At 42.1% G+C, this 72,089-nt stretch overlaps 1 protein-coding gene across 1 annotated transcript; it reads right to left on the reverse strand.

The window, feature by feature from the left end:
- Positions 1–12,225: 12,225 nt before the first annotated feature.
- optc (opticin) lies at positions 12,226–36,300 on the reverse strand. Its single transcript, XM_064965806.1, has 7 exons — positions 35,461–36,300; positions 34,012–34,224; positions 33,603–33,774; positions 32,672–32,830; positions 16,597–16,799; positions 16,243–16,338; positions 12,226–14,910 (listed from the first exon to the last, which is right to left on the reverse strand). The coding sequence occupies exons 2-7, from the start codon at positions 34,207–34,209 to the stop codon at positions 14,743–14,745; spliced, it is 996 nt and encodes a 331-aa protein (XP_064821878.1). The 5' UTR covers positions 34,210–34,224; positions 35,461–36,300; the 3' UTR covers positions 12,226–14,742.
- Positions 36,301–72,089: the final 35,789 nt, after the last annotated feature.

A 72,089-nucleotide genomic window follows, 5' to 3' on the forward strand; every position in this document is an offset into this window, starting at 1 on the left:
AGCATAAAAAAGGGGGTTGGGGGACACACAATCCAAATAGTCTGGGTAGCCATTTAATTAACTGTTCAGGAGTCTTCTGGCTTGGGGGTAAAAACTGTTGAGAAGCCTTTTTGTCCTAGACTTGGCACTCCGGTACCGCTTGCCATGTGATAGTAGAGAGAAGTCTGACTGGGGTGGCTGGGGTCTTTGACATTTTTTAGGGCCTTCCTCTGACACCGCCTGGTGTAGAGGTCCTGGATGGTAGGCAGTTTAGCTCCAGTGATGTACTGGGCCATACGCACTACCCTCTGTAGAGCCTTGCGGTCAGAGGCCGAGCAATTGCCGTACCAGGCAGTGATGCAATCAGTCAGGATGCTTTCGAAGTTGCAGCTGTAGAACCTTTTGAGGATCTCAGGACCCATGCCAAATCGTTTTAGTTTCCTGAGGGGGAATAAGCTTTGTCGTGCCCTCTTCACGACTGTCTTGGTGTGTTTGGACCATTCTAGTTTGTTGTTGATGTGGACACCGAGAAACTTGAGGCTCTCAACCTGCTCCACTACAGCCCCGTCGATGAGAATGTGGGCGTGCTCAGTCCTCCTTTTTATGTAGTCCACAATCATCTCCTTAGTCTTGGTTACGTTGAGGGATATGTTGTTAATCTGGCACCACCCGGCCAGGTCTCTGACCTCCTCCCTATGGGCTCTCTTGTCAATGGCGATCAGGCCTACCACTGTTGTGTCGTCTGCAAACTTAATGATGGTGTTGGAGTCGTGCCTGGCCATGCAGTCATGAGTGAACAGGGATTACAGGAGGGGACTGAGCATGCACCCCTGGGGAGCTCCAATGTTGAGGATCAGCATGTCAGATGTGTTGATATCTACCCTCACCACCTGGGGGCAGTCCGTCAGGAAGTCCAGGATCCAGTTGCAGAGGGTGGTGTTTAGTCCCAGGGTCCTTAGCTTAGTGATGAGCTTTGAGGGTACCATGGTGTTGAACGTTGAGCTGTTGTCAATGAATAGCATTCTCACAAGTGTTCCTTTCCAAAAGTGTTGAGTGCACTAGAGATTGCATCATCTGTGGATCTGTTTGGGGAGGTATACAAATTGGAATGAGTCTAGGGTTTCTGGGGTAATGGTGTTGATGATTGCCATTACCAACCTTTAAAAGCACTTCATGGCTACGGACGTGAGTGCTACGGGTCTGTAGTCATTTAGGCAGGTTGCCTTTGTGTTCTTGGGCACAGGGAGTATGGTGGTCTGCTTGAAACATCTTGGTATTACAGACTCAATCAGGAACATGTTGAAAATGTCAGTGAAGACACCTGGTCATCACATGCTCGGAGCACACGTCCTTGTAATCTGTCTGGCCCCGCAGCCTTATGTATGTTGACCTATTTAGGGCGGCAGGGTAGCCTAGTGGTTAGAGCGTTGGACTAGTAACCGGAAGGTTGCAAGTTCGAATCCCAGAGCTGACAAGGTACAAATCTGTTGTTCTGCCCCTGAACAGGCAGTTAACCCACTGTTCCTAGGCCGTCATTGAAAATAAGAATTTGTATTTGAATTTGCCAAGTAAAATAAAGGTAAAAAAAATGACTCACGTCAGCTATGGAGAACGTGATCACACAGTTGTCCGGAACAGCTGATGCTCTCATGCATGCCTCAGTGTTACTTGCCTCGTCGCGAGCATTGAAGTGATTTAGCTTGTCTGGTAGGCTCGTGTCACTGTTCATCTCGCGGCTGTTTTTCCCTTTGTAGTCTGTAATAGTTTGCAAGTCCTCCCACATCCTACGAGCGCTGGAGCTGGTGTAGTATGATTCAATCTTAGCCATATATTGACGATTTTCCTGTTTGATGGTTTGTTGCAGGGCATAGTAGGATTTGTGTCCGGGGACTAGGGTAAGTTTGTTATATCTGGAGTACTTCCCCTGTCCTATTCGGTGTCCTGTGTGAATTTAAGTGTGCTCTCTCTACTTCTCTCTTTCTTTCTCTCTCTCTCTCGGAGGACCTGAGCCCTAGGACCATGCCTCAGGACTACCTGACATGATGACTCCTTGCTGTCCCCAGTCCACCTGGCCGTGCTGCTGCTCCAGTTTCAACTGTTCTGCCTTATTTTTATTGGACCATGCTGGTCATTTATGAAAATGATCGCCTCCTACTCTGTTAAGCTTTTATTTGGCTACAATCTGAGGTGCAGTTAATTGTTGATTTCTGAGGCTGGTAACTCTAATGAATTTATCATCTGCTGCAGACATAACCATGGGTCTTCCTTTCCTGTGGCGGTCCTCTCTCGCCAGTTCACCATAGCTCTTGTTGGTTTCTTTAAAAGTTCTTGAAATGTTCCAAACTGACTACATTCGTGTCATAAAGTAATGATTAACTGTCATTTGTCTTTGCTTTTTTGAGCTGTTCTTGCCGTAATTTGAACTTACCAAATAGGGCTATCTTCTGTATACCACACCTACCTTGTCACAACACAACTTATTGGCTCAAATGGATTAAGAAGGAAAGAAATTCCAGAGATTACCTTTTTACAAGGCACACCTGCTAATTTAAAGATATTTTTTGATACTTAAAGGGTTCCTAAAATTCTAAATCAAATAGCTAAATGAGTTTTGGGATGACCATCTTAAAACAATTCCATATGTTAGCTTGCTAGAAGTGGGTTAAACTGGAACCCGGCTCCCTTCAGGCAAGTCTTGCATGTGTTCGTGAGAAGATGCACGTGTTCGTGAGAACATGCACGTGTTTGTGAGAGTCTCATCTTTCCATACAGTGGTCATATTAGTTTGTAGATCAAACCATTCAGATGCTTCAGACATTTTCATAGGAAGACTGATTTTCGGAATGTCTCATGGTCTGACAAACATCGCTGTAGCTCGACCACCTTCCACCGCAGATGCAAAAGGCTGCCATTGGCAGATGTGGTGGATATAGAGACGCATCTCTAGCTTAGGGATGGATTGAAATTTACAGAATGGGTACCTGCAGGAAAATGTGGGAGGGTCATGCTTTTTCAATTTCAATTTTTAAAAATCTAGACCAGTGGATTTGTATGTAATTTGTAATTGAAATGTCAATATTTCTCAGCATTTTAGAATTAGTTGCTTAGGCTATATATCAATGTATGCCTGTTGCCACCCCTTATTTCTGATTTTCTGCTGTGCACGTAATATTTAGTGTGTCTATAGGCTATTTAGTGTGGTCACAATCAAATGATCCATAGCCTATAGGTTATAGGCTATGAAGTGCACGCTCAGAGAAGCACAGAGCAAAGTTATATTTTGAAGAAAATGTACTTCCTTCCTTAGTCTTTTGCACTGCTTGGATGTCCTAAATCAGTGGTCACCAACCTTTTCTGAGTCAAGATAAATGAAAATGTAACGCAAAACTTTATTGTTGGGCTTTTTACAGAAATGTTTGGTGATCATCTCGGAATGCCTTGGAGATCGGCCAGCCGAACATGGGGCATTCCTCCTTTGTTAGTGAGCATTCCTCCTTTGCCAAGATCCATCCACCTAACAGGTGTGGCATATTAAAAAGCTAATTAAACAGAATGATCATTACACAGGTACACCTTGTGCTAGGTACAATAAAATAAATGTCTAGTTTTGTCAAACAACACAATGCCACAAATGTCTCAAGTTTTGAGGGTGTGTGGCATTGGCATGATGACTGCAGGAATGTCCACCAGAGCTGTTACCAGAAAATGTAATGATTATTTCTCTACCACAAGCCGCTTCCAGCTCCATTTTTAGAGAATTTGACAGTATGTCCAACCAGCCTCCTAACCACAGACCATGTGTAAGCCAGCCCAGGACCTCCACATCTGGCTTCTTCACCTGCGGGATTGTCTGAGACCAGCCACCTGGACAGCTGATTAAACTGAGGAGTTTTTCTGCCTGTAATAAAGCCCTTTTGTAGGGAGAAAACATTGTGAATGGCTGGTCCTGGCTCCCAAGTGGGTGTACCTATGCCCTCCCAGGCCGAAACATGGCTGCACTCATGCCCAGTCATGTGAAATCAATACATTAAGGCCTTTTTTTTCAATTGATAGATTTCCTTATATGAACTGTAATTCATTAAAATTGTAGACATTGTTGCATGTTTCATTTATATTTTTGTTCAGTATATATTAAACACAGGAAAATCACATTTTTGCCTGCACTGGGCCTTGAAGTTAGAACATTTTCCATTCAATCTAATTTGCATAACATTGTGATTGGATGATAGCTGTGAGGGTTAAGGATCAAACACTTTTATCTCCTCAAAATCATTATTGATAGAATGTTCATATTTGAAGATTGCCAAAAGGCCAGTCTCTTTGGCAAATTACAGGAGTGGCAAGGTGTGGAATGTAATAGCTGAACAGAGACAGCAGCCAGGCTAATATGGTGGGTACCCCACATCTCAGAACATTGCTTTGAATGGAAATGTCTTTTCACACAGTCTTTCTGTTCAGTTGGGTCCCTGGCCAGCAGCCACCATTCAGAAAACCTAAGGAGAGATCGCCATCAGGTGGTGAGTTAATGCATCCACACCCAAGTGGAGAGGCAATAAGAGCTGTGAAACCTTATCAATTTGGAGATTATTTGAACATGCTCATATCTTAAAACAATGCTTTAATTTGACTCGTGCCAAGACGATAAAATATACCTACTGTTCAAATAATGGATGAATTGCAAATACCTTAGTTGGTGTTAGACTTGAGAGATGTTACTAAGCAGCTTGTTCCCTCATTTACTAATTTACATATTATTAGTCTCTTTGCCTAACAGGGATGGGGTCTGGCATCTGAATGAATATTTAAAATACTGAGATATATTGTATGCAATTTTTGTTGAAATTAGATAATTTTATGCAACTACAATTGAGTACCACAGTATGAGTTAAACCTAGTGGTAAAACCTGGAAGTGGTTCCTATCGGTTTTTCACCATTCATTTTTATGTCTGGGATTTTTGACCTACTTCATATAAGGTCTGTGTTTTGCGTAGGCTTACCCTAATGTGAAATTTTCATAACCGCGCAAATCTCTCTCAGATAAGGTAACGTTTATCAATATATTCGCCTGTAATTACCCCCCCCCCCCCAAAATAAAAATAAAAAAATTATGAAATGTTAATGTGCCAATCACACAGAACTACACATCCTGTCATAAGCCTAAACGTCATCCCTCAAGGCCCATTTCTCCATGCAGTAAGCTAGAAAGTATGCAGATAGCCTTTTTACTTTGATATTGTGCATTTCTCATGTGTGTTGTTGTTTAGCATTTTTCAAATTACCTAGCTTGTAACCTAGAATGAATTACCCTCTGGCCTTTGTAGTGAACAAGCTATAAGTTCTCTCTGTTGATCTGAGGCCAGCTGCCAGGATGGTTCTGTGCAATGTATCGGATTGTAACCACTAAATCATATCAAATTGTATTGGTCACATACATATGGTTAGCAGATTCTATTGTGAGTGTCGTGAAATGCTTATGCCTCAAGATCCGACAGTGCAGCAGTATCTAACAAATTCCACAACAAAACCTAATACACACAATCTAGTAAAGGAATGGGATGAGAATATATATGAATGATCAGCGACAGAGTGTCTAAGATGCAATATATAGTAAAGAATAGATAGCGAAGGTAACTTTGATCAATATGCTGATTGGAGAGTTACCGCCACTCTGATATCCATAAGTTACTCCCTTAAGCACATGTGCATTTGATTGTTTTCCGACCTCTTTAATTCAAGAGGCGTCGCTGGAGCCACATGACAAGGTAGACCCAGTTTGCTAGCTGCGCAGAAGCTGTTTTGGTTATGTCAATGATCTGTGGTTAGCTAGGTGCTTATGAAAATTCGCTAGATAACCACTAACTGTAGTTACGTGTAATACGCACTTTACCTTCCTTACATGTAAAAATAACCAATAAAAGCTAGCATAATGATGACTGTTTTATTGACAAGTATTTAGTGAGCTAGCCAGCTAGTTAATGTTAATTATTTTTAATGTGGTGACATGCTAGCTAGCATTAGCCCACAAGGGAAGGCATATTTATCTAACGTTAGCTAGTTTACGTTAACTCACTATTCGTGAAGTCAGACTTGCTAGCGAACGTTAGGCCGACACCATAGCAAGGATAGTTGGTTAGCTAACATGTCACCACTTAAAAAAGTCTGACTACACATACCGTGAGTTAATGTTCACCAGCTAGCTACCTAAATATCACCTGGTGGGCTAGCGGGCTAGGCACCTTTGTTAGCTATATTAGCTAAAGTTGGCTAGCTAGCTCACAGGACTTGTTATTACATAAAGCCGGAAATAACTTTTGGATATCAGAACAACGGTAACTCACCAGCATTACAACTGGGAATACGGCTTTCCCAAATTGGATCCTTTGTTCGTACCCACCAGGGCAATTGAACTGATTCCGGAGGCTGATCCAAAACACTGCCGGCAGAGGAGAGATATTTGGAGTGGACTTCTAGTCCAACTCAGGAGGCATGCACCCCATCCATTACTTCCAAGTATATTTCTCGCTAATGTTCAGTCATGCCATTGACGAGCTTCTTATTTTAACATAAATAATCTAGAAAATTGAAGACGGGATGATCTGTGTTCAATACCGGAGGAAAACAAACTTTAGCTAGCTTTCTGGTCACGCGCCTCTATCTAACAGTACACTTGAAGTGACCCTCGTTTTGAACAGGGCTACTTCTTCATTACACAAAGGAAAAACCTCAACCAATTTCTAAGGTCCCTTGGAAATCTGAATGGTTTGTCCTCTGGGTTTCGCCTAAATAAGTTATTATATACTCACAGACATGATTCAAACAGTTTTAGAAACTTCAGAGTGTTTTCCATCCAAATATACTAATAATATGCATATATTATCTTCTGGGGATGAGAAGCAGGCATTTGAATTTGGGCATGCATTTCATCCGGATGTGAAAATACTGCCCCCTGTCACCAAGAAATTAAACATTTCACTTAAATTCCAGTGCTTTTTTCCAAGATACAACATTGTCATCTTTGGTGGTATAGATGGATTTTCAAGGAAGGTAAGTATATTATTTTGTATACATATTGTTCATTAGGTGATGGGAAATATGCAATCACAATACCAGTCTGGTGTTAAGCTTTCTGTGCTCTATTGACGTATCCTGAAAATGACATCTGCTGCTTTAAATTGTAACGGTCATATCTCAGTTATTGTTTTCATATCTACAAAAAATAAGCTATTTTCTTTACTTTCAGAGTGCGAGCTGATCAAGGGGTCAAAATGTAGATATTGCCAGATGTTCAATGTCTGAGGAACAGGCCGTGGAAGCTTTATTGCTGGCAAAAGTGTCCATAATCAGAGGTAATTAAACTGTTCTGTGTTTTTTTCTCTCTTCCTCTCTGCCTGTCTTGTTGTACATAGAACCTGTTTCACATGCACAGTTTGGAGGAAGAAGGATACCTTGACCTGTCGAATTCTATCCACCTCTTCTGTTTGGGACATGTGTTCCTACCTCGTCTGCGGGCAGATCTGCAGCATTTCACAGAGTTGGAATATTCACCCTTTATTAAGTACATAGGCGAACCAGACCACGTGACCTTCTCCCATTCCTCCTCTGGATCATCCAGATGGTCATTGGCAAACTTCAGACGGGCCTGGACATGCGCTGGCTTGAGCAGGGGGACCTTGCGTGTGCTGGAGGATTTTAATCCATGGCGGCGTAGTGTGTTACTAATGATTTTCTTGGAGACCTTGCGTGTGCTGGTCCCAGCTCTCTTCAGGTCATTGACCAGGTCCTGCCATGTAGTTCTGGGCTGATCCCTCACCTTCTTCATGATCATTGATTCCCCACGAGGTGAGATCTTGCATGGAGCCCCAGACCAAGGGTGATTGACCGTCATCTTGAACTAATTGGGCCAACAGTTGTTGCCTTCTCACCAAGCTGCTTGCCTATTGTCCTGTATTACATCCCAGCCTTGTACAGGTCTACAATTTTATCCCTGATGTCCTGACACAGCTCTCTGGTCTTGGCCATTGTGGAGAGGTTGGAGTCTGTTTGATTGACTGTGTGGACTGGTGTCTTTTATACAGGTAACGAGTTCAAACAGGTGCAGTTAATACAGGTAAGGAGTGGAGAACAGGAGGGCTTCTTAAAGAAAAACTAACTCTGTGAGAGTCGGAATTCTTACTGGTTGGTAGGTGATCAAATACTTATGTCATGCAATAAAATGCAAATAAATTACTTTAAAATCATACAATGTGATTTTCTGGATTTTTGTTTTAGATTCCTTCTCTCACAGTTGAAGTGTACCTATGTTAAAAATTAAAGACCTCTACATGCTTTATATGTAGGAAAATCAGCAAAATCGCCAGTGTATCAAATACTTGTTCTCCCCACTGTACATGCAGACAAAGCATCATTCAAAGAATGGAGTTTGATACACCCGGTATTGGATAAAAAATAATGTTTCACAGAGATTCATACCTGCAACTTTATTTGCCAAAGAAAAGTACATGATCAATGAATATATTCAATATACAGGCTACAATGTGGGGATCTCATTGGTGGTAATAACTACAGTACATGTATTAAAGGACTTGCATCCTTGGCACAATAAAGTTATTATATTCTACTCTAACCACAGGCTTCATTAATGCCATTCAGACTTGAAGTTGATACAACTATGATAGCTGAGGTTCATAGATTAGTATGAATATTAGTTTAGAACCTACATACTGTAGCTAACTACATATCCATAGGCATACAGTTATTTTTATCCTCCACTACACAATAAGCAAGAAAATAGTTAGCTAGCTATGTTACTTCAGCTGCATTGCAAGGCAAGCTTACGCAACTGTACATTCAATTGGCAGTAAATGCTTTAGCTAGCTAGATTATTTACATCCACTGTTTCGCAAGACAAAGGCCTGGTTTGCTGGTTTTCTCAGAAGTCCCTAAAACATAAAACAACACGAATTACAAATTCATACTCATGTCATAAAACCAGCTGGCTAATGTTAGCTAGTCAGCTAACTTGCTAAATAGCGATTTTCGTAAATGAACTTTATGACCAAAAAATATGCACAATCGTTTGTCTCTACATTAACTAACATATTCCTCTCAATAGTACACTTACATTTGCTTCCACCGTAATGTTTTGTCAGCCATCTTTGCTGAAGAATGTCACCAGGGACGGGTGGCTCGCCTTAAATTTGTCAATGGAACCAGTCAATATGATTGGTCATATAAATGCCTTTGGACCCAAATGCATAATGAGTGCTCTAACTCTCCCCTGGGGTGGTCTGGAGCAATGACGCTGCCGTGATGCTGGGTACCTCTAAGTCCCGTGGTGAAAGATCACAATTTTTAAAGGAGGAACCACTATGTACGGACTACAAAACGGACTTCTTGCTTCCAGACAAGCTAAACACAGAATGCAATGGTACCTGGACTAAATGACAGGATCATATCACCTCTACCTTACCTGACACCCTAGACCCACTTCAATTTGCTTACTGCCCCAATAGATCCACAGACGATACAATTGCCATCGCACTGCACACTGCCCTATCCCATCTGGATAAGAGGTATACCTATGTAAGAATGCTTTTCATTGAGTATAGCTCAGCATTCAACACCAAAGTACCCTCCAAGCTCATCACTAACAAGCCCTGGGTCTGAACCCTGCCCTGTGCAACTGGGTCCTGAACTTCCAATACCTCTACTTCGCTGATCTTCAACACAGGTGCCCCACAAGGGTTCGTGCTCAGGGTTCCTAAAACCCTCCCGAACTTTCAGAGATGCACAATTGAGAGCATCCTGTCAGGTTGTATGACCGCCAAGTACGGCAACTGCACCATCTGCAACTGCAGTTGTCTCTAAAGGGTGGTGTGGTCTGCCCAAAGCATCATCGGGGGCAAACTACCTGTCCTCCAGTACACTTACTGTACCCGATCTCACAGGAAGCCAGAAAAATCATCAAGAACAACAACCACCCGAGTCACTGCCTGTTCACCCAGCTATCATCCAGAAGGCGAGGTCAGAACAAGTGCGTCAAAGCTGGGACTGAGAGACTGAGAAACAGCTTCTATCTCAATGCAATCAGACTGTTAAATAACCATCATCTTAGAGGCTGCTGCCCCCATATTCATAGACTTGTAATCACTGGCCACTTTAATAATAGATCATTATTCCCTTTAATAATGTTTACATATTTTTGATTTATCTCATATGTGTGTACTGTATTCTATTCTACTGTATTTAGTCTATGCCACTCCGACATTGCTCATCCTTATATTTATATATTCCTTAATTCCATTATTTTACTTTTAGGTTGTGTGTATTGTGTGTATTGTAGTGAATTGTCAGATATTACTGCACTGTTGGATTTTGCTACACCCACAAAATAGCATCTGATAAACATGTGTATATGGCAAATACAATTAGATTTGATTTGGGATCAATTATTTTCCCCCATGCAAAACACAAACTCATCAAATATGATACAATATTGTGTAAAAAATTGCATTTGTAGAATTTGACATTGCTTCCTTTTCCCCCATGTTTTAAACATGAGGCGTGACATGCGGAACATCAGGCTCACCCCATGAAAAGTAGTGCATGATCAATGCCAGCCCGTGCTGGATCCAGATCTGCTGGAAGTGATGTACTCTCTCTCTCACTCTGGGGTAAGACATAATTCAAACATCACAGATATACATTGCCACTGTGACCATGATAACATGTTATGTGAATTTTTATATACTCCTGAATAAAACTGTGAGGAGATGCTCTCAGAACAGCCTTTGTGATTGAACTTAAGCTAACTACATTACTTTAGTTGGCTGCTTTGACCAAACGTTTAATGTAATATAACCTATTCTAGGAATCTATTGTTTGTCTATGATCTTTATTCATTGTACGCTTGTTTTTCAACAATGTCCAGTACAGACAGGGATGACAGAGTGGGCAGCGTTGTTCTGGCTCAGGTTCCAGGAGCCACGCCATTCCACTGAACCTGCCCCAGAGATGGTTCCTTAGCCACTGAAGATCCTCCTCTGTGGACAGATGGTTGTAGTCTTTGGCCGGGTACAGGTCCTCCACTGACTGCACCTAGTTTGGCACGGCTGGCTTCCTCCACTAGCATTCCACTTAAGTACAGTCGATATTGTGAACTGCAAAAAAATAGCCAATGCAGCTGCATGGCTACACTTATGAACTCCACGGAGTCATCCACATGTGGTAGAGAGAATCCCCTGGTCACCTATAGATACCTGTTAAGAGCCACATGCCTTTCAATGCATGACTTTGAACACCTTGAAATGCATTTGTTGTAAGAAATGTGCTACATGAATAAAGTTTGATTTAATTGATGACATTACAGCTGTAGAATATGTAATCAACTGTAATTTTCATATGAGGACAAGTGCAGTTTTTCCATGCACTTTTAATTGATCATTTGGGATTTTATCACTTGACATAGTGGGAAGGATCATATAAATCAAGGCTGTGTGAATGCATGTACCACCACGAATAAACAATACTGCCTTTGAAGATTTGTCTCTGGTCATGAACCTACAATACAGGATGGATGTCTCGACAAAGTCAATTATGAATTCTCCTCATTGACAACATTCTAGAACTGAGTTATCTCTCATCCACGTCTGGTATACGGGGAAATCTGTTTAATGATTATGTAAATTATTAAGTGACTCTTTCTTTGTAGAAAGTTGCTAGCTGTATAGAACATGTATTGTATATGGATTGCTATGATGCTCAAACTTAACTTAATAACTACAGACACAGTATAAACTTTATTCCTCATGCTGGCCCTGACCAAACCGGCAAGTTGCCCCTCACTATAACTGCACTTCTCCACATGGCCAGACTTATATTGGTCTGCTCCCCTTTTAATGCTCTTATGCTCATCCTTGAAAAAACCATTGGAATCATTATCGGGTTTTGTCACTAGGTATTATGGGTATTGTGAAATGTCCACTGTGTAGACTATTGCTCAGAAAGAGATTTTGTTTAACAATATTTTTTTATTCTAAAAAAGGTAGGAGTCAAAATCATTGACACACTTTCTTTCAATACGGTTCAATACCTCACCTTGCGAGGATAACAGCACTGGGCCTTTCTTTTAAATGTTTCATGAGTTGGAGGGGTCTTAGTCCATTCCTCCATACAGAAACACTTCCAGATCCTTGATAGCTTTTGTCTGCACTTACTCATTTGAAAAGAAAACAACATTCAGAATATATTTTTCGATACATTTTTTAGGATACAAAATATTTAAATCTTTGTTACAAACGCACCATAACACCGCTAACCATCCACTGTAGAGCCTTATAATACAACCCATTGGAAGCATAAGACATAGAGCTTCACTTTGACATATTGTGGAGCATTGTAGAATGTATAGTTTTTGTTTAAATGTATTTAAAAAATGAATAATAAGAAGAACATCCTAGTGCCCGATCTCTCCTTATTTAACTAAGGTGAAGAAAGGCACTTACTATAGACTTTTTTTTACCTCTTGAGATGGGAAAACATGTAAAAAATGACATTTAGTTTAACATTTTCTCTTTATGTTAGAATGTTAAAATGTGAGTTTTTTTCTCACCATCACAATTTAAATTATATCGCTGCCAAAGTTTTAACTTGGTGGCGCAACAAATTATCTCCATTGATCAATATGTAAAGAGTAATTTCAGAAGCCACTTTAGTCACACTGTACACTAGATGCATGCATGTTGAGCGAAGCTCCAAATGTACAGTGCATTCAGAAAGTATTCACACCCCTTTATTTTTCCCACATTTTGTTGTGCTACAGATTGAATATAAAATAAATTGAGATTTTGCGTCAATAGCCAACACAATACCCCATCATGTCAACGTGGAATTATATTTTTAGATATGTTTACAGGCGTCCTTCCTAACTCAGTTCCCGGAGAGGAAGGAAACTGCTCAGGGATTTCCCCATGACGCCAATGGTGACTTTAAAACAGTTACAAAGTTGAATGGCTGTGACAGGAGAAAACTGAGGATGGATCAACAACATTGTAGTTGTTCCACAGTACTAACTTAATGACAGAGTGAAAAGAAGGAAGTCTGTACAGAATAAAACTATTCCAAAAGTTGTGTTCTGTTTGCAATAAGGGACTAAAGTAGTAATACAAAACACGTGGCAAAGAAATTAACTTTATAGCGTGAATGCAAAGCATTACAGTGACTTGTGAAAGTATTCGGCCCCCTTGAACTTTGCGACCTTTTGCCACATTTCGGGCTTCAAACATAAAGATATAAAACTGTATTTTTTTGTGAAGAATCAACAACAAGTGGGACACAATCATGAAGTGGAACGACATTTATTGGATATTTCAAACTTTTTTAACAAATCAAAAACTGAAAAATTGGGCGTGCAAAATTATTCAGCCCCCTTAAGTTAATACTTTGTAGCGCCACCTTTTGCTGCGATTACAGCTGTAAGTCGCTTGGCGTATGTCTCTATCAGTTTTGCACATCGAGAGACTGACATTTTTTTCCATTCCTCCTTGCAAAACAGCTCGAGCTCAGTGAGGTTGGATGGAGAGCATTTGTGAACAGCAGTTTTCAGTTCTTTCCACAGATTCTCGATTGGATTCAGGTCTGGACTTTGACTTGGCCATTCTAACACCTGGATATGTTTATTTTTTAACCATTCCATTGTAGATTTTGCTTTATGTTTTGGATCATTGTCTTGTTGGAAGACAAATCTCCGTCCCAGTCTCAGGTCTTTTGCAGACTCCATCAGGTTTTCTTCCAGAATGGTCCTGTATTTGGCTCCATCCATCTTCCCATCAATTTTAACCATCTTCCCTGTCCCTGCTGAAGAAAAGCAGGCCCAAACCATGATGCTGCCACCACCATGTTTGACAGTGGGTATGGTGTGTTCAGGGTGATGAGCTGTGTTGCTTTTACGCCAAAAATAACGTTTTGCATTGTTGCCAAAAAGTTCAATTTTGGTTTCATCTGACCAGAGCACCTTCTTCCACATGTTTGGTGTGTCTCCCAGGTGGCTTGTGGCAAACTTTAAACGACACTTTTTATGGATATCTTTAAGAAATGGCTTTCTTCTTGCCACTCTTCAATAAAGGCCAGATTTGTGCAATATACGACTGATTGTTGTCCTATGGACAGAGTCTCCCACCTCAGCTGTAGATCTCTGCAGTTCATCCAGAGTGATCATGGGCCTCTTGGCTGCATCTCTGATCAGTCTTCTCCTTGTTTGAGCTGAACGTTTAGAGGGACGGCCAGGTCTTGTTAGATTTGCAGTGGTCTGATACTCCTTCCATTTCAATATTATCGCTTGCACAGTGCTCCTTGGGATGTTTAAAGCTTGGGAAATCTTTTTGTATCCAAATCCGTCTTTAAACTTCTTCACAACAGTATCTCGGACCTGCCTGGTGTGTTCCTTGTTCTTCATGATGCTCTCTGCTTTTGAAATATCCAATAAATGTCGTTCCACTTCATGATTGTGTCCCACTTGTTGTTGAGTCTTCACAAAAATTTAGCAGCTAATATTAAAGAGATAGCGAACCAGAATAGAATTAACAACTCCCCCTTTCCATCCTTCCTTTCCCCACCCCTCACACTCATCTCTGTCTTTGATTTGCTTTTTTTAAATGAATATTTCTCTTTCCTTTTCCTCCCTCACCCTCCCTACCACCGCCTTTGTAGACCCATCCCTGCCTCCCTCTCTGCAGAGCCCCTCCCTGGCCCCCTCAATGCTCCCCTCAGTGACTCCCGATAGGCAGGCGAGGCAGGCAGATGTAGGACGAGGCAAACAGGTTGATGTTGACAGGGTTTCCATCCAGCCTGATGTCCTCCAGGGAGCGTCGTATGTAGTTACGGTCGTGGCTGTTACAGAATGTGTCCACATGAAGATTCTGGATGTTGTTGTTCTGGTGGGGAGAGGAGAGGAGGAGAGGAGGAGAGAGTGAGACAGAGAGACAGAGAGAGACAGACAGACGGGCAAACAGAGAGACGGGGGTGTGGGGGGGGTTATGTGTTACTTTGAGGAGGAAATTAAACTGGATGAAGCAGAGACATGATGGCAGACGTCATTAGAGTAATTCATTTAATCTGGAGAGCTGCTCCAATTTGACTCTGTGCCCGTTGAGAATCCATAACTACAGAGGAGAGGAGAGAGAAACCAGTTCGTCACTATCTGACCAAGTTGAAATGTCGGAAGCTCCTCCTAGTTCTACAATTTCTATTTTTAAAATATGATTTTAAACCTAACTCTAACCCAAATCTTAACCACACTGTTAACCTTATGCCTGCCTAAATTAAGACCAAAAAGAACATTTTTGTTTTCAGAAGTCATTACGACTTTGCAGTTTGGCCATTTAGTGGTTATCGAAAAGCCAGGTTATACTGGATCTGAAACAGTATGGGGGACAGCCTGAGGATTGCTGTAGAGATGTGTGGGGTGAAAAGTTAGTCTCCTCTATTTTCAGCTCTCAGAGAATACTAAGTTTGAGACAGAGTCTGCAGAAATGTGTACGCTAGTCTGGTTGTGCTGGGTGTGGGGAGTACCACAGGAAAAAAAATTGAAGTATACAGTACTGGAATTACTATATTTATATACAGTGCCTTGCGAAAGTAAATAATTTTGCACGCCCAATTTTTCCAGTTTTTGATTTGTTAAAAAGGTTTGAAATATCCAATAAATGTCGTTCCACTTCATGATTGTGTCCCACTTGTTGTTGATTCTTCACAAAAAAATACAGTTTTATATCTTTATGTTTGAAGCCTGAAATGTGGCAAAAGGTCGCAAAGTTCAAGGGGGCCGAATACTTTCGCAAGGCACTGTATAGTATTCTACAATATACTACAACTTTCTATAGTAAGCACTACACAATCGAGGGATACTAGAGTATACTACAGTGTGGAGTATTCTACAGTATTCTTCAAAATGCTACAGCAAGTACTACACGTGATCGAGGGGTCCTTTATTGATGTTGAGGATATTAAAGTATACTAGAGTTTACTACAAAATGCAATAGAATGATATAGTAAGTACAATAATATTCTATTGTAACCTGTAGTATTTTTTATGTGGGGCGTGTGAGGTGTATGAGCGGTGTGTGTGGGATGCATGAGGAGTGTATGAGAGGTGTGTGCGGTGTGTGTGAGCTGTATGAGGGGTGTGAGTTAGGTATATGAGGAGTATGAGCGGTGTGTGAGGTATGTGAGGTGTATCAGGGATGTGTGTACATGCATGTTGATACCTGCAGGTGTAGTACTCGGAGGCTCTCAGGTAGTGGGACAGGGATGTAGTCCAGCTTGTTATCAGACAGATACAGGAACTCAAGCAGGCTCATCTCCTGTTTAGGCCAGATGGAGTAAAACAACAATGTAAAACATCAATAAAAGCCACCAGAGGGCGCTCCATCTCTATTCAGTCAAGAGGAACTGTATCCTACAATACTGCTTCAGCTACTTTGGTATTTACTGTTCGATGATGTTGTCAAAAGGAATTCCTTCTGGCCTTTACATCAAAGAATTAATCAAAATTATAGCTAGAGTGTGTGCGCATGTGAATGTATTTATGTGTGTGTGCAAATGTGTGTGTGTGTGTGCACCTTAAACCCATCTGTATGTAGTCCATTGCTGATCAGTCTGTTGTTGCGCACATCAATGTATCTGAGGGTGGGTGGGAGTTCTGGCAACGCCTGCAGGTTGTTATCAGCCAATAGGATGTCCTGGAGCTGTGATAGGGGGCGGAACGCATCTTCATCCACACCAGAGATCTGGTTCCCTGTTAAGTCGATGCTCTTCAGCTTGTCTGGAACGCACAGACCAGGGGGTTTGAGGTGAACATATACTGTATCACACACAGTGTTGGGTAGGTTACATTCTGAATGTAATCCGATACAGTTACTAGTATACAGTTACTAGTTACCTGTTCAAAATTGTAATCAGTAATGTCATTTTTGGATTACCCATCCTCGGTAACCTAATCAGATTACTTTCAGTTACTTTTAGATTACTTGCATTATGCCACCCCACACACATGCTTACCTCCTTCTTGACTTTTCCTAAGTCTGTTTAACAAATGTATGTTAGAATTTTGACATCACAAACAGAATCTGTGGTAAAACAGTCTTAAGAGGACATTATTTTCCCTGAGTGCCAAAAATGTACTTTTTCAAATCTTTCTACAGAGTCACATGCAGGTAAGAAGTTTTGATTTCTGTATATTTGATTTGTACATATAGTATCCGAAAGATCCGAGGATAAGGTTTCCAAAATACTTGCCATTGTCAAATAACTCTCAAAAGTGAAGAGATGAGCTCTATTTCAAAAGATCACTGCTTCCAAGAATAACTAGTGTTCCCACTCTACACATGTCAAAAGACAGGCTACAGCAGGGGTACTCAGCTCTTACCCTACGAGGTCCGGAAACCTAATTAGCATAATACAAAAATCTCCATAAGAATCTGTCAAATTGACCTTTTCAAGTGTGAGATCCAAATATCTCGAACGGTCGCCCCCAGCTTGAGTTGTTTTATTCACATGTCAGAATGCACTCACTGTTCCAAAATATGGTTATTTCGCAACAGGACAGTTAACATGCGCTGCCTGCTAATTATCTATAGGCTATGTTTCAACTTGTCGATTTCAAATTATTTTCTAACAAGTTGTATTTTCTAACAACAGTTTGAATTGAGGTGTGTTCCGCCGTCTCATTAATTCACATAGAAGTAGCCAATTTCAGCGTCACGGGTAATTTATGTTTGAGGCTTTACTGAGCCAGATAAAATTCTCTCTTCCAGGAGAACACACCAAACTTCACACGTTTGCACAGATCAAGTATGCAAATAATAGCTCAGTTTTGCAAGAATTTGAAAATGTTCTTGCTGGTGCTCGCTTTCCCTTCCTTGTTGTTTTCCCCTTATCTTCTGTATATCGTGTTCTCGTTTCTACAGTAAGCGCATACAGTATGTATGTACAGTTGAAGTCAGAGGTTTAAATACACTTTTGTTGAAGCAATTAATACTCGTTTTTCAACCACTCCACAAACTATAGTTTTGTCAAGTCGATTAGGACATCTACTTTGTGCATGACACAATTATTTACAGACAGATTATTTCACTTATAATTCACTATATCACAATTCCAGTGGGTCAGAAGTTTACATAAACTAGGTTGACTGTGCCTTTAAACAGCTTGGAAAATTCCAGAAAATTAAGTCATGGCTTTAGAAGCTTCTGATAGGCAAATTTACATAATTTGAGTCAATTGGAGGTGTACCTGTGGATGTATTTCAAGGCCTTACCTTCAAACTCAGTGCCTCTTTGCTTGATATTATTGGAAAATCAAAAGAAATCAGCCAAGACCTCAGAAAACAAATTGTAGACATCTACAAGTCTGGTTCATCCTTGGGTGCAATTTCCAAATGCCTGAATGTACCACGTTTATCTGTACAAACAAGAGTACGCAAGTATACACACAATGGGACCACGCAGCTGTCATACCACTCACGAAGGAGACGCTTTCTGTCTCCTAGAGATGAATGTACTTTGGTGCGAAAAGTGCAAATCAATCCCAGAACAACAGCATAGGACCTTGTGAAGATGCTGGAGGAAACAGGTACAAAAGTATCTATATCCACAGTAAAACGAGTCCTATATCGACATATCCTGAACGGCCACTCAGCAAGGAAGAAGCCACTGCTCCAAAACTGCCATAAAAAAGCCTTTTTTGCAACTGCACATGGGGATATATGTATCGTTCATATCTGCTGGATATATGCGACACAGTCCCTCTCCAAAACAACACATAATTGGTTAGTAGAGACCCTACTGAGTATTTTCCACCCCACTTTAGCTAAGACAGGTATAAAAATTTACACTATACTGTTTGGAATTGAAAACATGGTCTAGGTGTGGAGAAATGCTAGATACAAATACAGACAGAGACAGACAAATACAGACAGACATAGACAGTATAGTATCCTGGGAAGTCTACCCTGGGGGTTGGTGATAGAGGGACGGTACATGCCACGACGTTGGCTCCTTCTGCTGGGAGTACACGGGCTGGGCACCCCAACGCAGATGGCTCCATGTGGAGGTAATTAGGGGAGAGTGCCAACCAGCTGTGCAGGCCACATAAAGGGAGCACCGTGGCACACCGCGAGGAGGGACAGAGAGACAGACAAAACAGAACCTGAGAAGAAGGACCGAGCCAAACCCACGTTATTTTGTGATGTTTATTTTGTTGCCTTGTAAAGTCGAGTTTTCTGACTAGAACCTCCCTTTCTCTGTGTTAATCTCTGCGCGCACAACCCAAACCTCCACGGTTTACCACAACAATTTGGACAGACGTAGAAAGACAAATACAGACATAGACAGATGTAGACAGATGTATTGGAAGACAGACACATTCCTCTAAGAGATTTGTTCACAGCAAATATCTCCCCCTCCAGCTGGCAGGGCTGACCTAAAAACACCATTGCCTTCGCTGTTTGCTGTTTCACCCTTTTGTGCCTGGTGCCAAAGCATTAAATCAAGGCTGAGATCTTGGGGTTGAATAGACTATACATTTGAAACATAATTGCTTAAGGACACCTATGGCTGATTTTATGGCTCAGGGGCCCATATACCAGTTACTGAGGCCTGCTTTACGGTGACGTCTGGCCTGAGAGAGGGTACCTAGAGGCCAAATTCCAATAGGGAATAAATATTGGAAAATATAATTATCAACACCACAAGCCAATTTGTATCCCATGTACAGTCCATTGGTGGCTATGGAGAGGGTGGAGAATTAAGTGCTACTGGATATATACGACACAGTCCCTCTCCAAAACGTCACATATTTGGTCACTGGATATATTCTCAACATAAGTGTGAACCTACACTGATTGTACAAAACAGGTAGAAAACCTGCTTTCGATGGCACAGACTATTCATGGTATCACTCAGATATAGGACAGACATGATTTTCTTTCGGACTATCTGTATGTTTGTAAGGACTAATAGCAGTAAGGCCAATAAAAATGTTCAAATATTTTTTTATACATTGCATTTGGAAAGAATTCAGTCCCCTTGACTTTTCCACATTTTGTTAAGTTACTGAGACAATCTACACACAACACCCCATAATGAGAAAGAAAAAAACAGATATTTTATGTTATTAATGTTAGCAAATTTAACTACCCCCCGAAAAAAATCTTTACATAAGTATTCAGCCATTTACAATATTCTCAACATGACACTACAAGTGTGAACTCCCATTATTCTCTGCAGATCTGATTGTGGGGAGTTTCAAAACAGGTACCTCCGAAAAGTCCTCTGGTTGGGCCACTTTGAGACACTTGTCCCATGGTGTTGTCTTGGCTGTGTGCTTAGATCCTGTTGGAAGGTTCAGTCTGGGTCCTGATCTGGACTCAGATATTTCTGATATCTTTCACTCGATCCTGAAACCCTGCCATTGAAAAACATCCCCACAGCACGATGCTTCTACCACCATGCTTCACCGTAGGGATGGTGCCAGTTTTCCTCCACGCGTGACGCTTGGCATACAGGCCAAGGAGTTCAATCTTGGTTTCATCAGACCAGAGAATCTTGTTTCTCATCGTCTGAGAGTCCTTAAGATTCCCTTTGGCAAACTCCAAGGGGGCTTTCATGTACCTTTTACTGAGGAGTGGCTTCCATCTGGCCACTACCATAAAGGCCTGATTGGTGGTGTGCTGTGGGGGAGGTTGTCCTTCTGGAAGGTTCTCCCATCTCGACAGAGGGACTCTGAAGCTCTGCCAGAGTGACCATCGGGTTCTTGGTCACCTCCCTGACCAAGGCCCTTCTAAGGCCCTCCTCCCCGATTTCTCAGTTTGGCCTAGTGGGTAGCTCTGGGTAGAGTCTTGGTGGTTCCAAACATCTTCCATTTAAGAATGATGGATACCACTGTGTTCTTGGTGACCTTCAATGCTGAAGAAATTTTGTTGTACCCTTCCCCAGATTTGTGACCCTACAGAATCCTGTCTTGGATCTCCAATAACATTTCCTTCCACCTCATGGCTTGGTTTTTGCTCTGACATGCACTGTCAACTGTGGGATTTTATATAGACAGCTGTGTGCCTTTCTAAATCATGTCCAATTAATTAAATTTACCAGAAGTTGTAGAAACATTTCATGGATGATCAATGGAAACAGGATGCACCTGAGCTCAATTTATTTTGTGTCTCATGTCAAGGGGTCTGAATACTTATGTCGATAAATTATTTCTGATTTTATTTGTAATACATCTGTTTGCTCTTTGTCATTATGGGGTATTGTGTGTAGATGAATGAGATAAACAATTGATTTGTTTTGGTATTAGGCTGTAATGTAACACAATTTGGAAATAGGGAAGGGGTCCGAAAACTTTCAGAATGCAATGTACAGTGCCTTGCGAAAGTATTCGGCCCCCTTGAACTTTGCGACCTTTTGCCACATTTCAGGCTTCAAACATAAACATATAAAACTGTATTTTTTTGTGAAGAATCAACAACAAGTGGGACACAGTCATGAAGTGGAACGACATTTATTGGCTATTTCAAACTTTTTTAACAAATCAAAAACTGAAAAATTGGGCGTGCAAAATTATTTGGATACAAAAAGATTTCCCAAGCTTTAAACATCCCAAGGAGCACTGTGCAAGCGATAATATTGAAATGGAAGGAGTATCAGACCACTGCAAATCTACCCAGACCTGGCTGTCCCTCTAAACTTTCAGCTCATACAAGGAGAAGACTGATCAGAGATGCAGCCAAGAGGCCCATGATCACTCTGGATGAACTGCAGAGATCTACAGCTGAGGTGGGAGACTCTGTCCATAGGACAACAATCAGTCGTATATTGCACAAATCTGGCCATTATGGAAGAGGGGCAAGAAAAAAGCCATTTCTTAAAGATATCCATAAAAAGTGTCGTTTAAAGTTTGCCACAAGCCACCTGGGAGAGACACCAAACATGTGGAAGAAGGTGCTCTGGTCAGATGAAACCAAAATCGAACCTTTTGGCAACAATGCAAAACGTTATGTTTGGCGTAAAAGCAACACAGCTCATCACCCTGAACACACCCTATACCCACTGTCAAACATGGTGGTGGCAGCATCATGGTTTGGGCCTGCTTTTCTTCAGCAGGGACAGGGAAGATGGTTAAAATTGATGGGAAGATGGATGAGGCCAAATACAGGACCATTCTGAAAGAAAACCTGATGGAGACCTGAGACCGGGACGGAGATTTGTCTTCCAACAAGACAATGATCCAAAACATAAAGCAAAATCTACAATGGAATGGTTCAAAAATAAACATATCCAGGTGTTAGAATGGCCAAGTCAAAGTCCAGACCTGAATCCAATCGAGAATCTGTGGAAAGAATTGAAAACTGCTGTTCACAAATGCTCTCCATCCAACCTCACTGAGCTCGAGCTGTTTTGCAAGGAGGAATGGGAAAAATTTCAGTCTCTCGATGTGCAAAACTGATAGAGACATACCCCAAGCGACTTACATCTGTAATCGCAGCAAAAGGTGGCGCTACAAAGTATTAATTTAAGGGGGCTGAATAATTTTGCACGCCCAATTTTTCCGTTTTTGATTTGTTAAAAAAGTTTGAAATATCCAATAAATGTCGTTCCACTTCATGATTGTGTCCCACTTGTTGTTGATTCTTCACAGAAAAATACAGTTTTATGTCTTAATGTTTGAAGCCTGAAATGTAACAAAAAGTCGCAAAGTTCAAGGGGGCCGAATACTTTCGCAAGGCTCTGTATACAAAAACAAAGATCTAAATTCAGTAGCAAAATTATCCTTGCTATGACCTACCTAAAACAATTCCATATAGCTTAGTAGAACTCCCCCTAGACTGTAATGGGTTAATCATACAAAGAGCATCAATGTCTCCACCACCGCTACTGACCCCATTGTAAACCATAGCACGCACTGTGTCAAAGGTGCACCTGGTAGAGACGGATTCCTGCCTTTTCAAATCTAAATCAAACTTGGTGCCATCCTTTAGAAGTATGCCTGCAGTGTCATACTTGTGTCCAAACTTACTAGTAGCATCAGTGCAAAGGGTGAGCTTATTCAAAGCATCCTCCAGATGTCACATTGAAACCTGTCATGCCTCCAAAACCATGTGAATGCAGAATATACCTGTGACCCACCAAGTTTTTCCAAAACAACCTTGACAACCTGTGATGCTTTTACTGAAACAACGCACATGGTAGTGATAAAAATCCATACAAACCTCTGTAACAGCATCTGTGTAACAGCTTCAGCCTCATCTATCCTTTCCTTGTACAGCCTCTCTCCTCCCTGACATGCTCACATTCCTTTTCCAGGTTCTTCCTACCACCAAGTTCCCTATCTAACTCCTCTACAGAGTCTGTCTCCCGAGCACATTCCAACACAGCGACACTGTCATCTTCATCACAATCAAAAAAAGTATATCCTGACTCTAGCATCTTTTAGGAAGATGAAACTCTCTCTTATCAAAACCCCCCTGTTTCAGTCCAGCTAAACGTTTCCTGTTTGCTTTCATTCAATGTAGACATCAATCCACTGATAGATTGCGGAGAGTTACTGTCATCAGCAATGTAAGCCCCAAGATCAAAGTTTTGCTGCAGCACATCTAAAATCAAGTTATTGCATGACTCTGACTGTGGGACAGTCACCTGAGCCCGGTTGCTTATCTCGAGCATAATGCCATTAGTCAACTGGTCAGCACCAAACTTACATGGCCCTTGTATAGACAAATAAAACTCAATTGCAAAATCCTGACTTCCCCTACCATCCATACTACAACTGCTGCTGTGTCTCCACCTCCCCACAGGCCGAAGTAACAATTAACCCTGGCAGTGCATTCGTTTAGCTGGACACATTGTGCCTCATTGGCTAAAATACAGACAATCAGATCATAAAAGCCAGTGGTATAGACATGTAAACACAGACAACCCACTACTCTCTTCAAACACACAACTGGCAGTTATTTGGGGATAAAGTTCAACAAAATATAGCTGTGAGCAGTAGGACCTGGGGTTCACAGGATGACAGAAAGGACACAGGAGGTGTAGGATAACAAAACGAGCACTTTATTGTGTATGAACTATCTTCAAATATGTACAATCAGTGAAAGCATTACTATTGGTACCCATCTATACCACAAGGATGACGCAAGTGAAGTTTAGTCTAGAGTGCTATAGGTTGGTTATCCTTGAATGCAGCAGGTAATCATTCTTAAAGTCAATACTTAATGTATTGAGTTTATATTCCAATTCTGGGGTCAATTTGACCAATGGTTTCTGTTAATATTTGTGTAATATGTTCAACATTACTTTGAATTCAGCAGCGAATCATTCTCAAATTCATTAGAAGCTAATTCGTTGAGTTTAAATACCACATGGAGTCAATTTCAAATCAAATCAAAATGTATTTGTCACATGAGCTGAATAAAACAGGTATTACTGAACAGTGAAATACTTACTTACAAGCCCTTAACCAACAATGCAGTTTTAAGAAAAATATGTGTTTAAGTAAAAAATAGATAAGTATAAAATAAGAAATAAAAGTAACCGCTTTACATTGCAGTAGCAGAGAGAACAGTATATGACTCGGGTGGAAGGAGTCTTTGACAATTTTTAGGACCTTCCTCTGAAGCCGCCTGGTATCGAGGTCCTGGATGGCAGGAAGCTTGGCACCAGTGATGTACTGGGCCGTACGCACTACCATCTGTAGTGTCTTGTGGTCAGAGGCCGAGCAGTTGCCATACTATGATGGTGCAGCAGTAGAACTTTTTGGGGATCTTATCTTATCTTGTCTCCTGAGGGAGAATAGGTTTTGTGGTGCCCTCTTCACGACTGTCTTAGTGTGTTTGGCCTATGTTAGTTTGGTGTTGATGTGGACACCAAAGGACTTGAAGCTCTCAACCTGCTCCACTACAGTCCCGTCGATGAGAATGGGGGCGTGCTCGGTCCTCCTTTTCCTGTAGTCCACAATCATCTCCTTTGTCTTGATCATGTTGAGGGAGAAGTTGTTGTCCTGGCACCACACAACCAGGTCTCTGATCTCCTCCCTGTAGGCCCGTCATGAAGTCCAAGATCCAGTTGCAGAGGGAGATGTTTTGTCCCAGGTTCCATAGCTTAGTGATGAGCTACAAGTGCATTATGGTGCTGAACACTGAGCTGCAGTCAATGAATATAATTCTCACATAGGTGTTCCTTTTGTCCATTTGCGAAAGGGCAGTGTGGAGTGCAATAGAGATTGCATCATATGTGGATCTGATGGGGCGGAATGCAAATTGGAGTGGGTCTAGGGTTTCTGGGATAATGGTGTTGATTTGGGCCATAACCAGCCTTTCAAAGTACTTCATGGCTACAGATGTGAGTGCTACGGGTCGGTAGACTTTTAGGCAGGTTACCTTAGTGTTTTTAGGTACAGGGACAATGGTGGTCTGCTTGAAACATGTTGGAATTACAGACAGACAAGGTGATGTCACTTGCCTGTTGGTCAGCACATTCTCAGAGTATACTTACTGGTAATCCGTCTGGCCCTGCGGCCTTGTGAATGTTGACCTGTTTAAAGGTCTTACTCACATCGGCTACGGAGACATGATCACACAGTCTTCCCAGAACAGCTGATGCTTTCATACATGTTTCAGTGTTACTTGCCTCGAAGCGAGCATAGAAGTAATTTAGCTTGTCTGGTAGGCTCGTGTTACTGGGCAGCTCGTGGTTGTGTTTCCCTTTGTTATTTGTAATAGTTTGTAAGCCCTGTCACATCCGACAAGCGTCAGAGCCGGTGTAGTACGATTCGATCTTAGTCCTGTATTGACGTAATGCCTGTTTGATGGTTCGTCGGAGGGCATAGCGGGATTTCTTATCCCCCTCCTTGACAGTGGCAGCTTTAGCTCATTGCAGATGCTGCCTGTAATCCATGGCTTCTGTTTGGGGTACATACGTGCGGTCACTGTGGGGACGACATCATATTTATTTATTTATGAAGCCAGTGACTGATGTGGTGAACTCCTTAATGCCATCGGAGGAATCCCGGAACATATTCAAGTCTGTGCTTGCAAAATAGTCCTGTTGTCACGACTTCCGCCGAAGTTGGCCCCTCTCCTTGTTCGGGCGGTGATCGGCGGTCGACGTCACCGGTTTTCTAGCCGCCACCGGCACTTTTAATTTTCCAATTGTTTTGTCTTCATTGTACAGACCTGGTTTCCATTCCCATAGTTATATGTTCCTTATTTAACCCTCTTGTTCCCCCATGGTTTTGTGCGTGTTTGTTTGTTGTAAATTGGCCTGTATTTCTGACCTTGATTATTTTCCTTCTTGGAATATTTGATGTTTTGAGTAAAGTTACGTGAATTACTCATCTCTGTGTCCTGCGCCTGACTTCGCCTTACCTGCTACACCTAGACGCCTTACAGAAACACGCACCTTAAAATGGAGTCAGCAGGTGCACAAAGCCCTCCTTTGTTAGTAGAGGAGCGCGTCCAGCAGCACTCGACCATGTTGCATAGTCTCGGCAGAGCCATGGATCGTGTTGGACCACTATGAGGATTTCACCCGCCGCTTCGGGGCAGTTTTCACCCATCCGCCTGAGGGTAGAGCAGTAGGGGACCGCTTGTTTCACCTAAGGCATAGGTGATATTTGTTGTTGTTTTGAGTAAAGTTACGTGACTTACTCATCTCTGTGTCCTGCCTCTGACTCCGCCTTACCTGCTACACCTAGATACCTTACACCTGTAGCTTAGCATCTGCTTCATCTGACCACTTTTTTATTGACTGAGTTACTGGTGCTTCCTGCTTTAGTTTTAGCTTGTAAGCAGGAATCAGGAGGATAGAATTATGGTCAGATTTGCCAAATGGAGAGTGAAGGAGAGCTTTGTATGCGTCTCTGTGTGTGGAGTGAAGGTGGTCTAGAGTTGTTTTTCCCTCTGGTTGCACATTTAACATGCTCGTTGCTTCGAGGTGAGCAAAACCTCGAGACTTCCTTAGATGTCGTGCACCAGCGGTTGTTTACAAATATACATAGACCTCCACCCCTTGTCTTTACCAGAGGCTACTATTCTGTCCTGCTTATATAGTGTATAACCCACCAGCTGTATGTTATTAATGTCGTCGTTCAGCAACGACTCAGTGAAACATAAGATATTACAGTTTTTAATGTCCCGTTGGTAGTATATATGTGCTTGTAGTTTGTCTATTTTATCATCCAATGATTGTACGTTGGCTAATAGGACCGATCGTAAAGGCAAATTACCCACTCGCCGCTTGATCCTCACAAGGCACCCCAACCTTCGTCCTCGATATCTCTGTCTCTTTCTTCTGCGAATGACGGGGATGAGGGCCTTGTCGGGTGTCTGGAGTAAATCTCCCTCCTTCGACTCCTAATTGTCTTTCAATACGAGGTGAGTCTGTCCTGATTTCTAGAAGCTCTTTTCGGTCATAAGAGACGGTGGCAGAAACATTATATCCAAAATAAGTTACAAATAACATGAAATAACACACACAATAGCACAATTGGTTGGGAGACAGCCATTCTCTACTGTGCCATTCTGACTAAGACAATTGGACTTACGGTTCATGAGAAGATTTTTAAAGTATTTTTAGAATTAGCATATGTGCATCTATAGGTACAGTGTGCCCATATTTGAATGCAGGATTTTTTTTCAAATCAAAACCATAAATACCTAGTCATTTGCACAACTGCATCCAGCCAAAATGTGTCAAATTGGCTACCATTAATCCACATATAGCAGTTGTTGTTAGGGGTTAACTGCCCTGCTCAAGGGCAGAATGGATTGTATACCTTGCTGGCTCAGGGATTCAAACCAGCAACCTTTTGTTATTGGGCTAACACTCTTAATGCAACTGCTGTGTCAGATTTCAAAAAAACTTTAAGGAAAAAGTATAATCTGAGAACGGCGCTCAGAGCCCAAAACAGCCAGAGAAATATCCGCCATTTTGGAGTCAACAGAAGTTAGAAATAACACCATAAATATTCACTTACCTTTGATGATCTTCATCAGAAGGCACTCCCGGGAATCCCAGTTTGACAATAAATTACTGATTTGTTCCATAAAGTGCCATAAAGTCCATCATTTATGTCCAAATAGCCACTTGTTGTCAGCATGTTCAGCCCAAAAAGTTCCGTTACAGTCCTTTAGAAACATGTCAAACGATGTACGGAATCAATCGTTAGGATGTTTTTAACAAAAATGTTCCAACCAGAGAATTCCTATGTCTTCAGAAAAGCACTGGAACAAGAGGTAACTCTGTCGGGAATCCACGTCATGAGATCAAGGCACTCTGCCAGACCACTGACTCAGAGGTCTCATGAGCCCCTCCTTTATAGTAGAATCCTCATTCAAGTTTCTAAAGACGGTTGACATCTAGTGGAAGCCGTAGGAAGTGCAACTTGACTCCATAGACACTGTGTATTCGGTAGGCCAAGCTTTGAAAAAATACAAACCTCAGATGTCCCACTTCCTGGTTGGATTTTTCTCAGGTTTTCGCCTGCTTATGAGTTCTGTTATACTCACAGACATCGTTCAAACAGTTTTAGAAACTCCAGATTGTTTTCTATCCAATACTAATAATAATATGCATATATTAGCATCTGGGACAGAGTAGGAGGCAGTTCACTCTGGGCACGCTATTCATCCAAAAGTGAAAATGCTGCCCCTTATCCCAAAAAGGTTAACTGCTAGGCTACCTGTTGCCTTGTCTAGAATGATGCAATGAGTTTAAAGACAACATCTGGAATGAATCTGACTTATGGTTCCTCGGTGTTGGAAAACCTACCCAATTGTCATACTTAAGAAAAAGTATTTCTAGTAAAAGTTCACAAGTATTTGTGTTTAGTAGTACACTGGATCAGAGGCAATAGGGATGACCAGGGTTGTTATCTTGATTAGTGTGTGAATTTGACCATTTTCCCTGTCCAGCCAAGTATTCAAAGTGTAATGAGTACATTTGATTGCATATGGTTTTGAGCATTAGCGTTACACATGCTAAGAATGAGTTGTTAATAGTTTCCTTGTAATTTTGTTTTAGGTATCAATACCAAATTCAGTGTGATCCATCTTTTACATGGACAAAATATTTTAGATAATAGGCGACAATTACTTGAAAGAATTATACATTATGAAACATCAAAGATACCAGGCCTGGTCTTCATAGCAAATTTTGACATTTGATAAGGTATGACTGTAATTGATATATAAATGCCTGGGTACTTTAATTTTGGTGAATCTATTCTGCAATGGGTTAAAATTATGTACAGCAACCCCATATGTAAAATAGTAAATAATAGTTACTTCTCAAAGTGTTGAGCTTTTAGGAGGAGTAAAACAAGGCTGTCCCTTATCTCCATATCTATTTATAATGGTCATTGAAATGCTAGCTATTAACATTAGGTCCAGCAACAACATCAAAGGGTTAGAAATCCAGAGATAAAACAAAAGTGTCAGTGTATGCCGATGACTCAAGTTTTTTTAAAGTCCACAATCTGGATCCCTGCACAGTCTCATTGAAGATTTTGATCACTTTTCTAGCCTCTCTGGAAAAAAAAAAAATGATACTGTATTAAGTTTTGGATTGCTGACAGTGTTTACACTACCTTGTGCTTTACCAATAAAATGGGCAGATGGTGAAGTAGACATACTTGGTATTCACATCTCAAAAAATATTAATTAATTTATCACAATCAATATCAATAGAACTTTTGCAAAAATGTATACGATTCTGCAACCATGTAGAGGTAATTACTTGTCTGTTTGTTGAGAAATCTCATTGATTAACTCTTTGGTCCTATCACAGTTTACTTACTTACTAACGGCGCTGCTTACTCCAGACGACTCATTTTGTAAATCATATGAACAAAATATATTTCACTTTATTTGGAATCCTAAGCCAGACAAAATTAAACATGCCTAATTATATAATGAAAATTAGTTTGGGAGACAAAAATTATTAAATATTAAAGCTTTAAACCTGTCACTAAAAGCTTCATTCATAACCCAAAATGGTTCTCTAGTAGATTATTAAGAAAGGCTCATTCTTTTGGCCTTTATACAGACTTCTCATTTCCGACAAATGGAAAATTAAATTTTGTTTAAAGTATCGCCCTTTCTTAAACAAGTCATACAAAGCTGGTTACAATTTCAGTTTTATCCTCCAGAAATGTTATGGTTAAACTCAAATACTGATTAATAAAAAAACATTATTTATGGGAAAATGTAAAAAAATATATATTATATTTATTAATTAAATTACGAAAAGAAACGATGGAGTTATGTCACATATGTAGAATCCAAAATAGAGGAGGCAATGTGGAAAATGGAGAAGGTAGGGTACTTGTTTCCCTGCCATATATTAAAGATACAAATTGGCTGAAAGGAATTGGCATAAATAGAAAAATATACCAGTTTAATTTGAAAGGTTGCAAAATAAATGGGAAGAGATTTTCGATTATCGATTCCATAGCACATGGTTTATGAACTGGTACAAAAAACAACACTTGAGTCAAAACTTGAGAGTTTTTAAATGTAAATTATTATATAAAATTCTTGCATCCAACAGAATGCTATATATATATATGTGGCATACAACAATCTCAGCTCTTATATTGCCGTTATGTAGCTTGTTTCTGATCACAGGTTCCGTAATGGTTCAAAAACAACATGCACTTAAAATAGCAGTTTTGAGCAATTTGGAAAGCCAGAGCCAGTCAAAAATAATATAATAATACTCATAGGAAAAGTGTTCAACTTTAGCTCATAATCTGTTGATACTATACGATTATAAAGGTCAAATAATTATGTAAAACATCACAGCACAATTGAAAAAGTTATAGATAATGGAAATCATACAAGGGTGGTCTATAGTGATAGGTGGGACACACACACACACACACACACACACACACACACACAGTTGTTTTAATGGAAGGTCTTTCATGCATGGCCATGCAAAAAAATGCTCTAAAACTTTAATACATTCTTACATTTTTATTATACTGTAATTCTCTAGCTATGATCAACAAACAATTTGAGCTTGAAGAATTTAGAAAATAACAAAGGGCAAATATTGTACAATCCAGGTGTGCAAAGCTCTTAGCGACTTACCTAGGAAAATTCACAGCTGTAATTGCTGATTCTAACATGTATTGACTCAGGTGTGTGAATACTTATATACAATTATTTCTGTATTTCATTTTCAATAAATTTCTAAAAACATATTTTCACTTTGCCATTATGGGATATTGTTTGTAGATGGGCATTTATTTAATTCATCTTGAATTTAGGCTGTAACACAACAAATACGGATTAAGTAAAAGGGTATGAATACTTTCTGAAGTTACTGTAGATTTGTGTTCAAAAAATACAAATATTTCCTGAGTGTATTTAGATCTCCTAGATATAGGCCATACACTTCAAATCCTTCTTCCTTAAGATGTATTTTTAGACTGTCTAAAAATGTATGCATTTGTATGGGCTATAGTAGTAAATGAATAATTGTATTAAGTCATTGGATACTGAAGAAAAAGTGCAGAGAAGTGAAAGATTGAACTTTCCCCCTTTAGTTAACACTATCAACGTTTCGCTCTACTGTGGGAATTGTGCTCAAATCATCACAATATTATCCACTTTCAATGTAACAAACTGAAACAAAACAAACTATGCAAGACTTATTTTGCTAAACAAACTGTGCAAGAGATTCTATTGCATTGACATGCAGGAGTCATGGACCGACTCTAGACAGACCGGTGTCCTATAACCAATCAGAGCTGCAGTATGACTATATGCAAATAACTATTGCCATATCTGGATCTGTGCCATTCATTTTGACCTGGACTGTGTTAAAAGCATGAGTGGTTGCGCTTGTTTTGAGATCAAAGTGAGAGCTGCATGTAGCCACCTGTGCACATTTGTTAATAGTCTTTGCTAGTTAGTGAGTTAGTAGCCCAGTTATAGCTAATTTGGAGTCAACAAAGGGTGAGTGGTTGCTTCCTATGCGAGCACAAGATCTTTGAAAAGCAAGTCAGGTAAAGAGCTTTTTTATATCTTAAAGGGGCAGTGTTGTATTTTGAGACTGTCTTTAATAAGCTAAGCAGCCAATAGGCAGAGGGTAGCATAATTTGTCTGATTCTCTGTAATAATGGTATGGGAATAATAATGAGTTTTACTTTGTAAAGTGGTTTCTTGTATCAAACAACACAACATTTTCAGCCACTGCCTTGTCTGAAGGGCAAGTGGATTAACAGGTTATTGTCAAGCTCTGTACGTTTTTTTTCTCAAAAGTATCATGGATTGTAGGCCTACATTGAACACCACACCTTTTCTGCTGCTGTAGGCTGAATGATAGAACAGCTATTTCTATGTTCAAATGTTATGAGATGCATTTTTATCCATTGTTTTCCATTTGTATGCATTGTAGGCCACTCTGGTAGGTCTACATTATGATCAAATAGCCGCAGCAGCCCGTGTAATCACCCTCACTACTTGCAGGGTGATTTGTGTGTGTGTGTGTGTGTGTGTGCGTGTGCGCGTGTGTGTGTGTGTGTGTGTGTGTGTGTGTGTGTGTGTGTGTGTGTGTGTGTGTGTGTGTGTGCGTGTGCGTGTGCATGCCTCTGTGCCTGTGTGTGTGCGCGTGCCTGCATATATCTTACTGAGGTTGATGAAGTCAGTGTTCTTGACGTGTCTGATGCTGTTGAAGCGTCCGTAGAAGTGTGTGGTATCTTTAGGCAGTGGAGGAATCTGCTCCAGGTTAGCATCATCACAATACACACTTCCACTGATGCACACACACAGCAAACATGTAGGCATACCTGCACAGAGACAGAGAGAACATTACACACTCACACACACACACACACACACACACACACACACACACACACACACACACACACACACACACACACACACACACACACACACACACACACACACACACACACACACACACACTCCTACTGGTATGCATGCATGACTGTAAGTCACTTTGGATAAATATTATTAATACTATTATTACCCATATTATTACCCTCTTGCTCTTATGCACCCCAGTATCTCTACATGCACATAATAATCTGCACATCTATCACTCCGGTATTAATGCTAAATTGAAATGATGTTCACCTCTAGGGCCTAATTATTGCTTACCTCCCTACTCTTCTACATTTGCACACACTGTAAATAGATTTTTTTCTTCCCTTTTGTACATTTGTTTATGTGTAACTCTGTGTTGTTGTTTTTGTCGCACTGCTCTGCTTTATCTTGGCCAGGTCACAGATGTAACTGAGAACTTGACTTGTTCTCAGCTGGCCTACCTGGTTAAATAAAGGTGAAATAAAAAATGTAAAAACATGTACGTGTCTGCTAAATGACATATTATTATTATTATTATTATACACACAGCAGACACGTAGGCATACCTGCACAGAGAGAGATTACATTTTGCGCACGCACGCACACACACACACACACACACACACACACACACACACACACACACACACACACACACACACACACACACACACACACACACACACACACACACACACACACACACACACACACACACACACGGCTCACCCAGGCCAGTGTCAGGTCCAAACAGGCCTGGTCCTTTGAAGTCCAGAGTTACTGGAGCCAGGGGAGGGGTCGGCCTGGGGAACAGGGTCATCTCCTCCTCATACTCAGGAGGGGGCATGTTGGCTGGGGGAGGGGTCTCAGGAGCAGGGGGGGCCACTGTCCCCACCTCGATCTGCTCTCACAGAGAAGAGTACATTAGTAGATTGACCAATTCACCTCTCTCAACCACTCTCTCTAGTTTCCCTTATTTCACTCCCATCATTCCTCCATTCCCTCTCACACCTATTCCTATCGCCCATATTATCCACTCTTACTTTTCTTCTCTCTTTATCTTGCCTCTCCTCTCTTGTCCATTCCTCTTCTTTCTCACCCTCTACTAGTCTCTCCTCTCTCCTCCTCTCCTTCTCACCTCTTGGTCTAGGTCATCATAGTCATAGTTTTCTCCATTGAGGTCCAAGTTTTCCCAGTCTGTCTCTCCATTCATATCAAAGTCATCCAGGTCATAGGGCTGTTCGTCTGGCTCTGCCCCCCCCTGAGGGGCACACACACTGGGGCAGGGGCCTAGCAGAGTCAGGGCAAAAGCCACAACCACACACAGCAGGGCCATTCTCAGGCTACACACCTGTGATAAGAGATTGTCAGTCAAAGCGTTAAATTCAGTAGGCTTTGGTTAGTGCTAATGCTAGCATCTAAAAATGTACCAAATCATCTTAAAAATACAGCACTTGGTTTCAATTCATATCACAACCATATCACCCCTTAGGATAAACAGTTGTGATAAAGCGAATGTTGTAAATTAATTCTGTATTATCGCAATCAGCGATAGTAACCTGGTAGATTTTTTAGTAAACCCCATCTGCATGGCAATTGATCTATATTTTACAGGCTCTTCTATTTTGTTTTTAACAAGGGCATTAGTCCAATGTTTGCATGACCTCTAGGGTCCACCTCTCCCTACTGCCTCCGGCCTGTCTAGCCTAAGTATAGCTGGAGATGTCTTGGTTCACACACACGCGCACACAGACACAGATACACACACACAACTCCAGATGTCCACTGTCTCAGGCACAACCACCTCCAAGGGAAAATCAAATGCAACTGGATATTTCAAACGATGTACAGTCTTTTTTTGGGTTAGATCTCCACATTTCCCTGTTCTCCGAATGTGACCCTGTATGTTTTGGTGTTTGTTTCTGCACCTCAGATCTGACCTCAGATCAGACCTAAGGTTGCCAAGAGGTCACATCTAGGATCCCTGTTGCTTTGGAACCAAGGGAGTATTGTTGAGTTGTTGGTAAGAATGCAGATGGAATGTTTGCTCTGAAAGCAGACATGAATGTGTGAGTCTGGCCTTGGGTTTGTCTGGTGCCAACAGAACTTAACACAAGTCATACACAAAACAGGATTATTTGATGACCAATAAGGTCTATTGAATGGAATATTGAGATGACTGATATTATCAACAAACTGAGTGCTCATATTGTACTAGTCAAGCTACAGCTACAGAAACAGCAGGGATGAGTTTCAAGGGATGTCAATTGAATGACTTAAACATGTGCATAAATAGAAATTATATTGTGCGTAATGAGTCAGCAAAATCACAGTAATGTTGTTGCCAATCAGACAAATATCCAAATCACACTCTGGGACATGACACTAACAAAAGCGGAATTACACCACTTTATAATGATGTGTACCGATTGACATGACCAGTTTATTGTATTAGTCCCTTACTAAAACCAAACCCCATTGGCCCTTGAGTCATTCTCTAGTGACAGTGGGGTTTAGCAGCACAAGAGTATGCTTAGAGAGAGAACCAAAAACACTCTGTCTGTTGTAGTCATGAAATAGAACTTACCAGTGTCAGGAGTTAACTAATCCCCTTTTTATCCTCTCTCTTCTCCTGTTTTCTCCTTTAGAGTGCTGGTCCAGCAGGGTTAAATAATACCCTCTCCTCGTCTCTCCTATACTGTCTTCTCCTTTAGAGTGCTGGTCTAGCAGGGTTAAATAATACCCTCTCCTCGTCTCTCTTATATTGTCTTCTCCTTTAGAGTGCTGGTCTAGCAGGGTTAAATAATACCCTCTCCTCGTCTCTCTTATATTGTCTTCTCCTTTAGAGTGCTGGTCTAGCAGGGTTAAATAATACCCTCTCCTCGTCTCTCCTATACTGTCTTCTCCTTTAGAGTGCTGGTCCAGCAGGGTTAAATAATACCCTCTCCTCGTCTCTCCTATACTGTCTTCTCCTTTAGAGTGCTGGTCCAGCAGGGTTAAATAATACCCTCTCCTCGTCTCTCCTATACTGTCTTCTCCTTTAGAGTGCTGGTCCAGCAGGGTTAAATAATACCCTCTCCTCGTCTCTCCTATACTGTCTTCTCCTTTAGAGTGCTGGTCCAGCAGGGTTAAATAATACCCTCTCCTCGTCTCTCCTATACTGTCTTCTCCTTTAGAGTGCTGGTCCAGCAGGGTTAAATAATACCCTCTCCTCGTCTCTCCTATACTGTCTTCTCCTTTAGAGTGCTGGTCTAGCAGGGTTAGCCAGTGGAGGAATGGACCCCTGTTGTTCAGTTGGCTGGTGAGGGACGTGGCCAAAATAATGGGTCATTATTAGGAGAGGTGACTGGGAGGGGGGAGAAAAGGGTGCATTTGAGGGAAGGCAAGGTCATTTAGGTCAACATGTACTCAGCTGTTACTAATCCCCCCCCCCCCACCACACACACACACACACGTACACACTCTCACACATGCACACATTCCTACTTCTCCCAGACCCCCCCTCTAGTCTTTTTGAAGGACTAATTACTCTCGCCGAAAGACCAATGTAATGTTTGAATAACACAAGGATTATATGGTTTATATGAAAAATTCCAGAACAATCAGAAACATTCACCTTCCTGAAATGGTTCTATCCAGCTTCGTCCAATTTACGTCAACAAAGAAGGCACCATATGGGAGTTAAGGTTAGGATTAGAGTTTTGCTAGGATTCTTGGACTAACTTTGCAATAGGAGATGCTCTACCTTGGCTGGAATCGGCCGGGTTCTGCCCTGGAACTCCACATCCAAGCCTTTTCACCAGTTACAGCACCTTCAGAAAGTATTCACAACCCTTGACTTTTTCAACATTTGGTTGTGTTACAGCCTGAATTTAAAATTGATTAAATTAATATGTTGTGCAACTGCCTTACACACAATAACCCATAACGTCAAAGTGTAATTATGTTTTTATAAAATTTTACAAATTAATTCAAATGAAAAGCTGAAATGTCTTGAGTCAATAAGTATCGGACCCTTTTGTTATGACAAGCCTAAATCATTTCAGGAGTACAAATGACCTTAACAAGTCACATAATAAGTTGCATGGACAAACTCTGTGTTTAACAATAGTGTTAAACATGATTTTTGAACGACTACCTCTTTGTACCCCACACATACAATTATCTGTAAGGTCCAACAGTCGAACAGTGAATTTCAAACACAGATTCAAGACCAGGGAGGTTTTCCAAGGCCTCACAAAGGGCACCTAAATGGGTAAAAATTTAAAAAGCAGACATTGAATATCCATTTGAGCGTGGTGAAGTTATTAATTACACTTTGGATGGTGTATCAATACACCAAGTCACTACAAAGACACAGGCGTCCTTCCTAACTCCGTTGCCGGAGAGGAAGGAAACCGCTCAGTGATTTCACCACAAGGCCAATGGTGACTTTAAAACTGTTTCAGAGTTTAATGGCTGTGATAGGAGAAAACTGAGGATGGATCAACAACATTGTAGTTACTCCACAATACTAATATAAATGACAGAGTGAAAAGAAGGAAGCACTTACAAAATAAAAATATTCCAAAACAGAAATCCTGTTTGCAATTAGGCAATAAAGTAAAACTGCAAACAAATTGGCAAGGAAATTATCTTTATGTGCAGAATACAAAGTGTTAGGTTTGGGGAAAATCCAACACAACACATCAGTGAGTACCAGTCTTCATATTTCCAAGCATGGTTGTGGCTGCATCATGTTATGGGTATACTTGTCATCAGCAAGGACTAGGGAGTTTTCAAATGGAATAGAGCTAAGCACAGGCAATCTCCTGGAGGAAAACTTGGTTCAGTCTGCTTTCCAACAGACACTGGCAAACAATTTCACCTTTCAGCAGGACATAAAATAAAATGGCAAATATGCACTGAAGTTGCTTAAGAAGACGACATTGAATGCTCCTGAGTAGCCTAGTTACAGTTTTGAGTCAAATCGACTTGAAAATTGATGGCAAGACTAGACAATGGTTGTCTACCAACTTGAGTTTGAAGAATTTAAAAAATAAGAATGTGTACAATCCAGTTGTGCAAAGCTCATAGAGAAAACCTCACAACTGTAATTGCTGCCAAAGGTAATTCTAAAGTATTGACTCAGGGGTGTAAATACTTATGTAAATTAGATATATATGTATTTAATTTTCAATACATTTGCTAACATTTCAAAAAATGTGTTTTCACATAGTCATTAAGGGGTATTGTGTGTAGATGGGTGAGAAAAATGATCTATTTCATACACTTTTTATTTAGGCTGTAACACAACAAAATATGGATTAAGTCAAAGGGTATGAGTACTTTCTGAAGGCACTGTATAGATATTGTCCTGTGGATGATAACATTCCTGGACATCCTGGAAGCGATTTTTGGATGAATATTTGGATGAATATGAATATTTATTTTTATTTTTGCCCACTTATTCTAAGCGTCCTATCTACCCCAAATGTGTTGCAATGGGTTAGAAGAGGTTTCAAATTTACTTTTCAACATTAGGTTTTTCTAAATGTCCCATCTTTCCAAACGTTTTATTTGGCATCCCCCCCAAGGACGACGGTAAGAGTGAGGGTTAAGGTTGCACTGAATGACCTAAATCTGTTTCAACACATCTCCCCCCGTGAACATGACCCAGGTCACCAGCACAAGGAACTCTAGCCAAACAGAACCCTTCTCTCATTCTCTTTCAGAAAACAAATGGCTGGCATTGTAAGTTTAGTGGATGGCAGTGCATGAGGTGATTTCCCCCTCTCTCAATATAACACACTTTGAGCTCTTAGGAAAAACATGTGCTTTATGTATTTTACCTAATGGAGTTGTGAAAGCTGAACTCTCAAGCTAAACTCTAAACCTGTTCTCTTATCCGCAGACTCTCCTGTGGTCACTAGTCAAAGGGTTTGACATTAACCCTTGTGTGGTGTTCAAGTTTTTGTTATTCACCCAATGTTTGCGGGTCTGATGAACCTACAACATTATTGGGTTTTCAAAACAATACAGCCATAATAATGTATGTAAAAATACTTTTATGTAAAATTCTTAATACATAGATGTTGACTTACATCAATTACAAGCAATATAGACTGTCATGTCTTGTTATGTCTGTTCCTGTCCTTTCTCTTCACTCTCTCTCTCTGCTGGTCTTTTTAGGTTACCTTCTCTGTCTCTCATTCTTCAGCTGTTCTACATCTCCTCTAACTAGCTCATTCACTCTTTCACACCTGTTCTCTCTTCCCCCTCTGATTAGGTCTCTATTTCTTTCTCTGTTCCTGCTACTTTCAGTGTCTGATTCTTGTTTGTGTTTTTTGATGCCAGAAGCAAGCTGTCGTCTCGTTTGCTTCCACCTTGTCCTGTCCTGTCGGAGTCTGCCTGGCAGGTGCATCCTGCACTATACTAACGTTCTTTTTGTTCCGCTGACAACGTTGGAAGAGGATTTATGCCATTCCTGTTTTTTCATTAAAGAACTCTGTTTTCTGTTAAAACCGCTTTTGGGTCTTCACTCAAGTTCATAACAGAAGAATCAGACCAAGAATGGACCCAGCGGCTCCGGACCCTTTTCACTCCGCCGTCGAGATCCAGGGAGCGATGCTAGGCAGACACGAGGAGGAATTGTCTGCTGCTCGACATGCCGTTGAGACCCTGGCCGTCCAAGTCTCCGACCTCACAAGACAGGTTCACCAACTCCACCTCGATCCACCGCCCACTTCCAGGGTTTCCGAGTCTCCGGAGCCCAGGATCAACAACCCGCCGTGTTACTCTGGGGAGCCCACTGAGTGCCGCTCATTCCTCACTCAGTGTGATGTGGTGTTCTCTCTCCAGCCCAACACTTACTCCAGGAGCGCAGCCCGCATCGCCTACGTTTTCTCTCCTTACCGGACGGGCGCGTGAGTGGGGCACGGCAGTCTGGGAGGCGAGGGCTGAGTGTATTAACCAGTATCAAGACTTTAAGGAGGAGATGATACGGGTTTTTGACCGTTCTGTTTTTGGGGAGGAGGCTTCCAGGGCCCTGTCTTCCCTATGTCAGGGGAATCGATCCATAACGGATTATTCTATTGAGTTTCGCACTCGCTGCCTCAAGTGACTGGAACGAGCCGGCTTTGCTCGCTCGTTTTCTGGAGGGTCTCCTCGTCGAGGTTAAGGATGAGATTCTCTCCCGGGAGGTTCCTTCCAGTCTGGACTCCTTAATAGCTCTCGCTATTCGCATAGAGCGACGGTTTGATCTTCGTCGCCGAGCTCGTGGAAAGGAGCTCGCGTTCTCCGCTGCTCCCCTCTCCACATCACTGCCACCTGCCGCATCACTGCCACCCTCCTCCGCCGGCTCGGATGCTGAGCCTATGCAGCTGGGGGTATCCGCATCTCGGCCAAGGAGAAGGAACGGAGAATCACCAATCGCCTCTGTCTCTACTGCGGCTCCGCTGGTCATTTTGTCACCTCATGTCCAGTAAAAGCCAGAGCTCATCAGTAAGAGGAGGGCTACTGGTGAGCGCAACTACTCAGGCCTCTCCTTCTGGATCACGCACTACTTTTCCGGTCCATCTCCGCTGGCCCGGTTCATCTGCTTCCTGCAGTGCCTTGATAGACTCTGGGGCGGAGGGCTGTTTTATGGACGAGACCTGGGCTTGACATTCCTCTCAGACAGTTAGGGAGCCCACGGCCTTGTTCGCTTTAGATGGTAGTTCTCTCCCCAAGATTCAGCGTGAGACGCTGCCTTTAACCCTCACTGTCTCTGGTAATCATAGCGAAACCATTTCTTTTTTAATTTTTCGTTCACCTTTTACACCTGTTGTTTTGGGTCATCCCTGGCTAGTGCGCCATAACCCTTCTATTAATTGGTCTAGTAATACTATCCTATCCTGGAATGTTTCTTGTCATGTAACCTGTTTAATGTCTGCTATCCCTCCTGTTTCCTCTGTCTCTACTTCACAGGAGGAGCCTGGCGATTTGACAGGGTGCCGGAGGAGTATCACGATCTGCGCACGGTGTTCAGTCGTTCCAAGGCCACTTCTCTCCTCCACACCGGTCGTATGACTGTAGTATTGATCTCCTTCCGGGAACTACTCCCCCCGGGGTAGATTATACTCTCTGTCGGCTCCCGAACGTAAGGCTCTCGAGGATTATTTGTCGGTTTCGCTCAACGCCGGTACCATTGTCTCCTCCTCCTCTCCCGCCGGAGCGGGGTTTTTTTTTGTTCAGAAGAAGGACGGGTCCCTGCGCCCATGCGTGGATTATCGAGGGCTGAATGACATAACAGTTAAGAATCGTTATCCGCTTCCTCTTATGTCTTCAGCCTTCGAGATCCTGCAGGGAGCCAGGTTTTTCACCAAATTGGACCTTCGTAACGCCTACCATCTCGTGCGCATTAGGGAGGGGGACGAGTGGAAGACGGCGTTTAACACTCCGTTAGGGCACTTTGAATACCGGGTTCTTCCTTTCGGCCTCGTTAACGCTCCAGCTGTCTTTCAGGCACTAGTTAACGACGTCCTGAGAGACATGCTGAACATTTTTGTTTTCGTTTACATGGACGATATCCTGATTTTTTCTCCGTCTCTCTCGATTCATGTTCAGCACGTGCGACGCGTCCTCCAGCGCCTTTTTGGAGAACTGTCTTTATGTGAAGGCTGAGAAGTGCATTTTTCATGCCGCCTCTGTCCCTTTTCTCGGTTCCGTTATTTCCGCTGAGGGCATTAAGATGGATCCCGCTAAGGTCCAGGCTGTCATTGATTGGCCCGTTCCTAAGTCACGCGTCGAGCTGCAGCGCTTTCTGGGCTTCGCTAATTTCTATCGTCGTTTCATCCGTAATTTCGGTCAGGTGGCAGCTCCCCTCACAGCCCTTACTTCTGTTAAGACGTGCTTTAAGTGGTCCGTTTCCGCCCAGGGAGCTTTTGATCTTCTTAAGAATCGTTTTACATCCGCTCCTATTCTTGTTACACCTGACATCTCTAGCCAGTTTGTTGTTGAGGTTGACGCGTCAGAGGTGGGCGTGGGAGCCATTCTTTCTCAGCGCTCTCTCTCTGACGGCAAGGTCCATCCTTGCGCGTTTTTCTCTCATCGCTTATCACCGTCAGAACGTAACTATGATGTTGGTAATCGCGAACTGCTCGCCATCCGCTTAGCCCTAGGCGAATGGCGACAGTGGTTGGAGGGGGCGACCGTTCCTTTTGTCGTTTGGACTGACCATAGGAACCTTGAGTACATCCGTTCAGCCAAACGACTTAATGCGCGTCAGGCTCGTTGGGCTCTGTTTTTCGCTCGTTTCGAGTTTGTTATTTCTTATCGTCCGGGCTCAAAAACACCAAGCCTGATGCTTTATCTCGTCTCTTCAGTTCTTCTGAGGTCTCCACCGACCCCGAGGGGATTCTCCCTGACGGGCGTGTTGTCGGGTTGACTGTCTGGGGAATTGAGAGGCAGGTAAAGCAAGCACTCGCTCACACTCCGTCGCCGCGAGCTTGTCCTAGGAACCTTCTGTTCGTTCCCGTTCCTACTCGTCCGGCCGTTCTTCAGTGGGCCCACTCTGCCAAGTTAGCCGGCCACCCCGGCGTTCGGGGTACGCTCGCTTCCATTCGCCAGCGTTTCTGGTGGCCCACTCGGGAACGTGACGCGCGCGATTTGTCGCCGCTTGTTCGGTCTGCGCGCAGACTAAATCTGGGAACTCTCCTCCTGCCGGCCGTCTCAGACCGCTTCCCATTCCCTCTCGACCGTGGTCTCACATCGCTTTAGATTTTATCACCGGACTGCCTTCATCAGCGGGGAAGACAGTTATTCTTACGGTTGTCGATAGATTCTCTAAGGCGGCTCATTTCATTCCTCTCGATAAGCTCCCTTCTGCTAAGGAGACGGCTCAGATCATTATCGAGAATGTTTTCCGAATTCATGGCCTTCCGTCTGACGTCGTTTCCGACAGAGGCCCGCAGTTCACGTCTCAATTTTGGAGGGAGTTTTGCCGTTTGATTGGGGCTTCCGTCAGTCTCTCGTCCGGCTTTCATCCCCAGTCTAACGGCCAAGCCGAACGGGCCAATCAGACTGTTGGTCGCATTTTTACGCAGTCTTTCTTTTCGTAACCCTGCGTCTTGGTCAGAACAGCTCCCCTGGGCAGAGTACGCCCACAACTCGCTTCCCTCGTCTGCTACCGGTCTATCCCCTTTTCAGTGTAGCCTCGGGTACCAGCCTCCGCTGTTCTCATCTCAGCTCGCCGAGTCCTGCGTCCCCTCCGCTCAGGCTTTTGTCCAGCGTTGCGAGCGCACCTGGAAGGGGGTCAGGTCGGCACTTTGCCGTAATAGGGCGCAGACTGTGAGGGCCGCTAATAAGCGTAGGACCAGGAGTCCTAGATATTGTTGCGGTCAGAGAGTATGGCTCTCCACTCAGAACCTTCCCCTTAAGACAGCTTCTCGCAAGTTGGCCCCGCGGTTCATTGGTCCGTTCCGTATTTCCCAGGTCATTAATCCTGTCGCAGTGCGACTTCTTCTCCCGCGCTATCTTCGTCGCGTTCACCCGGTCTTCCATGTCTCCTGTGTTAAGCCCGTTCTTCGCGCCCCGCCGTCCCTCCCCCCCATCCTTGTCGAGGGCACACCCATCTACAGGGTTCGTAAGATTTTGGACATGCGCCCTCGGGGCCGTGGTCATCAGTACCTAGTGGATTGGGAGGGGTACGGTCCTGAGGAGAGGAGTTGGGTTCCCTCTCGGGACGTGCTGGACCGTTCGCTGATCGATGATTTCCTCCGTTGCCGCCAGGTTTCCTCCTCGAGTGCGCCAGGAGGCGCTCGGTGAGTGGGGGGTACTGTCATGTCTTGTTATGTCTGTTCCTGTCCTTTCTCTTCACTCTCTCTCTGCTGGTCTTTTTAGGTTACCTTCTCTGTCTCTCATTCTTCAGCTGTTCTACATCTCCTCTAACTAGCTCATTCACTCTTTCACACCTGTTCTCTCTTCCCCCTCTGATTAGGTCTCTATTTCTTTCTCTGTTCCTGCTACTTTCAGTGTCTGATTCTTGTTTGTGTTTTTTGATGCCAGAAGCAAGCTGTCGTCTCGTTTGCTTCCACCTTGTCCTGTCCTGTCGGAGTCTGCCTGGCAGGTGCATCCTGCACTATACTAACGTTCTTTTTGTTCCGCTGACAACGTTGGAAGAGGATTTATGCCATTCCTGTTTTTTCATTAAAGAACTCTGTTTTCTGTTAAAACCGCTTTTGGGTCTTCACTCAAGTTCATAACAATAGACACCATTAACTGTTAATATTTTCCATTTACCTCTGCTAGATCACATTTTTTTTAAAGCACAATAAATTAAATTATAATGAAGACATGGGTGGAATAAATTATGTTTGTCTTGAACAAACATAAATGAAGCAAGGTTTCCATCACTTTTGATGTTTTGCTTTGAACTGAACAAATTTTACATACAGTATTTTATGGAAATGATAAATGAGAACCGTTGAAAACCAATTAAGGTCAGTTAATAAACCACAGAGTTTTACTGGGTGTGTGTTGCAAATGTACTTGCAAGTGTACTGTGTCTTCTTGTCCTTCTTGGGTCCACACACATTGCAGCGCTTCTTCTTTTTGATACCAGATGAAAACACTTAGCTTAGGAATTTTACAAACATCTCACTCACTCACTCACTCACTCATATAGTCACAGCAGGTAGGAGAGTCAGACACACACACATGCAACAACATCACTCACACTTACTTCTGGTATTGGAGTTGCTGGTTCTGTGGGTCGGGCAGATGGGACACCAGCATCCTCTTCCTGAATCCTCCTCACGATGGCTGCAGAAGCTGGGGTCTTTGGGATATGTTAACTTTGAGGTCTTTCCCAGCTCCTCAAGAAAGAGCCGTCCCCTCTGGAGCTTTCCCTCTTTTCCAATCTGGATAAAACGCCATCCAGATGATAAACGCGTTGTACGCCGAGATGTCCAGGATGCTGAAGAATATCCCAAGTGTCCAGTGTAGGGTCCTTCTTTTGCAGCTGCAGCCAGTCACAAGCTTGTCTAAATTGTCCAACCCTCCTTTTTGAGGTCCATTATGATTTCTGGTTTTTGATGTTCCTGGCCACAGATTCTCCCATCCATATGCAGCTTACTCATGAGTACCACATGTTTGCCTTTCTTTGGCACATAGTACACTAGGGACGTGTCGGCCATGAACACGGAACTTAGTGGAATCGATAGGCCTGTTCCGTGTAATCAACAGTTGAGTTGGGAGCTCTGGCTTGTTATATCGTACTGTTCCGAACATCATTAGCTTCCTCTTGAGGAGCTCCTGTCCCAGCTTGTGCAAAGGGGCTCCTCCATCTTGCTTCCTCGTATCACTTGCAAGTTCGACGCATATGATGAAGCAACATCACAGGCAGCCCAGATCTTGATTCCATATTTTGTGGGTTTCGACGGTATGTACTGCCTGAAGGGGCAGCGGCCCCTAAATGGCATAAGCTGCTCATCAACAGTAATGTTGGGCCCAGGGTTGTAAAACAGGGGAGGCTGGTCCACCAACTTGTCCACCCACTGACCTGATTGCAGCTAGCTTGTCTCTCTGCCGCCGAGCTGGTCTGGTGTCTCGGTTATTGAAGAGGATAATCCTGGAAATAATGCGGAAGTTTTCTAGAGACATTGATGCACAGAAAAGTTCTATGTCAGTTTCTGCATCCCACAGGGATTCTGTGGATTCCCCATTGGATCTGAAAACACCAGCAAGGATAAGAACCCCAAAGTATGCATGTAAATGAGTTTGGTCCATCCCTTTCCATCTCTCTCCAAAAACACGCCTTCCCTCCAAATTATTGCAGTCCAAATTGATTTTCTGGATGGTTTCTGGGTTGAATAGTTCAAAAGAAGACTTTAGGTCCTGCACATGAGTAACCGCCACCCTTGTTGGCCCTGGTTGCATCCTTATCACATAGGCAGCCATGTGGGGTGGTTCATTCCTTGGGCAAGAAGACTATTCAATTTCACAATTCTTTTACATTTAAATTTCTCCTGCAGGCTGCTGATGAGCTGGTTGCTGACGGGCTGGTCCTGGGGCTGGCTGAGGGTCAACCTCACCCTCTTCAACCAACTCACTGTCAGACTCCAAATTGACAGTGACATTATCCTCATATCTTCCAAAGTGGAAGACGCTCCTTCCACACTAACTTTTCTCTCTGCAAAAAAGGCCCTATGAGCAGAGATACTTTATTTGCCATACTAATTGGTTCTGGTAAGGAGCCACACATGCAACGCTATTTATTTGTTGTGTCCCTCCCCCAATTGACACCTGGCTGGGGTACAGTGTGGGAAAATACAGATTTGTTTTTACAATGGTTGAAAATAATATATTGTAATAACATTGTGTTGGTTCCCACAAGACATTGTGCATAGTTTCACACACTACAAAGGGTAAAGAGTGTGAGAAAAGCAGGAGACAGGCAGTGAGACAGACAGGTTCTTCGTGCTATGTTGAAACAGCAGGCCCGGGGAGGAGGAAGACACAGTGAAGGCACACAGCAAACCTTTTTGCACAATGCAAATGTTTCTTTACAGAAAATGAGCCAAGGAAAATGAGTCTCAAGTTGAAAAAAATAATTAATTGGATCATTTTTCTTTTAGGAAACATTGAAAATGGGTGCCACAGACCCGAACACCACCCAAGGATTAAGTTCCAAATCCATTCAACTGAAGTATGACAGACACTATGATGTGTGATTTGTTTTATTCTATCAACGTCATGTTGTTTTCAACTCACTTCATTTAGCTTTCTGTCTCAGTTTCTGCTTCACAACACTTTTCAATTGCTCTTTGATTTCCATGTTTTGGCTGCCATAACTCGCAATACACTACCTCTGCATTCCCACAAAATCCCATTAGGATTATCATAAAATTGGAATTATTTATGAATCCAGCACTCACCTGTCACATTAATTACTTGAGAATATTCCAGTTATTCCTCATGATAGTTCTGTCAGACTCAAGTTCTAATAGAGAAATTGTGTGTGGTGCATGCATGCGTGCATGTGTGAGTGCGTACCTGTGTGTGTTTGGCTGGATTAGCCAAAGAATGAACTCAGCCCCCTGGTAGCAAAGAAAGCTGGGAACAAAGTAGAATATAAATGGGCCAATATGGCATTATGATTAGAGGGAGATTGAGAGAGACTGTGTCAAGGGCTATACTGATTCAGTGAATGTGACTGTTACTGATCAACTATTTCAAGAGGGTATCTAATACATTACGATTAGTAGTGGTGTAAAGTACTACTTAAATTGTTTTTGGGGGGGGATCTGTACTTTTACTTTTACTCCACTACATTCTTAAAAAAAATGTGTACTTTTTACTCCCATACATTTTCCATGACACCCAAAAGTACTTGTTACGTTTTGAATGCTCAGACAGGACAGCAATATGGTCAAATTCACACACCTATCAATATAATGCGTTGTCATCCCTACTGCCTCTGATCTGGCAGACTCAGTAAACACTGAGTCTGTTTCTGTCCGTAAATTTTAAAACAAGAAAATATTGCCCTCTGGTTTGCTTAATTAAAACATCTTATGGCTGGTAGGCAGTATTGAGTAGCTTGGATGAATAAGGTACCCAAAGTAAACGGCCTGCTCCTCAGTCTCAGTTGCTAATATATGCATATTATTATTAGTAGTATTGGATAGAAAACACTCTGAAGTTTCTAATGCTGTTTGAATGATGTCTGTGAGTATAACAGAACTCATATGGCAGTCAAAAACCTGAGGAGAAATCAAAACGGGAAGTGAGAAATTTGAGGTTGGTATGCATTCAACAGTTCCCATTGACATCTCCTTGAGATCTTAATGAACTTGCACTTCCATGGGCTTCCACTAGATGTCAACCGTGTATAGAAATTTGAATGAGGCTTCTACTGTGTTGTGGGACTGAATGACAGCAGAATGATTCAGGTGTCTGGTTGTCAGCCATTTCCTGGTCACACGCATTTCACATGATAGCGAGCTGCGTTCCATGGCTCCTCAAGACACAAAGGAATACTCCGGTTAGAACTTTATTGAAGATTAATGATAAAAACATCCTAATGATTGATTCTGTACTTAGTTTGAAATGTTTCGTTGACCTGTAATATAACTTTTTTATAAAGTTTTTGTCCGACGTAAAGCTGAGCGAACGTTTGGATATGTATACCAAAAGTAGCTAATTGGACATAAATAACGGACATTATTGAACAAATCAAGCATTTATTGTGGACCTGGGATTCCTGGGAGTGCATTCTGATGAAGATCATCAAAGGTAAGGGAATATTTAGCATGTAATGTATTGTTTATTTTGACTACAACATGGCGGCTAATTTGACTTGATTGTTTTGAGTGCCATCTCAGATTATTAAATGGTTTGCTTTTTCCGTAAAGTATTTTGAAATCTGACACAGGGGTTGCATTAAGGACAGGTATATCTATAATTTAATGTGTATAATTTGTATTATCATCTACATTTATGATTAGTTTTTCTGTTGAATTGATGTGTCTATGCAAAATCACTGGATGTTTTTGGAATGAGTGAATGTAACGCGCCAATGTAAACTCAGAATTATTTAAATATAAATGTGAACTTTATCAAACAAAACATACATGTATTGTGTAACATGAAGTCCTATGAGTGTCATCTGATGAAGATCATCAAAGGTTAGTGATTCATTTTATCTCTTTGTGCTTTTTGTGATTCCTCTCTTTGGCTGTGAAAATGGCTGTGTTTTTCTGTGGCTTGGTGGTGACCCAACATAATCGTTTGTGGTGTTTTCGCCGTAAAGCCTATTTGAAATCGGACACTGTGGCTGGATTAACAACAAGACTACCTTTAAAACGGTATAAGATACAAGTATGTTTGAGGAAGTTGAATTATGAGATTTCTGTTGTTTTGAAATTGGCGCCCATCACTTTCACTGGCTGTTGTCATATCATCCCGTTAACGGGATTGCAGCCCAAAGAGGTTTTAATATACGGAATTTGATGTATAGCTTTAACTTTGTACTTTTACTCAAGAAATGACAATATAATATGTGAATAAATTTGTATCAATTTATCAGAAGTACGTCATCGATGTCGTCCGAAGCTTCAATTGATCACATGCTCGTGCCCAACCCGGCTCTTGTGTGCCCTCTCATGCCCAACCTAGTTCCTGTGTGCTCTACGGGAGGATACTTGAGGAGAGAGGGTGGCCATATTCAGTTTGCACCCCTGCCGCCTGTGTCTGCTAGGTCACGCACCGCGTGCCTCTCTTACCAAACTTGTTAATATATGTAGCGTTAAGTCCCTTGTTTATTACAAATGGACTGTGCTGTGGTCAAAGAGTCTAGCTAGGTTAGGCTAAAAAGCCTCCTGGCAAACTTCCTGTGAGTGAAACTTACTAGCTTTCCACCGGCGTTATGGCAACCCCGTTCCTATTTTCAATTCCTTGAGTGGAGGGAGTGATGAAGCGGCGTTTGCGTGCACCTCCAATGAAGAAGCAGCCCCCCAAGCACTTAGCGAAGGGCTTTGGCACAGGTCTGAGTGACAAGTGCGCCTCTGCACAAAAAAATATTACTGGGCACAACAGTGCCCCCACGCATGGCAAACGGGTTACTGTGTCAGCCATTGTCAGAGCGCCCTGGGCCTGTATACAGAGCGCCCTGTGCCCGAATACAGTCTCATGGAAGCACAAAGTATGTTGGAAAATTGTCCATGTTTAATACTGCCCCCTCTGGGTTATATAAATCTCCCCAGGGTGAGAGTGATAAATTGGGGCACTGTCCACAAGGGTGCCCCTACCCTGTAGGTGGCTCATTACTGGGACTCATTGCGGATTCCTGTCTGTAGCTCACTAGTCCCTATGAGGTGTCTAGTGATACAGGTTACAGGTTATAGGTGATTAGTTGTTGGTAGCGGAGTCGAGGGAACAAGCGGTGTTGGACACAACCACGCTATTATCCCACACGCAGCGTCTGTTGTTCATATGAGAATTATCCTACACGCAGTCAAATGAGCTGTCTGTTTCCAGCTCAACACTTCACTCCAGGGAATTAGATTAAATTGTGAATCTTCCCTGTCTGTTACCACAGAAGGGGTACATTCCCAGCTAGGTTACAAGGTACTTTGTCGCCAGTGCCTATGACTGGTCGGTAGGGAAACCTCCATGATAAAGTTTTTTCCATACGTCTATTTTTAATCTTTGTGGGATAACAGCGTGGTGTTGTCCAACCCTGCTCATTCTCTCGACTCCGCTATCAACAACTAATTGCCTATAGAACCCATAACCTGTATCACTAGACACTTCATAGGGCCGACGTTAGCCAGGATGCTTTTTTTAATATTTCTTTTAGCTAAGCTAGGCTAGCTAGACTCTTTAACTGCAGCACGTTCCATTTAAAATAACCAAGGGACTACCCAGAAACCCCATCATGGGGCGGCAGGAACAGTTATATAGCTAGCTCACCTCGGGGAGTGAGCTAATCTGGCTAGCATGGTATGCAGCGCATGTTTAGCTAGACCTGTCTCGAAAGTTCACGAAGGACTGGATCACCGAGGTGGAACCTTCATTAACACGTTTGGCAAGCACTGGGTGCCAATCGGTTACCGGAACACATCTTACCGCCTAAACCCACTCAGGCTCGTTGTGACAACATTAACTTCAAGTGGCATGGCCAATCAGGGTACGGCAAATAGCCAGAGCCTGTGTACACAGAGTTGGTCTGGCTTTACGAAAACCTTGGAACCCCGGGTTCCACAGTGTTCACAAGCTTTAAAAGTGTTGTCTCCCGCATGAGAGTTCGATTAAAAGTGTCCCTCTTCCATTTTCGGACACAGGTTGTGGTGGAAATGGAAGAAGAAGCAATCTCACCCAGTCCGAAACGTGGCGTCCCGACCCTTCAGCTCGCACTTCACAGGAGTTGCGATGTCTATTCCGACCAATGGCTTGCATGCGCAGTGTCACCCTGGATCATGTGAACAGTGATGTCAGGGAACAGGATACAATGTGTTGTCTGCGCCCCATGCTTCTGCAGCATCATCGCGTTGACAGTTCGCAAGGCTTCAGGAAATATCCTCCTGTCTCCAGAAGCAGGCAATCTGAGTTATTCCTATGTCGAAGATCCAGGACGGCTGATACAGACGGTATTCCTGGTTATGAAAAGTGATTAGACCTACGTACCCCCAACAAGCACCTCAGAGTTTACAAACTCAAAATGCTCACAAACTGCCGGGCTATTACAGTGATTGACTGGTGATAGTGTTTCACACATCCATGCTAGTGTCCCGTATTATGTTTCTAGGCTTCATAGGAAACCAGAAAAAGAGCTGTCTGACTCCATCTCAGCGCATTCCATTTCTGGGTCTCAAGCTAGATTGTGACGCATATTGCGATTTTTCTGTCCCCACGGAGGGTGTCTGGGTTCCGGCTCTGCTTAGCCAAATTTCGGCTGCGTCACAGTATGTTTTCGCCAGTGCCTATGCCTACTGGGGATGATGGCTTCTTTGAGAGAAGTTGTTCCAATGGAGATATTGTTGATGAGGGCCTTCCAGCACTGAGTGCCAATCTCTTTTGGAAACAAAACACATTTTATAAGGAGGATGGGATCCACCCAAATCATTTGGGTTCCTGGATCCTTTCACAGCATTATAAGGCTGTGTTGAGACAATGATTTATCAACCCAGCTCAGCTAATCCCTACCATTGTGATCCAGAGTTGTCATAACGCTTCAACAAATTACACAAGGGGCCTTGGTAGATACAATGTAAGTAACCTAATTTTTTTCCCCCGAACTGCCCTGAAAGCCTCTGCTGATCCTACAGTAGTAATCATGTGCCTATGAACCAGATTTATACTGTTATCACTGAGGCGGTGTGACCCCGGAGGAAGTCCACCGTGTGCAGCTCACCCTGCACTTTCATAAATAACGTGAGGATATCTACTTCTGCTAAGCTTCCAAGTAAAGGATTGAAAAGAAGAAAAGTGCTTAAGATAGCCTACGTTAACATATGTAGCTTAAGAAACAAGGTTAATGAAATCAATAATTTGCTAGTAGCAGATGACATTCATATCCCGACCATCTTTGAAACTCACTTAGATAAAACCTTTGATGATACAGTGGTAGCAATACAAGGTTATAGCATTTACAGAAAAGATAGAAATGCCAATGGTGGAGGTGTTGCTGCTTAAATTAAGAACCACATTCCTGTAAAGATTAGAGATGATCTCATGTTAAATACTCTTGAAGTAACATGGTCAAAGGTTCATCTTCTTCACCTAATGGGCTCATTCTTGTTGGAAGCTGCTATAGACCATCAAGTGGTTAACAGTCAGTATCTGGATAACGTGTGAAATGCTTGATAATGTATGTGATACCAACAGAGGTATATTTTCTGGGGATTTAAATATTGGCTTTCATCAAGCTGCCCACTCAAGAAAAAGCTTCAAACTGTAACCAGTGCCTGCAACCTGGTTCAGGTTATCAGTCAACCTACCATGGTAGTTATAAACAGCACAGGAATGAAATCATCAACATTTATTGATCACATCTTTACTAATGCTGCAGAAATTAGCTTGAAAGCAGTATCCAGATCCATCGGATGTAGTGATCACAATATAGTAGCTACATCTAGGAAAACCAAAGTTCCAGTGGCTGGGCCTAATATAGTGCATAAGAGGTCATACAATGCATTTTGTAGTGATTTCTATTTTGTTGAATATTTGTTGGCCTGTGGTGTGTAATGAGGATCAAACAGACACTGCACTTGAAACATTTATGAAATTGCTTATTCCAGTTACTAATAAGAATGCACCCATTAAGAAAAAGACTATAAAAACTGTTACATCCCCGTGGATAAATGAGGAATTGAACAATTGTATGGTTGAGAGGGATGAGGCAAAAGAAATGGCAAAAATGTCTGGCTGCAAAACCGATTGGCAAACATATTGCAAGTTGAGAAATCATTTGACTAAACTGAATTAAAAGAAGAAACTAAACTATGAAACAAAGATAAATTACATAAAGAATGATAGTAAAAAAGCTTTTGAGCACATTCAATGAAATTTTGGGAAAAAAGGCAAACTCAGCTCTATCATTCATTGAATCAGATGGCTCATTCATCACAAAACCAACAGATATTGCCAACTTCTTTAACCTCTACAGGATTTTCCCACCCCTGTTTCGGTTACAAGCAGAGGGATGGGCCTGGAAAATGTAACCACTCAAATTCATATTATGAGCTATGGATGCAAAGACTGACTATCCATGATGTCAGTGTATTTTTATTTATTTAGGGGGTAAATCAGCTTTAATACTGCAGATAGATTGTAGCTTCCAATTGTCTGCATCATTTACAATCCCCAAGATATATTTTTTCTAAATATATACAGTACAAGTCAAACGTTTGGACACAACTACTCATTCAAGGAGTTTTCTTTATTTGTACTATTTTCTACATTGAAGAATAATGTGTGTTATTTCAACAGTATAAAATAACACATCTGGAATCATGTAACCAAAAAAATGTTAAACAAATCAAAATATATTTTATATTTCAGATTCTTCAAAGTAGCCTTGATGACAGCTTTGCACACTCGTCATTCTCTCAACCAGCTTCACCTGGAATGGTTTTCCAACGTTCTTGAAGGAGTTGCCAAATATGTTGAGCACTTCTTGGATACTTTTCCATCACTCTGCGGTCCAACTCAACCCAAATCATGTCAATTGGGTTGAGGTTGGGTCATCTGATGCAGCACTCCATCACTCCCCTTCTTGGTCAAATAGCCCTTTACACAGCCTGGAGGTGTGTTGGGTCATTGTCCTGTTGAAAAACCAATGATAATCCAACTATGAGCAAACCAGATTGGATGTTGAATCGCTGCAGAAGTTATAATGGTTAAGTGTGCCTTGAATTCTAAATAAATCACAGACAGTGTCACCGGCAATATACGCTGTCGTACACGTCGATCCAAAGCATCCCAAACATGCTCAACGGCTGACATGTCTGATGAGTATGCAGGCCATGGAAGAACTGGGGCATTTTCAGCTTCCTGGAATTGTGTACAGATTCTTGCGACATGGGGCAGTGCATTATCATGCTGAAACATAAGGTGATCGTAAGGGGATGAATAGCACAACATTGGGCCTCAGGATCTCATGGTATCTCTGTCCATTCAAATTTCCATCGATGAAATGCAATTGTGTTTGTTGTCTGTAGTTTATTTCTGCCTATGCCATAACCCCACCGCCACCATGGGGCACTCTGTTCAAAACGTTGACATCAGTAAATTGTTCGCCCACACGACGCCATACACGTGGTCTAAGGTTGTGATGCCAGTTAGATGTACTACCAAATTCTCTAAAACGACATTACAGAATAAGGAATAAATTCAATTGCACTGGGGGCTACGAACAATTGGGGAAAGTCGTATTCCTGGTAGTAATGCTAGTTACCACTACTCTGATAACATCAAGTTGTTTCCGGCTGTAGATAATGACACAAAAAAATTCTGGGCTAATTATGTAAGAAATAACACACAAAAAACAAAATACTGCAAATTTGCATCAAGAGATAGAAGCAGAGCTGCCATATCTGTTGGCACCAATTTATAAACCACAAGCTGCATTCAGAAAGACTGTCAGGGTTAGGAACATTGTGAGGTGACTACCTAAACATTTAAACTGGAACAACTATATCAGTAATGATTGAACATTTTTTAATTTGATTAGTTTAGAAATATGCATGTTAAATATCTTTGCGTATCATAAGATTAATCAGTCTATCAATGTACATGCAAAGCATCTACCTGCAAACAGCATGCTGGGAAATATTATATTTATTACTATTGTTTTACAGTAACTTACAGGTAACTTGCTGCCAGTAAGTTACCGCAAATAAAACAGTGTTACAGTACCAATGCTGTTACTGTAATCCATTGACAGTACCCTTACAGGTACTGTAATTTATTGTAAGGGATGAGGGACCCTTGTTTGAATTCAGGATGTGATGTTGCAATTTGAGTAATTTCCACAAGTTTTTTGTGTGCTTGGTTTATAACGGAAAATTATTTATTTGTATGAGGTGCCTTTCTGATTGTGTCGTTTTTCTAAAACATAAAACAGTACTGCCACAAACAAAGTAATGCATATCAAATAACAAAACAGGTACCAATTAACTAAGAATAAAATATAACATAAAAATAATAAGCTAATAATGTTTTCTCTCTTGTTTCAAAAGATGTGCTTTGATTTGTTGCCCGTGTGTTTTTTTGTTTGTTGTGGCATTCTATTGTGAATATTCACAAATAAAGTGAGTGAACTGCTACTGTTTTTTCCGTATTTCTTTACGGTAATTTTTACAGTAATATCCATAATACGTCAAAGATTTCCTGGACTTAGATTTGTTCCCCAACAGTGCAATGTAATTTACGGTACTCTACTGTATTCCGTTTATACAGTATGTCACGGTTTCTTGAACAGTAATTTACCTTGACTATTAAAGGATTTTTTTCTTCAGTATAGGCATAACCTATAACCATTACTTTTTGTGCTCTGTTGCTCTGTCTGCATGCTATGTCTTGCTTGTCCTATCTTGCTCTCTGTGTGCTCACTGCTCAATGATTGTCTGTATTGTAATTGTTTTTAATCACCTGCCCAGGGACTGCGATTGAAAATTGGCTAAACCCGGCACTTTTACCGAAATGTTGATTCATGTGCACTGTCCCTGTAAAAATAAAAATAAGCTCAAACTCAAACCAATGTAGGCATCATTTTTAACAATGTGATATTGTGCTCCAAAGGGATAACTTGAAATAACATGATGTTGGTTAATCAGGAGCGGACTGGGACCAAAAATAGTCCCTGCCATTTCTAACACACCAGACCATGTTTTTTATTGAGATCCAAAACGACCCTTTTTTAAAAGTTTGACTCAAGTTAGACAGGCCAACTATGCTCAAAATGGATCAGTCGATCTGAGTTTAATAAAATGATCAAATCAAATGTTTTTGATTATGTATTAGCCTAGTAATATTTAGGCATAAAATGTGAATTTGGCCTCATGAAATCCTTGCCAAAAACACAAGATATAGTCTACTGTTACAGGTAGGTCTACATTATCTATGAGTTGATCATCCACCAATTGTCTGTGAGTAAAGTCGTACCGTAGAAGCCGTATACCATATCAAATCAGCCGTGAAGGAAACAGAAACTGTGTTTGTTCGACATGGTGGAATCTTTTTGAGTCTGAAATGGTGGTGGAAACTCCTTTATGCTCAAATATCGATATAATAACCATCATATCGGAGTAAAATGGTCACGCGATTATAAGGTGTGCTCCTCACACTACAACTCAGAAAACCCTGTAGTTTATTAGGCTATAGATTAAATAAATATTTGATTAACTTCACAGGGGGGTGTTCTGCACAGTGATCTGATGCTCCTGTCCAATAAATATTGAGGGTCTTATTCTGCTGATTTGATGATTAATGCTTGACTGCCATTTTGACAAATAATAATCTCATCATGTAGAGCAGCCTACCCTTACAGCCTACCCATTCTGTATTTGCTAGCTGTTGGCTAGAGCGCAGGTGCCAAGACCAGGGTAGGAACATTTGCTATTTAACGTAACAGTGTGTCACAAAACTACTTGTGGAGTTGAAAATGAAACACAGTGAATTTAAGATTTTTATTCTGAACATGAAAACTAAATTTTGTGTCCACTATGTCATCACGCACTGAATTTTATCCACAACAAGTCTTTTTGGTGGAAATACCACTGGTGGAAAAATGTGCACATTTTCTTAATGAAGATTTTAGAATATTCACGTGAAATTCTGTCACCAATTGGATGAAAACATAACTATTGGAGCAGGAACAACTGACTCGTCTTATTATCAAGACACCTGCTGGTAACTCTTAACTGGTTAGAACAGCTCATGAGGTGTCATAAATATCTCTATACTAAATGGGAATCGTATGACTAAAGAAGCTTCAGGCTTTGCTCCTACACACGTGCACATTCACATGAAAACACACACACACACACGCACACACAAACTCTCTCTTTCTCTCTCTCTCTTTTCACTCCATGTACCAATTAAGCTCTGTTATCTTCCTTAAAACATTCCTCTGCTAAGTGTTTTTTACAGGCGGGCACAGGCCAAGATAAAGAAAGAGAGGAGTTAAGGGAAAGTAGAGAGAGGTCAAGAAAAGGAGTGAGGGACTAAGGTCATGGAGGAGGAGGCGGAGGAGGAGGAGTAGGAGGACATTAATTAGACTGAAGAAAGGAGAGTAAACACAAAAATATGTTGGTTTGTTTGGTTGACCCAACAGCTGGGTTGCAGGTGTTGGATCGCTTAGTTGGGTTGCTTTCTTTAAAACAGCTGGGGTTTGCTGCTGGGTATTGGGTTATTGGTGCTGGGTTATTGAGATATGACCCACCGGGTCAGATCAGAAGACTGGAGGAGAAGTTTAGTAGGGTTGTGGTTTCCAGATAGTTCTTTTTAGCCACCCATAATAGTGTGAATGTGTTCCTTAAAATCAAAGGCATTTTTGTTGATATTATGTGAGCTCTGAAACGCTGCAGGGTCTGTATGCATGAGTGCCATCAACAGATGTTAAATAGCCCCACTTGCCTTTAAAACCACTGGGAAATATACCATTACTTTTAATTGCCATGAAAAAATGCATGCAGTTAGTATATAAATGCCAATAAATCTATCTCTTCCTATTAAATGGATGCACTTGAATACAACAATATGGTTCATGGATGCCTCTCTTTGTCTAGAATAACCATGGCAACAATGTATTTAATTATTGTGCAAAAAAAATGTTGTAAATATGTGTATAAAACACAACACTAAATGTATTAATATATTGCAATGGAAATGTATAAAATCTTTGCCAGTGGCATTATAATGCATTACAATTTGTGGCTATGTACAGTGGGGCAAAACAAGTATTTCGTCAGCCACCAATTGTGCAAGTTCTCCCACTTAAAAAAATGAGAGAGGCCTGTAATTTTCATCATAGGTATACTTCAACTATGACAGACAAAATGAGAAAAAAATCCAGCAAATCACATTGTAGGATTTTTAATGAATGTATTTGCAAATTATGGTGAAGAATAAGTATTTGGTCAATTACAAAAGTTTATCTCAATACTTTGTTATATACCCTTTGTTGGCAATGACAGAGGTCAAACGTTTTTGTAAGTCTTCACAAGGTTTTCACACACTGTTGCTGGTATTTTGGCCCATTCCTCCATGCAGATCTCCTCTAGAGCAGGGATGTTTTGGGGCTGTTGCTGGGCAACACGGACTTTCAACTCCCTCCAAAGATTTTCTATGGGGTTGAGAACTGGAGACTGGCTAGGCCACTCCAGGACCTTGAAATGCTTCTTACGAAGCCACTTCTTCGTTGCCCGGGCGGAGTGTTTGGGATCATTGTCATGCTGAAAGACCCAGCCACGTTTCATCTTCAATGCCCTTGCTGATGGTAGGCTTTGATACTTTGGTCCCAGCTCTCTGCAGGTCATTCATTAAGTCCCCCCGTGTGGTTCTGGGATTTTTGCTCACCGTTCTTGTGATCATTTTGACCCCACGGGGTGAGATCTTGCGTGGAGCCCCAGATCGAGGGAGATTATCAGTGGTCTTGTGTGTCTTCCATGTCCTAATAATTGCTGCGACAGTTGATTTCTTCAAACCAAGCTGCTTACCTAGTGCAGATTCAGTCTTCCCCACCTGGTGCAAGTCTACAATTTTGTTTCTGGTGTCCTTTGACAGCTCTTTGGTCTTGGCCATAGTGGAGATTGGATTGTGACTGTTTGAGGTCGTGGACAGGTGTATTTTATACTGATAACAAGTTCAAACAGGTGCCATTAATACAGGTAACGAGTGGAGGACAGAGGAGCCTCTTTAAGAAGAAGTTACAGGTCTGTGAGAGCCAGAAATCTTGCTTGTTTGTAGGTGACCAAATACTTATTTTCCACCATAATTTGCAAATAAATTCATAAAAAAATCCTACATTGTGATTTTCAGGATTTATTCCCCTCATGTTTGCTGCTGTCATAGTTGATGTGTACCTATGATGAAAACTACAGGCCTCTCTCATCTTTTTAAGTGGATGAACTTGCACAATTGGTGGCTGACTAAATACTTTTTTGCCCCACTGTATTTTTGAGTAAATTGAGTGAGTGTGTCTAAGCTATGTGAAAACTAACTCTCTCACACCATAACACATTAAAGCTGCTCTGATCTTGGCTGCTCTGGCAAACATATGTAAGAAGGCATTAGTCAAAATGTTGACAATGAACATGAAGTAAACATACTACAAGCATGATTGTTTAGTAAGTAAAGCTATTAAATCACAATGTTACTTTGTAACACATTTTTATTTCACTCTTGTAAAAGTAATCCAGTCCAGCACCAATAATACATTGAAATACCAAGGTTTTTCTCAGGTGATAAACTATTTAGTTAAGAAAAAAAGATATGTTTCTAAAGAACGAAGGGACATTACAAGAAAGTGTTTCTATTTTGCGGTAGCAACAGAGTACTTCAACTGAGAACATCTGTAAAAAATAATAATATATATAAATATATATATGAAAAAATTGCTTCTACAAATGCATTCTCTTTTCTATTGGACCATGCTCTTTACCTGACCTGGCTTTCTCAATCACCAGGTCTCTGTTTGGAGATCTGCTTTCACACATATCAGACCGACAGTTATTCACTGCCCAACCGCTTGTCTATTGCTCCACTGGCATTCACAGGGACAATTTGTCAGTGAATTGCATGCTGAAGTGTAAGTTATTGTTTCTAGTCAGGCTACCATGGCCAGCAAATCATTCCCGGCTTCTAATTGGATCAATGATGGCCAACCCCGGCCGAACCCAACGCTGGCCCAATTGTGCACAGCCCAATGGGACTTCCAATCATGGCCAGATGTGATACAGCCTGGGTCAAACCAGGGTCTGTGGTGACGCCTCTTGCACTGAGATGCAGTGCCTTAGACCGCTGTGCCACTCAGGAGTCCATTCCAGCTGGCAGTCATATTTTATCTACATAATGCATTTCTATCTGAAAATTCTGTAAGTGGCCTTTCATTGACCCAGATGTACATGATCAAGTCAAACCAGTTAACCAATGATATTTGTACAGATAAGTATAAATACATTGTGACGCTCAACTATTGTATGACTCTGTCATAAATACGTTGTGACACTCAACTATTGTATGACTCTGTCAACATGCCCTTGAAAAGGTCGAAATCACTAAGGACTTAAAATTGTCCCCTCACTGCTGTACAGACCTGGGCAGAAAATAGTTGCATTTTGAAGTTTATTTGAAAATACCATCTTCAGAGTAGGAAGAGGAAGATCATCCTTCTCAGTGAGGATGAAATTTCATAAAAAATTAAAATAGTGAAACATTAAAAAGTTATCCTTTTTAGATAAAACTATATTAAATATGTTCATATGTCACCAAATACAGTAACTTCAACAGCATTGTCTGGGGGACCACCATGGTGCAGCCGGAGGACAGCTTGCTTCCGTCCTTTTCTGGCTACATTGACTTCAATACAAAACCTAGGAGGCCCGTAGGCCTCACCCCCTTCCATAGACATACATGGTAATTATGACCACTTCCAGAGGACGTCCTCCAACCAATCAAAGCTTTTGCAGTATGAACTGACATGTTGTCCATCCAATCATACAATTAGGTTCAGAGAACGATCCTATTGAGTTGTTTTGGGATTGTACCACAGAGCATTAATGGGGGTTCTTGTTGAAGAACTCCTTTCATTCTCTGGGGTCCACGGAAAGGTGTGAATTAAAAGTGAGGGTTGACCTCTGCCTGAGATCAGTTTCATGAAGAAGGATGGAAATGTGAGGGCATTCAATATCACCTGTTATCAAATGTATAGCTGGTTATTAACAGGGAGCCTTTCATCAAGCCGCCTGTATTGCTGGCTTGTCTGCGTTTTTGTGCGTGCAAGAATTTGCTTTTCGAGGACACAGCGAGATGGAAAGTTCCGCAGACAAGGGCAACTACAACAAACCTGCAGCGGTAATCGCACGTTACGATGCTTTACTTGCTGAACATATCGAACTTTCGACTGTCTTTTCTGGGACGTCGAAAACAATTCCGAATGATTTGATAACTTCCATCCCATCATCCATTAAAAGATTAAAGAGAGTTTGACGCAGCACATTTTTTCCACTTCCCTCCGGTATTTATTTAGCAAAGATGATGACACATAATCACTCCGGACAAACACAAGCAAAAACTCAGGATATAAATCTTGCAGCAGCCTAGGCTACACATAAACATTATAAATCTGACATGCTGTATGAGATGAAAACTATACTATTTTTCAGTCTAATCAATTGTACGCTACTAATAAGAGCAATTACATACAGCCTATGCGCCCTCTCCACCTGGTCAGGGTAAACTAATTGGTAACGTTAGGTATTTAAAGTCCATTTGTGTGTCTGGAGAAAATGTGAATGTGATCAAATGTAGTTTACATAAAAACTCGGGCTTGCTAATCTGCATATCTGTTTTTAATCCATAATGATTAAGTCTAATTAATGAATCAACATAATAGTGATGACGATGTGAGTAAATGTTTTGTAAGTCCTACAGTTGCATAGGCCTGCATGATGCAAACATGCATAAAGCAAACTCAGCCCTGTGAGTTCTATTGTCTATCAGTTGTTGTCTATGTGTCTGGGTAGAGGAAATCCCCCTCCTAATCTAGTTTATATGAACAAATATTAGGTAGCTGCAGTTTGACAGGGTTTTAATCCTCCCCAGGAACAGGAGTTTTTTCAGGAGTTAAAAAAAAATCATGTGACCTGATTTAGAAAAACTGGTCCTATCATAGCACTTATAAAACCTTTCTACAACTGAATAATCACTGTCATACCTTATAGGGTCCAGAGTTGTCCTAGTTAGGTTAACATATAAGGAAAAATTCCAGGCCCCAGGGGGTAAAAATTGCCCCACCGCTCTGGGACCTACGGTGGTCAGTTATCGTCAGGTATGTGACAGATCAGGGCTTTATTCAGGAAATTTTCTTGGGATACTTTGATGTGTCAAGTGGGCGAGATGTGCAGTCTGTGTTTAACTTTATGAATTTTGAGATGTCTGAGTTTAAGTTCATAGAGAAACTCTTTGTCCAAACCTACGATGGAGAAGCTGTAATAGAATGCATCTGCTATTTGTATTTACAGCTAAGTCCCCTCCTGTTCCCTAATTAAGAGGGGATGACTACTCCACTCCACTACCTTTGTCAACTCTCTCCTGAGATGAACTGAAGCCATGTCTCATGTGCTGGCTCATTCACTGGCACATTGAATTTTTCCCCTCCAAGCACTGTGAGTTCCCCTATATACATATTTTCTCTCATTCCTGTATGTAAAGTCAATCGCGTTATTACACATCAATGGCTTTACTCCTTGCTTGGACTAATTCATTCTTAGGTCTTTTGTCTAACTGTGTAGTGTGTTATTGTTTTGTGTCTCCCCAGTCAAATCCTGTCCTGTACTGGTCAAGCCTCTGACCAGTACAGTACAGCCTCTCACTGCTGTGATCCCTTTCCAACACGGTGTAAGTATCCCTCTCATTCCAATTCTCCATAATATGGTACTATAAATGTCTTTATTAAATGCTTTAGGTTAAAATAATTCGTCTTTGACGATTTTTTAAATACACTTTGTCGTTTCTGTGTGTTACGTGCCTATATAAGTGTCCCATCCTCCTCAATTTTTCAAGTCACCAGCCTCCACTCATGGAAATATATTTTTTTTGTCATTTTGAAACTGCAAAGTGGTCTACTTTAATGTTGGGTGATTCCATGTCCCTCATGTATTTGATTCTTGGCTATCGGCTATAACATTAATATCTAATAGCACTCCAAACCTTGTGATTATGATAATATATTTAGACTAATTCAACTAACTTTTTCACATGACTGGGCAGGGGGCAGGAATTGATGGGCCTGGGAGGGCATAGGCCCACCCACTGGGGAGCCTGGCCCAACCAATCAGAAAGAGTTTTTCACAACAAAATGGCTTTGTTACAGACAGAAATACTCCTCAGTTTAATAAGCTGTCTGGAGGCTGGTCTCGGACAATCCCACAGGTGAAGAAGCTAGATGTGGAGGTCTTGGGCTGGTGTGGATGAGGAGGAGGAGGAGGGGTGGGAATTAGGCTGAAGTAAGGAGAGTAAACAAAAAAACATGCTGGGTTGCAGGTGTTGGGTCACTTAGTTGGGTTGCTGGATTATTGCTGCTGGGTACTGTGTTATTGGTGCTGGGTTATTGAGATATGACCCACCGCGAAGACTGGAGGCATAGTCTAGTAGTGGTTTTCAGTTATTTTTAGCTACTCACACGAGTAAATGTTATTCCTGTGAATGTGTTCTGTTGTTTAGGTCAAACATTGACATTGGTATACCTTATAACAATATGTAATAAATAATCTTAATATTATAGAAGAATGTGGAAATGCAATAACATATAATGAAAGTTAGAGTTTTCAGTAGGTAAACTTAACATGATGAGCCGGAATAACATTTACTCTCACAGGTCTCTTAACTGAAAGCCTTGACCCTAATAAGCAAAGCCTCCTGAAAATAACCCAAGGATGACATTAAAAAAGACCAAGCTACTAGGTCAACCCAGCATGAGAGTAAAACAATACCCAACTGATGCTTAAATTAACCCATGTTTGGGTAATCCCAACAAACCAACTTGTTAGGTTATTCACACAACCCAACAGACTGGGTTAAAATAACTTAACATGTAATTCTGCCCAATATTTACAGAGTGCTGGGTTACTAAATAATCAAATTAGGTTGTTGTTAACCAAGCATGTTTTAGAGTGAAAGATGGAAAGAGACGGGCAAGACAGGGTGCTGGGGTAAAGAAAGGAGGTGGAGGTGTATCAACCTTGAAGATGAGACAAGGATCAAATCAGTCTTCTTGAGGGCCGGTGGCAGTATTCGGTATTTCGGAGGACTGACATGCCCAAAGTAAACTGCCTGTTACTCAGACCCAGAAGCTAGGATATGCATAAAATTGGTTGTATTGGATAGAACATTTCTGTAACGGCGTTCGTCTGTTGAAGGAGAAGCGGACCAAAATGCAGTGTGGTGGTTACTCATGTTCTTTAATGAAAATGAACTAAACATGAAATACAAAACAACAAACGGAATGTGAAAACCTATACAGCCTATCTAGTGACAACAAACACAGAGACAGGAACAATCACCCACGAAATACTCAAAGAATATGGCTGCCTAAATATGGTTCCCAATCAGAGACAACGATAATCACCTGCCTCAGGCAGCCATAGACTATGCTAGACACCCCCAAGACAAAACACACCACAATAAACCCATGTCACACCCTGGCCTGACCAAATAAATGAAGACAAACACAATATAATACGACCAGGGCGTGACAGAACCCCCCTAAGGTGCAGACTCCCGGACGCACATCAAAACAATAGGGAGGGTCTGGGTGGGCGTTGGTCCATGGTGGCGGCTCCGGCGCGGGACGTGGACCCCACTCTATCATTGTCTTAGTCCTTCCTCCTCGCGTCCTAGGATAGTCCACCCTCGCCGCCGACCATGGCCTAGTAGTCCTCACCCAGAAACCCACTGGTCTGAGGGGCAGCTCGGGACTGAGGGGTAGCTCGGGACTGAGGGGTAGCTCGGCACTGAGGGGAAGCTCGGCACTGAGGGGAAGCTCGGCACTGAGGGGAAGCTCAGCACTGAGGGGAAGCTCAGCACTGAGGGGAAGCTCAGCACTGAGAGGAAGCTCAGCACTGAGAGGAAGCTCAGCACTGAGAGGAAGCTCAGGCAGGTAGTTGGAACTGGCAGATCCTGGCTGACTGGCGGATCTGGAAGAGTCTGGCTGACTGGCAGATCTGGAAGAGTCTGGCTGACTGGCAGATCTGGAAGAGTCTGGCTGACTGGCAGATCTGGAAGAGTCTGGCTGACTGGCAGATCTGGAAGAGTCTGGCTGACTGGCAGCTCCTTTCAGACTGGCAGCTCCTTGCAGACTGGCAGCTCCTTGCAGACTGGCAGCTCTGGCTGCTCCATGCAGACTGGCAGCTCTGGCTGCTCCATGCAGACTGACAGCTCTGGCTACTCCATGCAGGCTGGCAGCTCTGGCTGCTCCATGCAGACTGGCAGCTCTGGCTGCTCCATGCAGGCTGACAGCATGCAGGCTGACAGCTCTGGCTGCGCTGAACAGGCAGGAGACTCCAGCAGCGCTGTAGAGGAGGAAGGCTCTGGCAGCGCTGAACAGGCAGGAGACTCTGGCAGCGCTGTAGAGGAGGAAGGCTCTGGCAGCGCTGAACAGGCGGGAGACTCCAGCAGCGCAGGAGAGGAGGAAGGCTCTGGCTGCGCTGAACAGGCGGGAGACTCCGGCAGCGCTGTAGAGGAGAAAGGCTCTGGCAGCGCTAAACAGGCGAGGCGTACTTTAGGCCTGATGCGTGGTGCTGGCACTGGTGGTACTGGGCCGAGAACACGCATAGGAAGCCTGGTGCGGGGAGCTGCCACCGGAGGACTGGTGTGTGGAGGTGGCACTGGATAGCTCGGACCGTGCAGGTGCACTGGAGCTCTTGAGCACCGAGCCTGCCCAACCTTACCGGCCAATACGAGGAGCTGTTATGTACCGCACCGGGCTATGCACCCGCACTGGAGACACCGTGCGCTCCACAGCATAACACGGTGCCTGCCCGGTCTCTTTAGCCCCACGGTAAGCACAGGAAGTTTGCGCAGGTCTCCTACCTGGCGTAGCTATACTCCCTGTGAGCCTCCCCAAGAAGTTTTTGGTGCTGACTCTCGGGCTTCCTTGCCAACCGTGTTCCCTCGTATCGCCAGCTCCTCTCTCCGGCTGCCTCTGCTCTCCTAAGTGCCTCCACCTGTTCCCATGGGAGGCGATCTCTTCCAGCCAGTATCTCCTCCCAAGTGTAACAACCCTTGCCATCCAAAACGTATTCCCATGTCCATTCCTCCTTTCGCTGATCCTGCTGCCGCTACCTGTCACATTTACATTACATTTAAGTCATTTAGCAGACGCTCTTATCCAGAGCGACTTACAAATTGGTGAATTCACCTTCTGACATCCAGTGGAACAGCCACTTTACAATAGTGCATGTCACCACGCCGCTTGGTCCTGTTGTGGTGGGTGATTCTGTAACGGCGTTCGTCTGTGGAAGGAGAAGCGGACCAAAATGCAGTGTGGTGGTTACTCATGTTCTTTAATGAAAATGAACTAAACATGAAATACAAAACAACAAACGGAACATGAAAACCTATACAGCCTATCTGGTGACAAAAAAACACAGAGACAGGGACAATCACCCACGAAATACTTAAAGAATATGGCTGCCTAAATATGGTTCCCAATCAGAGACAACGATAATCACCTGACTCTGATTGAGAACCACCTCAGGCAGCCATAGACTATGCTAGACACCCCAAGACAAAACACACCACAATAAACCCATGTCACACCCTGGCCTGACCAAATAAATGAAGACAAACACAATATAAAAGACCAGGGCGTGACAATTTCTGAAGTTCTGAAGTTTCTAAAACGGTTAAAATAATGCCTGTGAGTATAACAGAACTGATATGGCAGGAGAATTGTGGTATTTATTTACATATTAGGGTACCTGAGGATTGATTAGAAATGTTGTTTGACTTGTTTGGATGAAGTTTATTGGTAACTTTTGAGATTCATTTGTATGCATTTTGAACGAGGGAAACCGGTGGATTACTGAATCAAGCGCGCCAACTAAACTGACTTTTTTGGGATATAAAGAAGGACTTTATCGAACAAAAGGACCATTTGTTATGTAGCTAGGACCCTTGGGATTGCAAACAGAGGAAGCTCTTCAAAGGTAAGGGATTTATTTTATTGCTATTTCTGACTTCCGTGATGCCTCTACTTGTTTGGAAAATGTTTGTAATGCTTTTGTATTCGGGGCAATGTCCTCAGATAATTGCATGCTATGCTTTCACCGTGAAGCCTTTTAAAATCTGACAACGCGGCTGGATTAACAAGAAGTTAAGCTTTTAAATGATGTCGGACACTTGTGTTTTCATGAATGTTTAATATTACGATTTTGTATTTTGAATTTGGCGTGCTCCGATTTCACCGGATGTTGTCGAATTGTATCCTGCTAGAGGGATTTGACACTAAGACGCTAACTTCTTCAGGATCGGTGTCCCGTGAGCTAGGCTAATATGATTAGCATGAGGTTGTAAGTAACATTTTCCCCGGACATAGGCATATCTGAAAGCTTAAATTCTTATTCATCTAACTGCACTGTCCAATTTACAGTGAAAACATACCATGCTATTGTTTGAGGAGAGTGCACAGTTTTGAACATGAAAGTTAATAATAAACAAATCAGGCACATTTGGGCAGTCTTGATAGAACAATTTGAACAGAAATGCAATGGTTCCTTGGATCAGTCTAAAACGTTGCACATACACTGCTGCCATCTAGTTAGATTTTTCTCTGTATTTTCTTTTACGATCTATTGTGTTATTCTCCTACATTCCTTTCACATTTCCACAATTTTCATAGTATTTCCTTTCCAATGGTACCAATAATATGCATATCCTTGCTTCAGGACCTGAGTTAGCTAGTTAGATATGTCATTTTAGGCAAAAATTGGAAAAAAAGGAGCGGATCCTGAATAAACAATAATATTTGTAGTATGTTTACAGCAGCATGTTCATTGTCAACATTTTGACTACTGCCTTATACGTTTGCCAGAGCAGTCAAGGTCAGAGCAGATTTAATGTGTTATGGTGTGAGAGAGTTAGGTTAGACAGGCTCACTCAATTTACTCATAAATACATAGCCACAATTTCTAATTAGTTCTAGTGCCGCTGGCAAAGAGTTTACAGATTTCCTTTGCAATATATTCATATACATTGCTCAAAAAAATAAAGGGAACACTTAAACAACACAATGTAACTCCAAGTCAATCACATTTCTGTGAAATCAAACTGTCCACTCAGGAAGCAACACTGATTGACAATACATTTCAAAGGTTGTTGTGCAAATGGAATAGACAACAGGTGAAAATTATAGGCATTTAGCAAGACACCCCCAATAAAGGAGTGGTTCTGCAGGTGGGGACCACAGACCACTTCTCAGTTCCTATGCTTCCTGGCTGATGTTTTGGTCACTTTTGAATGCTGGCGGTGCTTTCACTCTAGTGTTAGCATGAGACGGAGTCTACAACCCACACAAGTGGTTCAGGTAGTGCAGCTCATCCAGAATGGCTCATCAATGCGAGATGTGGCAAGAAGGTTTGCTGTGTCTGTCAGCGTAGTGTCCAGGGCATGGAGGCGCTACCAGGAGACAGGCCAGTACATCAGGAGACATGGAGGAGGCCGTAGGAGGGCAACAACCCAGCAGGACGTTTGGCATTTGCCAGAGAAATTTGCCACTGTGATCTTCACAGATGAATGCAGGTTCACACTGAGCACATGTGACAGACGTGACAGTCTGGAGGACGATCTGCTGCCTGCAACATCCTCCAGCATGACCGGTTTGTCGGTGGGTCAGTCATGGTGTGAGGTGGCATTTCTTTGGGGGCCACACAGCCCTCCATGTGCTCGCCAGAGGTAGCCTGACTGCCATTAGGTACCGAGATGAGATCCTCAGACCCATTGTGAGACCATATGCTGGTGCGGTTGGCCCTGGGTTCCTCCTAATGCAAGACAATTCTAGACCTCATGTGGCTGGAGTGTGTCAGCAGTTCCAGCAAGAGGAAGGCATTGATGCTATGGACTGGCCCGCCCATTCGCCAGACCTGAATCCAATTGAGCACATCTGGGACCTCATGTCTCACTCCATCCAACAACGCCACGTTGCACCACAGACTGTCCAGGAGTTGGCGGATGCTTTAGTCCAGGTCTGGTAGGTGATCCCTCAGGAGACCATCCGCCACCTCATCAGGAGCATGCCCAGGCGTTGTAGGGAGGTCATACAGGCACGTGGAGGCCACACACACTACTGAGCCTCATTTTGACTTGTTTTAAGGACATTACATCAAAGTTGGATCAGCCTGTAGTGTGGTTTTCCACTTTAATTTTGAGTGTGATTCCAAATCCAGACCTCCATGTGTTGATCAATTTGATTTCCATTGATCATTTTTGTGTGATTTTGTTGTCAGCACATTCAACTATGTAAAGAAAAAAGTATTTAATAAGAATATTTCATTCATTCAGATCTAGGATGTGTCATTTTAGTGTTCCCTTTATTTTTTTGAGCAGTGTATTTTATATAGTGTTTTATACACATGTTTACAAATTGTTATGCACATTTCTTTACGTAACATTGTTACCATAGTTGTACAACACAAAGATAGGCATTCACAAATCATTATGTTGTATTCAAGGTCATCCAAGTAATAGAAAGAGATCGATTTATTGGCATGTATATACTGACTGCATTCATTTTTCCACGGCAATTCAAATTAATGGAATATTTCCCAGTGGTTTTAATGGCAACTCTGAATACTTAACATATTTTGTTTGCATTCATGCATATACACCCTGCAGAGTTTCAGAGCTTACAAAATATCAGTCGTTCATACCGCAACAAAAATGCCTTTGATTTGAGGAGGCAGGTATATGCTTGTACCTCTTTTATTTACAAGATGTAGCAATGCCTTCCATTTGGTGTTTGGTGGTCATAATGAGGGTGTTGTTGCTCTTTGATTTATACATTATAAGGATTCTGCAATAACTCACGGGACACCGATCCCAAATAAGTTTTAAGTATAGCTATTAAATCTCAATGTTACTTTGCATCAAATTTTTATTTCACTCTAGTAAAAGTAATCTTGTCCAGCACCAATAATACAATGAAATACCAAGGTTTTTATCAGCTGATAAACTATTTAGTTAAGAAAAAAATGGGCTTCTTATAAAATGTTACACAAGAACAAAGGGACATTACAAGTTAGTGTTTCTGTTTTGCAATAGCAACAGAGTACTTCAATTGAGAACCTTTGTAAATTTGTCTTTAAAAAACCTTTCTACAAATGCATTCTCTTTTCTATTGGACCATGCTCTTTTTCTGACCTGGCAGCTGCCTTCCCAGTCACCAGGCCTCCGTTTGGAGGTCTGCTTCCACACACACCAGACTGAGATTATTCCCTGCCCAGCCCGTTGTCCATTGCTCCACTGACATTCACAGTGACAATTTGTTAGTAATTTGCATGCTGAAGTGTACAGTAAGTGATCTAGTCGGGCTACCATGGCCAGCAAATCATTCCCGGCTTGTAATTGTATCATTTAACCTCTCTCTCTTTTTATTTTTTATTTCAACCAAGTAGGCTAGTTGAGAACAAGTTCTTATTTGCAACTGCGACCTGGCCAAGATAAAGCATAGCAGTTTGACACATACAACAACACAGAGTTACACATGGAATAAACAAACATACAATCAATAATACAGAAAAATCTATATACATATATCTATAGATAGAAAATCTATATACAGCATGTGCAAATGACGTAGGATAAGAGAGGTAAGGCAATAAATAGCCCATGGTGCAAAGTAATTACAATATAGCAATTAAACACTGGAAAGGTAGGATGTACAGAAGATGAATGTGCAAGTTGAGATACTGGGGTGCAAAGGTGCAAGATAAATCAATACAGTATGGTGATGAGGTCAATTGGATGGGCTATTTAGAGATGAGCTATATATAGGTGCAGTGATCTGTCAGCTGCTCTGACAGCTGGTGCTTAAAGCTAGTGAGGGAGGTAAGAGTCTCCAGCTTCAGAGATGTTTATAGTTAATTCCAGTCATTGGCAGCAGAGAACAGGAAGGAGAGGCAGCCAAATGAATAATTGGCTTTGGGGGTGACCAGTGAGATATACCTGCTGAAGCGCGTTCTATGGGTGGGTGCTGCTATGGTGACCAGTGAGCTGAGATAAGGCAGGGCTTTACCGAACAGAGACTTGTAGATGACCTGGAGCCAGTGGGTTTGGCGACGAGTATGAAGCGAGGGCCAGCCAACGTGATCATACAGGTCGCAGTGGTGGGTAGTATGTGGGGCTTTGGTGACAAAATGGATGGCACTGTGATAGACTGCATCCAATTTGTTGAGCAGAGTGTTGGAGGCTATTTTGTAAATGACATCGGCGAAGTCGAGGATTGGTAGGATGGTCAGTTTTACAAGGGTATGTTTGGCAGCATGAGTGAAGGATGCATTGTTGCGAAATAGGAAGCCAATTCTAGATTTAATTTTGGACTGGAGATGTTTTAATGTGAGTTTGGAGAGAGATTTTACAGTCTAACCAGACACCTAGGTATTTGTATTTGTCCACATATTCTAAGTCAGAACCTTCCAGAGTAGTGATGCTGGACGGGCAGCCAGGTGCGGGCAGCGATCGGTTGAAGAGCATGCATTTAGTTTTACTTGCATTTAAGAGCAGTTGATGGCCATGGAAGGAGATTTGTATGGCATTGAAGCTCATCTGGAGGTTAGTTAACACAGTGTCCAACGAGGGGCCAGATATACAGAATGGTGTTGTCTGGAGGTGCACCCATGAGGTGCACCCATGACCAGCTCTGAAACCAGATTGCATAGCAGAGAAGGTACGGTGAGATTCGAAATGGTCAGTAATCTGTTTGTTAACTTGGTTTTCAAAGACCTTATGCAGGGTAGAATAGATATAGGTCTGTAGCAGTTTGGGTCTAGAGTGTCTCCCCCTTTGAAGAGGGGGATAACCGTGGCAGCTTTCCAATCTATGGGAATCTCAGACGATACGAAAGAGAGGTTGAACAGGCTAGTAATAGGGGTTACAATAATTTCGGCAGATAATTTTAGAAAGAGAGGGTCCAGATTGTCTTGCCCGGCTGATTTATAGGAGTCCAGATTTTGCAGCTCTTTCAGAACATCAGTTATCTGGATTTGGGTGAAGGAGAAGCTGGGGAGGTTTGGGCTGCTGTGGGGAGCGCAGGGCTGTTGGCCGGGGTAGGGGTAGCCAGGTAGAAAGCATGGCCATTCATAGAAAAATGCTTATTGAAATTCTAAAAGTATTGTGGATTTATCGGTAGTGACAGTGTTTCCTAGCCTGTTTGAAAAAGCTAGCCTTAGCTTTCCTAACTGCCTGTGCATATTGGTTCCTAACTTCCCTGAAAAGGTGCATATCATGGGGGCTATTCGATGCTATTGCAGAACGCCA

This window comes from Oncorhynchus masou, chromosome 5 (assembly GCF_036934945.1).
Source record: "Oncorhynchus masou masou isolate Uvic2021 chromosome 5, UVic_Omas_1.1, whole genome shotgun sequence".
Lineage (NCBI taxonomy): Eukaryota > Metazoa > Chordata > Actinopteri > Salmoniformes > Salmonidae > Oncorhynchus > Oncorhynchus masou.

What these genes read in the sequence shown, in the direction of transcription:
- optc (XM_064965806.1), bottom strand. Translation starts at nt 34,209, where the DNA reads ATGGCCCTGCTGTGTGTGGTTGTGGCTTTTGCCCTGACTCTGCTAGGC. An exon ending in CACTGACTTCATCAACCTCA is followed by an intron (nt 16,800 to 32,671) that starts GTAAGATATATG and finishes TGTGCGTTCCAG; the next exon opens with ACAAGCTGAAGAGCATCGAC. An exon ending in TCCGAGTACTACACCTGCAG is followed by an intron (nt 14,911 to 16,242) that starts GTATCAACATGC and finishes TCTCCCCACCAG; the next exon opens with AACAACAACATCCAGAATCT.